The sequence below is a fragment of the Gorilla gorilla genome, chromosome 22 (genome assembly GCF_029281585.2).
Source record: "Gorilla gorilla gorilla isolate KB3781 chromosome 22, NHGRI_mGorGor1-v2.1_pri, whole genome shotgun sequence".
In the NCBI taxonomy this organism is placed as follows: domain Eukaryota; kingdom Metazoa; phylum Chordata; class Mammalia; order Primates; family Hominidae; genus Gorilla; species Gorilla gorilla.
In genome coordinates, this window is record NC_073246.2 from 24,421,023 (window position 1) to 24,493,111 (window position 72,089).

Here is a 72,089-nt window from a genome sequence, read left to right on the forward strand (position 1 = left end):
AATAAGACTACCATGGGACTTAAATTGTATATTTAATCAAAATATAGAACATAATAAGTTATTTGCAAGGATGAGGATAATGGAGATAAAGTGTCCCAAGTTTAGTGTAGGGCTTAGAAATATAATAAAAATACCAATTACTATACAGCTCCATCAACCCTAGCACATTTAGGAATGATGGACTTTCTCACAAATTAATATTGTAATACCACATACAACGATATTTAACATTCTAAATTTTCATTTGCCAATTAACATAACTTCACAGATTTAAAGCAAAGCTACATGGAGAAACAGATGGAACATCAGCAGATCAATATTCTTTTTAAAAATACTGCCAGGCATGGTGGCTCACGCTTGTAATCCCAGCACTTTGGGAGGCCTACGTGGGCGGTCACCTGAGGTCGGGAGTTTGAGACCAGCCTGACCAACCTGGAGAAACCCTGTCTCTACTAAAAATACAAAATTAGCCAGGTGTGGTGGCACATTCCTGTAATCCCAGGTACTCGGGAGGGTGAGGCAGGAGAATTGCTTGAACCCGTGAGGCGGAGGTTGCGGTGAGCCGAGGTCATGCCATTGCACTCCAGCCTGGGCAACAAGGGCAAGACTCCGTCTCAAAAAAAAAACAAGAAAGGTTTTAAGTTATTGAACGAAGGTCCATACGAAGAAGTTAGGAAAATTTGTAAAAGAAACAAAGTAATAAGATAAACACAAAAATTAATGAAATAGTATACTAGAAAAAATAAAATCAAATTTTTGTTTTTAAAAAGATGACAGTGATACATGCCAAGAAAAAATAATAAAGACAAAGATCCTGAATAACTTTGGTTTAATACTAAATGGAAGCTCCCAGACAATGTAGTAATGCAAAAGGAAGAAATAATATAAAATAAGAAACAAAGAAAGAAGCTCAGATTTTTCAAGAGGACATAGAAAATAAAAATGTAGAACATTCAAAAGGATTTATCAGTAAATTTAGAGTCATAAAACTGAGTTTAGAAACCTTTCAGGATACAAGATCACTATAAAAAAATTCTACTGTTTCTATAAACAACTTGGCAACGTAAATAGATATACATTTTAATTTCAGGAAAATATATAAAACACCTAGAAAAATATTCAACAAAATGTGAAAGGCACATGTAACAAAATTATAAAGCTGAGGAAAATTATAAAATAAAAAAAGTTAGTTAACAAGAAAGACATCATGTATACAGATGGAAAGACTTAGAATTAGAATGATTTGCATTGTCCCCAAATTAATCTAAGAGGTCAATCATTCTTAACCAAAACTCTGACAAGTAGATTGTAAAACGTATATGTGAAGAAAAGAAGTGAGAATGGCCAAAATAATTTTAAAGAAGAGAAAACAAAATATTTGCTCCTCCAAATATCAGGAATTATTATAAATCTGAAGTAATTAACATTGCATAAATTAAGGTATGATAATGAAATAAATCATTAACTAGACAAGAAGATGGACTACTTTTTAAAAATTGGTACTGAGTTATCCACTATTCATATATAGAAAAAATGAAATGACACCTATTTTCTGTCTGCACAAAATTCTATTCTAAGTGAATTGTATGTTCAAGTTCAAATCTAAGTTGTATATCTTAATTGTGTATCATAATCAATAAAAATATATTTTTGCCCTTTGGATAGTTTTTTAACCAAAAAGCATGAAAGCACTTATCAAAAATGTAGTGATTAGTGAACTAAACTATTAATACTAAAAACATCATCAAAAAACCAAGAAGATACTAAAATAAAAACTATTTTTTGGAATATACATTAGCAACTTAATTAAAATATTATCAATACAATATACAGATATACAACTGTATATGTAAAATAAGTGAAAATCAACAAGAGATCTCATCCACTACATTTAAAAAGAAAATATTTTAAAGTCCGATACAAAAAGGGCCTCACCGTCATTACTTATCAGGAAATTAAACTTTAAAAAATGCTATGGACCTACAATTATGAATAAAATTACAAAGATTTAAAAAATAAATAATTTACGAGAATGTGGATCAATAGATCTTTGATGAAACAGTAAATTAAATTACTATAATTACTTTGTAAAAATCTCTAAAAAGTTTAGGAATATCTACTGAAATTGAGCAAATATATATTCATAAAAGTATACTCATCTGCACCGTGAAATACGTATAAGGAAGTTCTGTGTAACTTAATTATTATGACTAAAACCTGGAAACAACACAAATATCTGTGGATGACACAATGTGAAAGTAAATTAGATCTATATTAGGTATCAATTTAAAAATTAATGTAAAAACTCAATGGACCAAGTTCCCATTAAAATAATTTATCTTTTAAAAAGTAAATTGGGATAAATAACCCAATGGAATAATATTTAGCAATAAATAATAATGAAGTGCTACAAACTGTTTACAAAGATAAATCTCACCAGTATAATTTAATCAAAGAATTCAGGCACAAAGAAGCACAAGTTTTATGCTTTCTTTGAGGTAACATTTACCAGCATGCAAAAGCCAACTGTAAAGCAGTTTTCATGAACACCTGTTCAGTATTGCCTTAATATTTTTTGGTGGGAGTGAGAAATACTGAATTCACTTTCTCTTTATTGACCTATAGTTTCACATATGTTTATGAATACTAAAAGCAAAATGATAATTGAAAATAATCATGTACTGTTTAACTGAGGACAAACACAGTTTTGAATTCTTTTTAACTTCGTGATTTATAGGTTTATTAATCCATTAATGTTCTCTAATTAATTAAATATTTATCAAACACCTAATAGTATGTTTAAGGTAAATTTGTTCCAAAAAGCCCTTAACAGGCAACCAGTCTAATAGGCTAGAGAGAAAAGCCAATGTTTACAAAATAATGCATACTTTAATTAAATAATTCATTCGTTCATACCAAAAATATTTTTTGAATTACTACAAAATGCATCGCATGTATGTAATTGGAAAGCAATGGATTTTATAAAGTGGGGGCAAACAGAGAAAATACTAAATGCAGTGAGAATATAGGAAGAGGAATCAATTAGAAGTTCAAGGATGCCTACGGCTTTCATGGGGCCTCAAGCTATTTGATTGAGAGGGGGCTATTTGAGATAAAATGCCAAGTTGCCTCTATACATAAATAGTTATTTCAAGTAGGGAAAAGAAAAATTAAAAAAATTTTAAATGTTGACGCATACTGCAAATATTATGAAATTTTTAAAAGTGATACACTCTTTATATGAATCAACTTACCAGATACTACTCTGTAATATTGTTTTCCTTTCATATAGCTGTTTTCTTTGAATAACTCATCATGTGACATTTCTCTACAGAGAAAAGTGAAATATATTTTTGTCTTTTAATTATTACAATCAACATTTGTTTTGGTTTGTTTTTATTTTATTCTATTTACTTATTTTTTTAAGTTTTTTTGTCTTTTTTTTTTTTTTTTTGAGATGGAGTCTCATTCTGTCAATGGGCTGGAGTGTAGTGGCGTGATCTTGGCTCACTGCAATCTCTGCCTTCAAGTTCGAGTGGTTCCCCTGCGTCAGCCTCCCTAGTAGCTGCGCACCACCATGGCTGGCTAATTTTTTGTATTTTAGTAGGGATGGGGTTTCACCATGTTGGCCAGGATGGTCTTGATCTCCTGACCTCGTGATCTGCCCACCTCGGCCTCCCAAAGTGCTGGGATTATAGGCATGAGCCAACACACTTGGCCTATTTTTTCAAGTTTTATTTTGGATTCAGAGGGTACATGTGTAGGTTTGTTACATGGGTATATTGTGTGTTGCTGGCATTTGGGGAAGGAATGATCCTGTCACCCAGGTAGTGGGCATGGTGCCCAATAGGTAATTTTCAACCCTCATCTCTCTCTCTCCCCAGTTAGTGGTGCCCAGAGTCTACTATTGCCATCTTTCTGTTCATGTACTCATTGTTTAGCTCCTGCCTATAAGGGAGAACATGTGGATTTGCTTGTCTGTTCTTGCATTAATTTACTTAAGCAAATACCACATGTTCTTGCTTATAAGCAGGAGCTAGACACTGAGTGGAAGACGGCCTTCAGCTGCATCCATGTTGCTGCAAAGGACATGATTTCATTCTTTTTTATGGCTGTGTAGTATTCCATGGTGTATATGTACAGCATTTTTATTATCATTTTATTTTATTTTATTTTTTTGAGATAGAGTTATGCTCTTGTTGCCCAGGATGGAGTACAGTGGCGGTATCTTGGCTCACTGCAACCTCCGCCTCCCAGGTTCAAGTGATTCTCCTGCCTCAGCTTCTCAAGTAGCTGGGAATACAGGCATGCACCAACACACCCCCGGCTAATTTTTTTGTATTTTTAGTAGAGATAGTGTTTCACCATGTTGGTTAGGCTGGTCTCAAACTCTTGACCTCAGATGATCCACCTGTCTCAGCCTCCCAAAGTGCTGGGATTACAGGCATGAGCCACTGCACCCGGCCTCACATTTCATTATCTAATCCACCACTGATGGGCACCTAAGTTAATTCCATATCCTTGCCATTGTGAATAGCGCTGTGATGAAAGAGAAGTGCAAGTGTCTTTTTGGTAGAACAATTTATTTTCCTTTGGGTAGGGTAGCCAGGAATTGCTGGGCCTAATGGTAGTCCCATTTTATTGTTTTTTTTTAGAAATCTTCAAACTGCTTTCCACAGTGGCTGAACTAATTTGTATTTCCACTAACAGTGTATGTGTTCCTTTTCCTCCACATCTTTGATAATAATTATGATGTTATTTAACCTTTATAATTGCCTTATGTTAAAATATTATTCTAATATCATTTATATTTTTGTATCTGCAAAAAAAGTATGACATGAAAGGTTAATTAACCCGCCCCTAACAATCCGTAAGTGGTAGAGTCCGAATTTTAATTCAGGCATTTGCTTCAGTATCTGCACTCTTAAACACTGCACTGAACTCTCATCACTACAAGGTACTGTATTAAAGTTATAAGAACATAAATCATGATCCCACCGGAGCTTATTTTTCACCATCTTATCGGCTGCTAAATCCCACAGGGGTTTCTTTGGAGATTTGTCTTCTGCTGAATGGAGCTGCCTCTCCGGTGGGTCCAATCGCATCTGTAGCCCTCAGCCTGATGTAGGGTTATAAAAGGCTGGCCCAGGACCTCAACAGGGATAACCTCCAAGTAAGGTTTATGCTCCATAGTAGCCCCTCTGTCGATACAGCCAAGGCTAGGTTTTACCTGAGACCAGATCCCTGCTCGGCTGCCTCCCACTTCCCAATTTTTCTTCACATTCTCTCCTATATTCTGAGGAACGCAGCTCCAACAAATCGTATGCACTTGAATCCTTCACTTAGACTCTGCTTTTATGGAACCTGATCTAAAACACTTTTCATTCTTATTGCACATCTTTAAAATGCAAAAACTGCCTAGAAAGTTGACATTTGTAAAAATAAATGAAGTCAACTGCAGATATTTTCATATATATACATTTCTGTATTTAATAATTTCTATATTTCCTTCTTACAATCAGCAAATAGATTGTGAAAAACAGAAAATAAAGTCTCTTTTCTGATCATGTGGGGTTTTCTTCTACTACCTATTGTTTATTGAATCTTCTTAACCATTTTATATCTACTCCTTCAATCATCAGAACCTAATATTTTAATAATCCTTAGAATTAATTATTAAATATCATTATTATAATTTAGACAAGAGAGTTGGAAGAAATATATTAATTAACTTATTATCTGTGTGACAGTGGGCAAGTGGTGGATAGGGAAGTCCAAGATTATGTTAGCTGGGCATGGTGGTGTGCACCTTTATTCCCAGGTACTCAGGAGGCAGAGGTGGGAGGATCGCTTGAGCCTAGAAGGAGGAGGTTGCAGTGAGCCAAGATCACACCACTGCACTCCAGCTTGGATGACACAGTGAGATCCTATCTTTAAAAAGAAGAAAGTCAAAGATCATGTTTTAAATATAATATATTGGCCCTGATCAACAAATTGATCACTTTGCTTTGTTCCTCCTTGGAAAGAAAATCTATAAAGAAGGTATCAATTAGATAATTTCCTTAAAGGATATTAAACCACTCCATCAAATTACAAATTCTCAGGAATAATCAGTTCCTCATAGAACTAGCTAATCAACGTTATTTACTATTGAACTGAATTGACCAATTTAAATAGTTGATTTGGCTTCACATAAGCATATCTTTGAAGCGCAATAATAAAGCCCAGGTTTAATGGGAGAGGTGTCAAACTATATTAGGGCCAGATTTGGAAACTGACATATACACAGAGGTACATATACACATGATTTTCAAATTGACATTTTTGCCTTATTCTCCTGCTTAATATTTCAATATTAATAATTTAAAAATGCATATTTAATGTAAGACTTTTACATTTTTGCATGCCTACAGGGTTGTTTTATAAAAATAACTGGCTGAATGAAAAACCTTATGTCTGAGACCATTGATTTGGGCAATGGATAAGAAGACCTTGAGGACTTAGTGACAGGTAGTAAGTCTGACTTAGCAAAGAAAAATAAAATATAAGGACTTCTAAAAACATAAAAAGCTTTATTAAATACTATTGCCTAAAGAAAAACAATGGGCTTTTAAAGAATTAAAGTTGGTTTTATTCAGAAGTCCTACTGAGGACTATAGACTGAGGCCTGCAGCCTGGAAATGTTACCAGAAAGGGGTTTCAATTCATACCCCAAGAGAGGGTTTGTGGATCTTACAAAAGGAAGAATTCAGGGCGAATCCATAGAGTAAAGTGACAGATAGTTTATTAAGAAAGTAGAGGAATAAAATAATGGCTACTCCATAGACAGAGCAGCCCGAGAGCTGCTGGTTGCCCATTTTTATGGTTATTTCTTGATTATATGCCAAGCAAGGGGTGGATTATTCATGCCTTCTTTTTTCAGACCATATAGGGTAACTTCCTGATGTGGCCATGGCATTTGTAAACTGTCATGGCGCTTGTGGGAGTGTAATAGTGAGGGCCACCAGAGGACACTCTCATCGCCATCTTGGTTTTGGTGGGTTTAGGCCAGCTTCTTTACTGCAACCTGTTGTCTTAGCAGGATCTTTATGACCTGTATCTTGTGCGGATCTCCTATCTTATTCTGTGACTTAGAATGCCTTAATCATTTGGGAATGCAGCTCAGTAGGTCTCAGTCTCATTTTACCCAGCCCCTATTCAAGATGGAGTTGCTTTGGTTCAAATGCCTCTGACAGAACCAGCCCATTAGAGAGGTTCTTTTGGACTGCTCCTAGGCTGTAGGCCTCAGGAATAATTCTCAGAAAGACTTCCAGATAAAACTAGCTTTTTTTCTTTGTTTTGTTTTTGTGGGCCATGTTTTATTTGTCCTTTTTCCTCAAACAGGATAACCAAAGATACAGACTATTCAATACAATGAAATAGACAAAACAAATTCTAAGAGACTGTGATACCACATGCTACATTTAATCTTATTTTATTCATGCTTGCCTTGGGATGGGGAATAGACCATTCAGTAAAAACATACAGTAAAATCAAAATGTCTTATCATATACAACTTTTAAACTACAATAATGATGGACTTTAATTATTTCCACACACACAATTTTAACATTAGCTTTTTAAATAAACACAAGACTTCTAGGAGTAATTTATAATAAAGTAATTCCTAATTTTTCTTTATAGATAAATTCCTATATACAGTGATTTCTTTATAGACAAATTCCTATATACAGTGATCATTTACTTAAAATAAACACATAAGTAAATTAAGTACATGGACATGCTTAAGATAAGCTAACATTATATATTCAGTTAGGTAGGCAACAAGATGTAGTGCCAGATGGAACAAGTGTATTTGCAAATAAATTTTAAAAACTAAGTTACTTTTTATAATTAAATACAGAAAATATACTGATTTGCTAAAATAAATAAGATGTGATATATTAACACTTCACTATAAAGAATGCATACCAGAACATTCATAAACAGTAAATGAGTCTTATTAAGAATAGTTTACTACAATAAATGCTGGCTAAATAGATGTGCATATTGTGAAGCACTATGAGTGGTATATGTTTTGCCACATACTTTTGTTATCTTGAGCTAGATAACACACGTGTACTCAATTCAGCAGTCATTTTCAGTTGCTACTAGTATCATATGTTTTAAGAAATGTGTACAGTGTGAAAAACTTAAAAAATATTCATGAATAAAAAATGGTTTAGAAAAAATAGATACTTTCAGGCAATTATGTAGAGTCTCACTGCATAAATTTCAAGGCAAGATTTGTTTCCTATAAAAGGGATCATTGTTCTATGAGAGGATGTTTTTTCCTTGTCTTAGTGCATTTCTTTTGCCTCCTCTAGCGTTGCATTATTTTGCTCTTTGCTTTATTTTTGTGTGCAAACGACATGCCAGTTAAAATGAAAATGTAGAAAATAAGGTCTGGATTTTAAAAACCAAGAGCTACTCCTTACTAAATTACACCATCTGATTCAAGTGAAAAATGACTTAAACACTAGTGATAAAATAAAGGCAAAACACATTTCATGAAGAATGCAAAGATAAATGTTTGCTGAGTGCTTTAGTTCACATGTTTTAAAATGTTGCTGCAGGTTTTATGAGGAATTTGAGAGGAAGATTCCATAGCAGAAGGTGGTAATGTGGCCTGTATTGACTTAAGTAGTGACCCAACTGGACTGCGAAACTGCAGGACGCCCACGGACTCAAGGTGCTTGCTAAAGAGGAACTCCAAACTGTTGTTCAGAAATCCTTCATTTCCTCTCTCCCCAAGCTTCCCATCCTCTACTAGCTCAGTTTCTAGTATTTCAGTATCTTCTTTCCTGTTAAATAACTTGTCTAAGTAACTAGTGTAAATGTCGTCCTTCTCAACTCCTTCACACTTCCTTACCTCACAACAAAACTAATTTGTGATAAAATAGTTCTCCCCACCACTCACAAACTGGCTGTCCCAAGAAGATTGGTACAAGACTTCTAACTGAGCCAAATTTGCCATTCCTTTTTTCTGTTTTTCTTGGCTTACTGTCTTTGATATCAAATTTTTCATTTCTAGTTGGGACCCTGACATATTCGAGTTATTTCATTTCTCAACAACATCAGTAGGCTCATGTTGTGAACTAAGTTGAGTAGTTTCTGCAATAAAGGAATCAAAATCAAACCCCTGATTTGTTTCCCTTTGTTTTTCAACCAGTTGCTGTGAGGCTTCCTCAAGCGCTATCTGGGCTTTAACCAATCCATTCCTTTCACATTTTCACTTGCCTTTCTTATCAGATTTTTCTCTGCTTTATTCTTTCCAATTGGAAATATCTATAATAACCTTGGGTTCATAGTAATAGTTAACTTCACTCGCTCTCCAAACTAAGTTATCTAAATATGATGATGACCTGGCTTTGTAGTTACAAGTATGACTACACTTCAAATCCCTATTTGTTTTTATGATGATCTGGGTACTGCCAAAGAGGCTCAGTAGAGCAATTGGATCCTCCAGATACTTTATACTTTTCCGAATGTCCATCCAAATATTTTCAGGGATCAACTTGTACTTCTTCATCAGTGACATCAGACAGAGCCCTTGGGTCAAGCAGAACTTCATCAATATCAAAGTTGTTATGTATAGGCCAATCATGCACTGAAAACTAACAATCATACCTTTCCCAGTTATAAATGTGACTGTGAGTTTCATCCATAAGCAAAATATCATAAACTTCATCTTCAATATGAAAAAGATGACTTGAAATTGGCTCATCCATTGGAAAATAATATATGCTCATGTAATGATGGGAGAGCACTTCTTCTGCTGTTAACCCATCTGTAGGGATAAATGTCAAAATTTGTTCCAGGAGATCCAGTGCTTCTCAACTAATTCCCTGAAGCAGCTGAGTTAAAGGTTTCTGTGGTTCAGTCATTTCATTTCTAATGTAAACTGGAATTACACTGAGAAGCTCCTGATGATCTTCCTCATGTATAACAGGACTAGATTCTAAAATCAGCTGCATCTGTTCGAGTTCACGCGCACCTGCAAAAAGGGTTTTACCAGTCAGCATTTCAGCAAAGATGTGGCCTGCAGCCCACATGTCAATGGCTTTACTATAACTATTAGAAGAATGTAAAATATGTGGAGATCTGTACCATTTAGTTACCAGTCCTTCAGAAAGATGATCCTTATGGGAATAATGAGGATCCATGATTTGTGCAAGACAAAAGTCCCCTATCTTCAGCATCATGTCTTCAGTATTAATGAAAAGATTAGTTGGTTTGAGATATCTGGGCAATACATTTGCAGAGTGAATATACTTAAGCCACCTTAGCAGCTGATACATGAAAAGTCTGGCATGCTTTTCCAGTAAAGGGCCCTCCTCTAGCATATTAGCCAAGTCTGTCTCCATGTAATTCTGAAAAATGTAAATACTGTTAAGTTTGGTAAGAGAGTTCACATTGTTTGTTAATTGGCTTCCACTGGTACTAGGAATTTCAAACACTTTCACAAAGTCACGATGTCAAATCTTCTAATAATTTTGATTTCATGTAGAGCATTTTTGACACTCTGGGGATCAGTAAGGAGAATTTTCTTGATGGATTCTCTTTTATCACAGTCATCGTCTACAGCAGAAAAAAAAACAAGCTATTGCCTCCACTATCCAATGATTTTAAGTTCATATATCCAGAGCGCAGATCAAAACCATGAATGTTCATGAGACTTTCAACTTTCTCTGACAGTTTGAAACCCTTACGATCGAGTTTTCCTTTTGAATTGTTGAACTTGTGTAAACAAGGAAGAAAACTGACATCAAAAGGAAAGATCTTTTAAACAGGCAGAAGAAAAATAATTATGCTTCCACAGCAAGATGGTTTCTTGATGTTCATTGCATTTTCCAAACAGGCTTGTTCAGTTCCCCTTAGATATAAAGCTCAAAAAGCTCTACTCATACAGAGAATTTAAGAGATTGCAGTACTCATAGTTCAAGAAAGGGGCAGCAGCTCTGCAGACATTTAAATAAAACACTCAAGAAGCTCAAATGGAATGAAATTATGTACTATGCACCCAGATTTACTGTGATAAATTATTTAACATTTAACAAAAATATGAATAAATATGCACACAACGCAACAGGCTTCTCTGAACATTCTCCTCACAGTGCAGACACATTCAGTGTTGGACTGGCCCTGAGCAGCATTGTTCTAAGGTGCTGGTAAGCACTATTTCCATTTTGTTTCTTTTCTTCCTTTGTTGCTATATATTTCACCAGAAAGCCCTGGCGGCTGTTGGTTAACAGATGTCTTTTGTTAGTGATCAGGTGGCTCCGGCTCACCACAATCACAACCAAAGCTACTGTCCATCTTACTCTGATCCAACGGGACTTCCACTCATGGAGAGAGTGTGGGCCCATGGACAGCCCCCAGTGTGGGCTCACGTCTCCAGCTGTACTGGCAGCAGCAGCTGCTTTGCCACAGTTGCTGCCATGCCAAACTCTATTTATCTAAAAGTTTGACGTTTTCTTCAGTTGACAATATTTATTTGAAAAGGAAGTGAAAGTGAAGTATTAAAATACAGTGAGAGATGTAATTCTCAAATGCCTCCCATGAACCAGCAGTATCAGCGTTACCCGGGAACTCAGTAATTTAAATGTTTGTGCCCCATTCCAGACCTTTAAAACATGAATCTGAGGACAAGGCCCTGAAATTTGCTATAACGAGCCTTTCAAATGATTCCGATTTGCTTAAAGGTTTGAAAATCACGGATATACGGAGTGAAATGGAGATGTTTATGAATAGGGCTCATGTAACTTAGCAAATTTTGCCGGTTAGAAAGGCTCTTTGCTGTTTATCTAGTTGTTTCATTGTTTTTATTTATTTATTTATTTATTTATTTTTTGAGACAGAGTCTTGCTCTGTTGCCCAGGCTGTAGTGCAGTAGCACGATCTTGGCTCACTGCAACCTCCACCTCCCGGGTTCAAGCGATTCTCCTCCCTCAGCCTCCCAAGTAGCTGGGAGTACAGACATGTGCCACCAGGCCCGGGTAAGTTTTGTATTTTTAGTAGAAACAGGGTTTCATCATTTTAGCCAGGCTTGTTTCAAACTCTTGATCTCAGCTGATCCTCCCCAATCAGTCTTCCAAAGTGCTGGGATTGCAGGCGTGAGCCACCGCGACCAGCCCACATCATACTTAAAATGTATGATAACAATAGAACAAAGAATGGATGGGAGAAAATGAAAATACAATGTTTTCAGGTCCTTATTCTGAAATTAATGGAGTATAAAATTATCAGAAGGTAGATACTGAATAACTATAGATGTATATTTTAAATTAGCCTGTCAACGCGCCCAGCTAATTTTTAATTTTTTTTAATTTTTAGTAGAGATGGGGTTTCCCCATGTTGGCTAGGCTTGTCTTGAGCTCCTAACCGCAGGTAATCCCCCTGCCTTGGCCTCCTAAAGTGCTGAGATTACAGGTGTGAGCCACTGAGCCCAGCCTGTTTATTTTAATTTAAGGATTATCTTAATATACAGGTCATGAAGGTTTAGAAATACTTGACTTTGCCAAGCAATTCAAAAAGAAATGATGCAGAAATCAAAAGGACACTATTAATTTCCTAAAATAGATTAATATTTAAATAAAGTCTTTGCTATGAACACAGAAAACACTCCAGGTATTTAAATTACAATGAAATTTAAGCCAGAAGCAGTGGTGTATGCCTGTAGTCCCAGCCACTCAGGAGACTGAAGCAAGAGGATTGTTTGAGCTCAGGAACTAGAAACCAGCCTAGGCAAAACAGCAAGACCCTGTATTAAAAAAAAAAACAACGAAAAAAAAACAACAACTGTGGGACGGAGTCCAAGGTGCGAGGATCAATTGAGCCCAGGAGTTTGAGAACAACCTGGTCAACATAAAGACATACCAATTCTACAAAAAAAAATAAGTTGTAATTAACAAATTAGCTGGGTGTGGTGCCATATACCTATAGGCCCAGCTACTCAGGAGGCTGAGGCAGGAGGATTGCTTGAGCACTGGAGATTGAGGCTGCACTGAGCTGTGGTTGCACCACTGCACTCCAGCCTGGTTGACAGAATAATTTAAAAATGGGATATATACAGGAAACTCGTTTTCTTTAAAAGTATTGGAAAAGGATAAAGAACAGCTATCAGGAGGAATCATGGGAGGAAATCTGGAAGTGTAGAAATCAGGGAAGTTATTTCCAGTGGTCCAGCTGCCTGCATCATTAAGAAGAGCTGTACTCTAGGGAATTAGCCACTCAAACAGCATTTCTTCAATGTGTTCAGCACTTGCCATATCTGCAGGGGTAGGAAATGAATGATGTCTGCTTTCCTTCCAATTTCCAAACCTTTTATATGCTCCTCTGATTCTAGCATCTATATTGGAATCCTACTGGCAAGGGAGTCCAGGAAATGTAGTTCCTAGATGTCCAGTGCTTGACACACAGCAAGACATTAAAAGGGCAATAGCTGTTTTAATACAAAAAGAAAACATTCCACACAACCAGTCTACCTCTCTGGATGATCAGCTTTGAAACACACCTTTCCATCTACATTAAAGTATAGAAACAATCATAATAAAATCATGTGTATGTTCCAAGTATAATTGCATAAGTGAACAAAAGATCATTCTTTTCCTTAAAAGGAAAGACACGAAATCCCATCAATTATTGGAGTCATATCTGGGTGCTCTAGAGAATGTTCTGGTTTGCCAACATACACCCGTTACCCCACAGGAGTCTCATTTCTTTATGATATTCAGGATCAATCACCACCATGGCCATACGGAACCACAAATAGCCAGATGAACAGGAAGATATCAGAACAGGTAGGACAAAATATCAGCTTCTAGTTCAATCAAACCTTTGTTGTGTTCTCTTTTGGAGGCACTCCTATCTTGCAGACACAAGACCTCTAAATAAGAAGAGGACAAAGATGGAAAAATAAAAAGTAAGAATAACTGAGAGTGCAAATAAAAGTAGTAGTGAGAGAGTATTCTGTTTGCATCTCTTGTTTCTCATATCTATGTTCCGGCTTCAGTAAAACTACCAAAATACCAAGTCTGTGGCATATTCCTCGTAGATTGGTAACCTAAATATGTAAGCTCTTATTACCTAGTTGTGACATGGCTTAGATTTATTATTCTGTTACAACTCTTTCTATATATAGCAAAACCATTAGCTGTGATAGGTGTTGCTCATTGCCTTTTTTGCTATAAAATGATTAACTTGTCAAAAGCAGTATTGTTTGAAGTAGCACAACAATTAGTAAGATACTCAATCTACATTTGGTCAAAAGCATTGGAAGCAAGGAAAGTAACTAATATTAACATTAATTTTATTTTCTAACACAAAAAATAAAATATTGAAAAAGGTTCAATATTATCAACCTGCCACCATGTAGCCAGTTTGTTCTTTCATGGAGAGGGAGCATACTAGTGGTTCCGCTTTGGATCCTACCCTTGGCAGATTGGGCACTCAGAAATAGTGACAGGTGTCATGAGAGGTCATGAATTAATGAACAAGTTGGTATGGCTGAGAATAGAAGCTGACAATCATATAGAGAACTGGATAATTGGTTCTCTTGATTATCAAAACCCTCCCCTACAGTGGGTGAACTTTGATGAGCTTCCAAATAGAACACGAAACGTGCTCAAAATATCCATCTTACTATCAGCATAAAACCGTCACAAGTATTCATGTCAACGATCCATGACCATGCACTAAACTATTCCTTATTATCTAAAAATCCGTATATATCTTACTTGTGCTCATATTTTATGCAAAGAGAATTGAGCAACAAGCTTCACTTTTGACATGCCAAACATTGGGAGGATGTCCTTCCAATTTTTCCCACATAACCACATAGGTATGCCATTGTAATGCAGCATCATACGTCTTCAACTGATGCCACAACCTTCTAAAATCTAAGAATAAGATTTTGTTTATTTTTTTGATTTTTCCTCAGACACATTTTATGAAGTCTCCATGAGCCCATAAGAGGGGACTAATGGACAAATATGAATATACCATAAGTAGGTACCCAGAAGTTGAAGTCGTTTTCAAGAGTTGTAAATGGCCTGAGATTTTAACCAACTTGCAAGCTAACAAATTTGGGTGCCAGAGTCTCATGGATATTGGTGACTAACATCCATTGGTCAGAGATGAAGAGAAGTTAATTACTCATGGAAATAACGGTTGCCAGAGTGTCAACATATTTTACTAATTGCCCAAGCCCAGATGTTCCCAGGACAATGACATGACGATCAGATGACACCATCACCCACAATGAGTTCCACTGCAAGAAAGGAACCCTCAGCTCTGGGAACCCTGATATTTTATACTGGGCCTTAAACATGGCTTTCCTTTGTTCTTGAAAAATATATATTTATTATACGAGACAATAAACATACCTGTCCTTTGCTGTGGAGAGAGTAATTGAAGTACATATACATGACAAATAAATTGTATCTAGAATATATATTTTTATTTATTTGTTTATTTTTGTTTTGTTTTGTTTGAGACAGAGTCTCGCTCTATTGCCCAGGCTGGAGGGCAGTGGCACGATCTCGGCTCACTGCAAGCTCTGCCTCCCGGGTTCACGCCATTCTCCTTCCTCAGCCTCCTGAGTAGCTGGGACTACAGACACCCGCCACCATGCCCAGCTAAATTTTTTTTGTGTGTTTTTAGTAGAAACGGGGTTTCACCGTGTTAGCCAGGATGGTCTTGATCTCCTGACCTCATCATCCGCTCACCTCAGCCTCCCAAAGTGCTGGGATTACAGGTGTGAGCCACCACACCTGGCCCAGAATATATATTTTTAAAAGCCCTTCTAACTCAATAGTATGTAGACTAATAACTCAAAACATAGGCAAATATTTTGAACAAACATTTCACTAAATATACAGAAACATAACCACATAAAAGCATGTTTACTACTTTTAATAATCAGAAAATTACAAAGTACATCACAGTGAGTTTCTACCATGTACAATAGAACATATAATATTCAAAAGACTGAGAGTATTTATTTTTAACAAGGATATGGAACATATTTTTCTCACACATTGCTAGTGATCTAATAAAAACATTCAATCACTTTGGGAAAACATCTGTGAGTTTCTTACAAAGACAAATATTGTTTTTAACATACAAATCACCAGTTTCATTCTCATATATGTATATCTTATGTATCGATTTTCCTCTGTTACAAGAATGTAAGCACTGTAACAAATATTCAAATTCCAAATCATTGTTTTCTAATACTGACTGAACAATAGAATTATTTGTATATATTAAAAAATATTTTTGCCCCCGTTGACATACACAGAGAGAGAGTGTGTAAGAGAGAGAGAGAGAGAAAGAGCAAGAAAGACCCCAATGCCTAGGCTGCACTCCAAACAAATTCAAGTAGAACCTCTAGAAATGGGGTCTGGGTCTGGGTATCACTGTACCATATGAAAAAAGTCCATAGGACATCAAAGCTATGCCAGCCATTATCACAAAAGACAATATTCCTACTTGCTTTAACTACTTGAAGGAACAATTAAGTAGCTACACAAACATTGGTGACATATTTTACAAATAAATTTGGAAATCACTGATATTAAATGTCACGATGACCAATGTCATAAATTATTTCTACCAATAAAATATCAGGAATATCACAAATTTAAAAACTAGTATACTATATTTGGGTTGCCATATAAGAAGCATAAAGCAGTTAGAATAGTACTTGGCATATAGGCAGCTTTCAAGCTTTCAACGTGTTAGTAACTATATATATATATATAGAGAGAGAGATGGAGTCTCATTCTTTCATCTAGGCTGGAGTGCAATGGCACGATCTCGGCTCACTGCAACATCCACCTCCCGGGTTCAAGCGATTCTCCTGCCTCAGCCTCCTGAGTAGCTGCCATTACAGGCGTCCACCACCACACCAAGCTAATTTTTGTATTTTTAGTAGAGAGGGGATTTCACCATGTTGTCTAGGCTGGTCTTGAACTCCTGACCTCAGGAGATCCGCCCACCTTGGCCTCCCAAAGTGCTGGGATTATAGGCGTGAGCCACCACACCTGGCCAACAATAATAATATTAATAACTATTCTTGGTATTATTATTATTAATAGTGATATTCCCATTACTTTTATTATCTTCCTCTCAAAATCGAGATAAAATGTGATATAATGGACATGCAATCACAAGTTTTATTTTATTTTTAATTATAATTCCCCCAGCATATACATTTCACAAAAGTAACTAAAATTAATTTTGCCTCAATATCTTTATTTTTTAAATAAAATGGTGATGTAGCCTTACAGATCAATGAGACTCTGTAGTCTGTTAAAATAATTAAATAGGAGCTAACTGACAGAAAAAGGTTCTAATTATTTAATGTGCATTAAAAATATCAGGTTAACAAAGCTTTTGCATAATCTTATGCAATACAAATGTTAGTTTTAATCTTTTTTCATGGCTGTGTCTTATATCTGCAGCATCTCCATTTCACAATCATTTCCAGCTGTATGACAGAGGCTAGAATTAAATCTTCTACAGGTGATTTTCAGGAGTAAGGATCCATGAGTATAGCTACTTTCTGAAATTCGTGCGTGTATGGGAGAGAGAGAGGGCCACAAATTAGTTATAATATCACTCTGGTCAATTATACCCAGCAATTGTAGAAGAAAAGATATTAGATTTTTAATTTAAAAGCTATAGACAAAATAACTCTCCAATTCTTATTAGAATCACGGACCCGATGATGTTCTTCTCAATATTATGTTTCTCTCTCTCTCTTTTTTTTGGTATATTAAGCTGTTTATTCATGTGCTTAGAACAATAGGAAGACAAATTAGTTGTAATGGGTAAATTATTTTTCAGATCATACATGTTACCAACTTCCATTTGCCTCCATTGAAGTTTAGATTTTAAGCAGCAATTAAATTTCCAAGTTGATTTTTGCATATAAGCAGCAAATAAATTTCCAGGTTGATTTTGGCAATCTAAGTTAAAATGATCCTTGGCAATATGTAAGTGAGAAAGTATTCTTTGCCTCTTACAGAATCCGTATCAGGTGATGGTTACACAAGCCTCCACATTTTCAAAAGTGTGTATTATTACTTATTGTTGTACTTTTTTTAATTAAAGATGTCCCATATTTCTCAAAATTATTAAATTCTGGTAATTTTATTTGTTGGATAGTTCTCACAGTGATCATCTCCTCTACAATATCACTGCTCCACGGAGATCCAAGTCCTCATCATTCATTGGCTGGTGTCCTCTGGTAGATGGCTTATTCTTTTCTCATCAATTTATCTCACTGGTCAACTGACAAAAGATCCTTACCAAATGTATAACTCCTGATATTTATATTTTTTAATCTTTATCATCACTTGCAAAGATTTTCTTCTCAGTATGTATCTCAAAAACATTCTTGCCTTATAATAATTGTTATTTGTGTGGCCTCTGCCATAATTAACAACCTTTGTCCTGTGTATCACAGACAACATACAGAATGTCATGAAGAAGTCTTAGAAATCGGATTATTTGAGACCTTTCACTAATATCTTCAATATTACATATTCTGTGTCTATAGGAAATTTCTACTCAGAAGAAAGGAAAACTCCTATTTTTACACAATATTCAAGAGTGAAGAATCCACACTGCTTGCTTCTAGCTATCACTCTAAAGCCAAGTTTCACCACCTGATATAAACAGCTATCTATTTCTTAGGTCAAAATATTTTTCCACGACTCCTACACATGCTTCTTTATAAGATCAGGAGTAAGTCCAGCACATAATTCTAGGCTATGTTATGGATGTTTATGTGGAAGAGATGAAAACCCACTGTAAAACTTTACTCAGAAGTGTAATATATTCAAAATCAAAGATTTAGAAAGCTATGGCTATGTTCTAAGTAAGAGGAAATAAGGTTAGGATTATAATAATAGGAAGTAAAAGCATTCGCATTATGGATATATGTTTAAGTTTTAGCCAAATAATTTGAAAACACTGGATATAGAATGAGAGCATACAAAAACACTCCGTGCTGACTGAGGATTTTGCCTGAACTACACATAAAGTAGGGGAACACTGGGGGAACGATCTTTATTTTTCTTCTAGAAAAGTGAAAACTCCAGAATTAAGTATTGGTTATTTTATTGTACAGATGCTAATTAGTATTCCAAGAGCCTATTTTAGATAGCTGGTTGAAATGTGAGCATCAGCATCTAGAGGGAGGGATGATATGTGGAATATATATTTAGCTACTAAATTAACCCCCAAATCTCTGTGTCTTTACAGAATATTTAGTTCTTAAACTATAGTTCAGTAAATATTGCATGACTCATTAAATGGCGCTGTGACAAGTCTCCTGTCATTTTGTGATTCCATCATCTTAAGCACAATACCTCTATATAGCCATCACAGAAAGCAATAGAGAACATAGAATACCAAATAGGAGTAGTTATGCCTAGTACTGAGGGGTTCCATATACTTCTTCTCCATAATATTGACCAGAACTCAGTCACCTGGTGCTAAACTAAATGCACAGGAAACTTGAGAAATGTTTTGGCCTATCTGTTCATGAAGAAAAAAATGTGACCAGTAATTTCTTGGCAATCTGTGACAGTCTGTGGAATTAATGAGCAAGCTAAGAAGGATCTCTTTATAAGATTTTTTTTTATTATACATTAAGTTTTGGGGTACATTTGCAGAATGTGCAGTTTTGTTACATAGGTATACATGTGACATGGTGGTTTGCTGCACCCATCAACCTGTCACCTATATTAGGTATTTCTCCTAATGCTGTCTATCTCCAAGCCCCCCAACACCCAACAGGCCCTGGTGTGTGATGTTCACCTCCCTGTGTCCATGTGTTCTCATTGTTCAACTCCCACTTATGAGTGAGAACATGTGGTGTTTGGTTTTCTGTTCTTGTGTTAGTTTACTGAAAATGATGGTTTCCAGCTTCATCCATGTCCCTGCAAAGGACATGAGCTCATCCTTTTTTATGGCTGCAGAGTATTCCATGGTGTATATGTGCCACATTTTCTTTATCCAGTCTATCATTGATGGACATTTGGGTTGGTTCCAAGTCTTTGCTATTGTGAATAGTCCTGCAATAAACATATGCATGCAAGTGTCTTTACAGTAGAATGATTTATAATCCTTTGGGTATATACCCAGTAATGGGATTGCTGGGTCAAATGGTATTTCTAGTTCTAGATCCTTGAGGAATCGCCACACTGTATTCCACCGTGGTTGAACTAATTTACCCTCCCACTAACAGTGTAAAAGGGTTCCTATTTCTCCACATCCTCTCCAGCATCTGTTGTTTCCTGACATTTTAATGATCGCTGTTCTAACTGGCATGAGATGGTATTTCATTGTGGTTTTGATTTGCATTTCTCTAATGAGAAGTGATGATGAGCTTTTTTTCATATGTTTGTTGGCTGCATAAATGTCTTCTTTTGAGAAGTGTCTATTCATATCCTTTTCCCACTTTTTGATGTGGTTGTTTGTTTTTTACTTGTAAATTTGTTTAAGTTCCTTGTAGATTCTGGATATTAGCCCTTTGTCAGATGGATAGATTGCAAAAATTTGTCTCATTCTGCAGGTTGCCTGTTCTCTCTGATGGTGGTTTCTTTTGGTGTACAGAAGCTCTTTAGTTTAATTAGATCCCATTTGTCAATTTTGGCTTTTGTTGCCATGGCTTTTGGTGTTTTATTCATGAAGTCTTTGCCCATGCCTATGTCCTGAATGGTATTGTCTAGGTTTTCTTCTAGGGTTTTTATGGTTTTAGGTCTTACATGTAAGTCTTTAATCCATCTTGAGTTAATTTTTGTATAAGGTGTAAGGAAGGGCTCCAGTTTCAGTTTTCTGCATATGGCTAGCCAGTTTTGTGTTTAGAAATAATTATTATTTTTTAACTCTGCAGGGAGGAGTTTCTTTACACAGGTGAGATTCTGGGCGGGGGTGTCTTCTGCCATAGAACATAAAATGAAACAAGACTTGGCCATGACACAGGAGGACATAGAAAGGGAATTTGGGAAAGGTATCTGTGTCCTCATGAAGGGATATTTGGACAGAAATATCTTGTGCCACAAGAGGTCTTCAGACAAGGACATTTTCTTATAAATGGTTGTGTTACCTTAACTGAGAGAATCAAATTTGTCAAATGTTGCTTGCGGACTGAGTAAGATAATTTCTGAGAAATTACCATTGGATTCAACATTTAGAAGTAAACCGCTGCTTGAGAGGACTATAGGGACAGAATCCTGGGCAGAAAAGATAAAAGAAATATTACAGTTGTAAAAATGAGCATAGAAATAAGTGAATAGTTACAAGACATACAGGGTCATAGGAGGCATTTTTTTCTTTTTTCTGTTTTTTTTTTTTCATGTAAGCTTGTACATTCAGGACTAATTCAAGAAAGATGGAACAGTTAATTATGAAAAGGTAAATGGGAAAACACACATATGTAATGAGATTAGATTATCAAATGTGTTCAGTCCGGTGCACAAGAAGACCTAGCCTTGGACAGGACAACAGGTGGTACCTCAGTACATCATTCAGTTAGGGACTTAGTGACTCTGGCAGCTTTGTGTATTTGATTTTGGTTACTTTGTGACCAGAATAACCCCCTGGAACAAAATATTAGGGGACTAGAGGACATGTACTGGAAAGTCATGAGTGTAGGCTGAAGTGCATGAAGCTTGGATGTCAGTGAAGGTGTCATTATTGGCAGTGTCAAGTTCTAGGGTATCACCATGGTGAATTCAAGGATTTAAGGATGCATGTGTATGATAGTATCAAATATAACTTTATTTACTTCTAGTTTATTTTAGGGTAAATTTCTCTGCCAAAGACTCGTGAGTATATCATACAAATAGGCCGAAGTGCTAAACTGAACCCTAAAGCATAAAAATCACCCTAGATATTGCAAACTCTTGCTTAATGACTTCAAATAAATTATTCTTGCTTTTCTGATTGATGATAAAAATAGAGAGTTAAAATTTAGCTAAATTAAAGCTAAAATTTAACTTATTATGTTTGACATAGTAATTATTTCTGTCAATTTGTCGTTGGTAATTACTACATTATAATTAAATGTAAAAATTAATTCATTATTTTTGTGCTGAATGCATGAACATTTACCAATCTCAAAGGCAAAGGAGGGCATTAAAAACTTTCTAAGTTGAAAATTTTAAGCTGAATAGAATTAAGGAACAATGGCATATATGTATGCCATTCTAAAACAAAATTTAATATAACACAAAATTTTCTTCTTTTGGTGAATATTAACTTGACCCTAAAGGTCATATTTTATTAAAGTACTAAGCTTTATTTTTTATTTTGTTTCAATTTTGAAAATTCAGATATACAGGGGTTAGTTTATAACAAAAACAAGATTTCATTTTCATATTTTAAACACGTTTAATGAAGTGCAAGTCAATGTTAATAGTAATTTATGAACTAGTATATATAATTATTAAAATAAAAAATCCAATTTTAAAATATGATTTATAATTTTTTAACTGTACTTCAAAATATCACAGAATGGAGGGACAGGCAAAGGAAAGAGGGGGAAGAGAAAGAGACAGAGGAAGAAAGAGATTAAGAAAAAAAAATCTAAGGATCAATATTCTAGTTCCAAGAAACATAATATAACTGTACAATATGCATTTAAAATTGAAGGCACAAAAGCTTGATTCACAGTTTTCCTACTTTTCTTCTTTTTGGAGCCATTCCAAATGTCATTATTAAAGCGGCTATTTACATATGGTGTCATAACATGGTAAGCTAAAGGCTAAAGTTGATAGTAGAAAGAACTTCATTAAAAAGGCTATATTTTAAAAATAAGAAAGTCTTTTTACAAGTAATGTTAAATGGGAAATTAAGGCAATGACCCAAATAATTAAAGTAAAACAAATCCTAAGCATCTGAGGGAAAAACAGAAGTTTGAAGCTTAAATCATCACAAATTACTGTCTACATTCATCAAATTAATGGGGCGATTACTCAGCATGCACTTTAAATAGGTTACGTATCTTCAGATTGAAGTCATTTCTATATGGAAAGAATGATTTACTGACTTTGCTTTTTTCTTTTTCTCAAAGTGTCAGTGATTGATTTCTTTTAATAAAGTGAACTAATTCTAATATTGACAGGAGACAAATTGTATAGTTGGTCTACACTGTCTAGCTGTGTTTATTTTATCTTGAAACCCATATATTTTGAGGTTCAAATGCTCAACTTGTAGCAGATGTAAAAATCACATAATAATATTTGATTCATTTAAGTTTTATTTTTTTCTTTTTCTTTTTTTTTTTTTTTTTTTTGAGACAGAGTTTCGCTCTTGTCGCACAGGCTGGAGTGCAATGGCACGATCTCTGCTCACTGCAACATCCGCCTCCTAGGTTCAAGAGATTCTCCTGCCTCAGCCTCCAGAGCAGCTGGGATTACAGGCGAGAGCTACCACACCCAGCTAATTTTTGTATTTTTGGTAGAGACAGGGTTTCACCATGTTGACCAGACTGGTCTCGAACTCTTGACCTCAGGTGATCCACCTGCATCAGCCTCCCAAAGTGCTGGGATTAAAGGCGTGAGCCACCGCTCCCGGCTTAAGTTTTCTTAAATATGAAAATTAGAACCTTATGACCTTTAAAACTCTGCATACCTATCATTTCCTGAAATTCTTTGAAAACCTTTTAAAATGCGGTCAGAGCCCACAATCTTGTTTTTCATAAACATCAAAGGACATTGAGAATGGATGAACAGCAGCAACATGTACATCTCTCTGCTTCAATAGTTTATCTTTCTTTCTTTTCCTTCCTTCCTTTTCTCTTCCTTCCTTTTTTCTTCCCTTTCCCATTTCCCCTTCCTCCCTTCCTTCCTTCGTTCCTTCCTTCCTTCCTTCTTTCTTTTTTCCTCTCTCTCTCCTTCCTATTTTTTCCTTCTTCTTTTTTCTTCTCTCACCCTCTTTTATTATTTCTTTGCCAAGGGAGAACAATGGAAAATAGGAAATAGTATTGAAAATAAGAAAAAATTGCTTAAAACAGTATAAATTCAGTTACACCACTATTTTTCAAAAAGAAAATTCAAATTTTAAATAATATGAAAATGTTATGTGTTCTTACCACGAAAATGATAATCATAGGAGGTAATATATGTTAAATAGTTTGTTTCAGCCATTCCACAAAGTGTACGTGTGGAATCAATGCATTATGTTGTGCACCATAAATATCTACAATTTTTACTTGTCAATTAAAAAAAAGGAGAGAAGTTTCAAAGCCAAAATTTAAAACAAATTAGAAGAACTCTACAAAGGCAAAACTATTGTAGAAGAAGGAAAGAAATCGAACTTATTTCTCTACTCAGTTGATAAATGCCATTAGAATTGGACCCAGTTTTGCGGTACTGGAAATAAAGCTTCTAAGAGTATGTGTGTCTGTGTCTTTTGATGGGCACATGCATTGCATTGACATCTGTTGTGTGTTCACTGATGCAAAATTGTGGGTCACAGGTCATGAGACTGTTTACTGAAAAAGCTTTTTCTGACAAAAGTTTTTATGGTTGTTTATACGAATTTAAAATTTTACCATGAATGTATGAGAGTTCAGTTATTCCATATCTACATTAAGTTTTTCCATATTTATATCTAAAGTTAGAATATTCTTTCTTTTGAATGTTAACCAATTACGTACTTGCGTGGTGGTATATCACGTTGGTTGCTAAAAAATAATTTTATTGAAAAGAAGTTTATGTATTTATTGGACCTTGAAATCGTATTTAGTTTCATGTGTGTGAATTCCCTCCTTTCCTATTTTCATTTTGATCTTTATCTTTTTTATGAACATTAGATTTTTTTTACAGATTTTTACACAGCATTAGATATGAGTGTTACAAAATAATGCATGATTTTTTTTCAAAAAGAGGTAAGAGTACTTATGAATTCCTTTATTCACTCTCTTAGGTAGGTCTTCCTTTAGCAAACAAAAGTTCTGAATTTTAATGTAATCAAATGTATATCTTTTATATCTAATACTATTTACCTTCTATTTAAAAAAACTTTACCTCGTGTTACTCATGCTTAAAAATATATTGCTTTATTTGTATTTTTACAAGCTTTATTGTCTTACATGACCAGTTTGGATTCACCAAGCTTTTTTGCATAGCACTTAGCACCACAGCTACCTCTATTTCCTGAAATTCTTGGTGTTTCATCTAGCATTAGTAGGTTACAGGTAGGCATATATTTGAAGGGCAAAAAGCTGTCACACTTTCAGATTATGTTTCATCAGAGCATTTTCCTCTCTGTAATTTTATCTTCTATTTTTAGCTGCTGTGGCTAAATATAAATCAAGTCTTAATTTCATCATCCCATTTTTTTCTCTCTTCTGCCTAAAATTTCTACCTTTTCTGGATTTTTCTATATCATGTAGACATACTTGGATGTTCTTTATAATGAAATATGCATTCATGCAAAACATCCCTCTTCTTTCACACTCCTCTCCAGCTATTTATCGATTTCCCTTTTCTTTCACCCAAAACTCTTTAAAATAATTGTGCATATTCTCTCCGGTTAATCACTTACCTTCTTTTCACAACCCATTCCATTCCAGACCATTTCGCTCTAACTGCTCTTATCAAGGTCACTAAATACCCTCGTATTGCTGAATTTGCATGGTTGCTTGTCTGTCAATATCTTTATTAGTTTCTCAGCATCATTTGATGTAGTTTTCCATTTCTGCTGTACCAAAATATTCTTCTTTTAGATTATATGTCACACTGACATGATGTATATTTTTAAGCCATTTCTTCATCCACTCGGTGGATCATTGATTGTAACAAGTAAAAAGTAAACGGAGGGAGCCATTCTAAGAGGCTGTTACAGTAAACCGTAAGAGTTAGTTTTGGACATAGGCGCTAGGGAAGGATAAATAAACACACACCACACACACACACACACACACACAAACACATACATAAATCAGGACAGATTTTTTTGTTAGAATTAATAGAACTATAAGGTATTATGAGCTAGTGAATGAAAGGGAATAATATCTCAAACTGGCTTAATTTTTAGCTGTGACAATTGACTGAATGTGGGTGCAAGTAACTAAAATGGATATTTGGGAAAGGAGAAGATTTAGACAAATTTTGAAATTTCTCACTTAAGTACATCAAGTAGGGAATAGGATGTATAACTTTTGTGGCATTTGAGATATAATTTTGAGAGTCCTTGGAAGATAATATGAATCAGAACAAAGAACCTATGGAAATAATATAGAAAGTAAAGAAAGAGAAACCAGAACTGAACCCTTGCTTCTTCCAATGCTTATAAATAAAGTCACAATGTGGAAATGACAGAGGGCATTGAAAAGGATGGCAAGAAAATGAATAATTTTGATATTCCTGTAAACAAATAGAATATTTAAAAAGCATATGAGCTGTCTTCTATATCAAACAATATTAGGAAGTGGAATAATATTGTATCATAACTGAGGTCACCGGAATTTGTCAACATAGAAATTATTGATGATCAAAAAATAATTTTATGACAAGAAGAAGATGAAAATTCAAAGTGGAGTGGTTTGAGAAGAGAATAGTAGATTACAAAGATGAGAGTAATTAAAACAATTACTTAAAGAAGCTTGAGGATAAGCCAGGAAAACGTGTTCCATTAATTATCTGGCACTTTGAAAAATTAAGACACAATGAAAGACAGTTTGGGAATAATACAAATCTAAGGAAAAATTCAATTTATGTTTGAAGTAGAATATCAAAAATAGACTGAAGAATGGAGACTTTTAAGATACATCTCCAAGTACAAGGAAAGGGAGAAACATTTTGTAGGTCTTTGTTTCTTTGTGTGGACCAGAGATTGACTTAAAGATGGAAAGACATTCTTTGGCTCTGTTTATCTCTGACATGTATTATGTAACCCTTTAGAATAGCTATTGGCCATTAGATAAAGTAGGCTGTAGAATGAATTTACTGATAACTCTCTCCTAATTCACCTCAGAGGATTTTGGACCTAACATCAAAACTGATTCACAAAAGTCTGGAATTAAATAGAAACAATGACTCTGACAAGGAAATATTTCCATAAATATGAGTATATTTTCTTTGATACTCCATGATTTTGACTGCACCAATCCAAATCCCAGAAAGAAGCCATACTCCTAGAAAATAATAAAGCCAGTCTTCAATCCTCTAGCGTTATAGGAAGAGGTGGAGGAGAAGGAAGAGGAGGAAACTTACCTGACCAATATATGAGTTAATGTTTCAGGATAATTTTAGTTTATATTTAAAGGTTCATCTCTTTATTTCTTTTCTATCTTATCACTCTACACCAGAAATGGGTCACCATCTATGATACTCTGCCTTGACGAAGTATTCTGTCTGAGGTGAATCTTTCAAGAAGGTTAAATTTTGAATGCATGTAGTATGCACTGACATTTTCATGAGCCTCTTTAGCTATCAGATATAGTTAAGATTTTTCTTTTCAATAGTATACCTGAATCTGTATTTTAGGTGTGGGCTTGGGATAGATGAAGGCCAACCTATATTCTGAGGTTAATATTGCCTGCATAACAAAAGTCTTTTCCATGCAAAAGCATAGCCCAGCCATGTTCAGTATTGCCTTTAGGAGCTAAACACCAAGACAATTAAAATATAATGTCATGCATGCTTCCTTGTCTTTTCGCAAATGTCTTTCTTGCATTTGGAAGGGCTGGGTAAAGGTAGGATTCAGATTTGAGGAATCTAATGTTATATATGTCAACATGTTTAATCTATCTGTGTTGATTATTGGCACGAGTAATTATTTTCTCTGTTTCATTGTTACAAACTTTAACAGAATCGCATATTGCATGGCTAGGTTTTTATATTTTAAATTGATATAATAAGAGGTTTTTAATTTTTTAACAATAAGAAAAATCCCCTTTTTATTCAGGGGAAGAAAATAAATGCTCCCTCTGGCTTAGGAATGAGCTAATTATTTGTCATCATTCTAAACAAATAGATATGATAATTTAAATGGTGTTTCAAACGTCTGCAAAGAATATCAGCATTCAAACTAAAACCAAGGCATTTTAATATTCTCATCAGAGCTGATCAGTTAACCAAAGTGGGTCATTAGAAAATAACTAGCTAGGCATTTCATTAATGCACAAATAAACCAGAATAATATTCATAGTTTTCACATTTGCCTAATGTGCATGTAGAACACAGTGTTCAAACATGACTTTTTTTTACTATGTTACTGTCTTAATTTCAAATTGTATTTTAATGTATTTATATAAAAACACTGGGGCAAAAGGAAATGTAAGAAACAGAAAACAAATTCAGAGCTGTTCCTTTGATTGTGTAACATCAGGGTCACTAGCTCTAGCTGTATATCACGTCTTTTCTGCTTTGACTTTGGAGCAGATCTCTCATTCCTTTGAATACACTGTTCTTTTGGCAGCAATGTCTTCACACTCTCGATTTTCCTCCTGCCTCTTTAACAGCTTTTTCTCTGTATCCTTTCTGCCTTCACACCTCCATAAACTTGGGAACTGAAAACCACTCCTGATGTCTCTTTTTTCTCCAATTATATTAGTCATGGTGTTCCAGTGAAACTAAACAAATACTAATCGCCTGCATAACAAAAGTCTTTCATAAATATAGAGAGTGTATATATATATATATATATATATATATATATAGTGTATATAGAGAGTATATATATAGTGTATATAGAGAGTATATATATATAGTGTATATAGAGAGTATATATATATAGTGTATATAGAGAGTGTATATATATATATAATGTATATAATTTTTCTATATCTGGATTTTTTCTAACATATATATGTATATATATTAGAGTACCATTAGTTTCAGCTGTGTCTTGTAACCTCTTCAGAGTCTATCGGGTTCAATGTCCCCAGAGAGTAAATTTATAGTCTCCTGGCAAAGGGAGAAGAACCCATTTATCAGATTGAATGTATGATAGTTGGTATCATGGATCTAATCTTTGTTTAGACAGATTTCATATGATTTCTCCTGTGCAGCTTCATAGGCACCGCACAATTTTAGAGATATTTGGGTCATCTATAATAATTCCCAAGACATTCTGAGAATCTCATCCTTATTTTTGGTTTCTGATTTCCCACTCTGTCTGTTTATGTTTTGTTTCTTTTGTCCCTCTGCTTTCCTGTTTCCAAAGCCTGGTTTGTCTTCTCTGCTCTCATTGTCTTCATCATTTTGATCTATTTATTGTTTGAAACCACTATTTTCATGTAAGTGTACTTTTTAAAAAACAGTACATATATATGTATATATATACACACATATATACAACAGTACATATATCTATATATATATAGAGAGAAACATATTATAGATATAGGTATGGATATATACAAAGCGATTTATTATGAGGGATCAGCTCACACAGATAGATGGATGAAAAGTCCCACAAACTTCCATCTGCAAGCCAGAGGTCCAAGACAACCAGTGGTGCAGGCCCAATCCAAGTCCAAAGATATGAGAATTAGGGAAGTCAGTGGAGTAAGTCCAAGTCTGAGCCTCAAGGCTTGAGAACCAGAAGCTCCAATCTTTGCTAGCAGAACAAGATAGATTTCCCAGCTCAAACACAGAGAGAGAACTCTCTTTTCCCCCGTCTTTTGGTTCTATTCTGGCCTTCAAAGGATTGAACGGCACTCACTCACACAGGTAAGCATTGTTTTCTTTACTCATTCTACCAATGTAAATGCTTATCTTTTCTGGAAACAGCTTCACAAAAACACTCAGAAATGATTTACCAGCTCTCTGGGTATCCCTTAGCCCAGACAAGTTTGGCACATTAAATTAACCATCATACCAATAAAAACACATTTTTGTAGATTTCATTTCATAATCATCTAAAATTTCACCCACTTTTCTCTATTTCACAAGTTAATCCAAATAACCAAAATCATTTGTCTGGATTATGATAATTGCAGTTATTACTGGTTTCCCTAAATGAACCATGCTTCTCCTAGCCTCACATTATGAATATTTATTGAGTAAAAATGTATTCTAATCATTCTTGTGCTTTTTATACTAAAAGGGCTTCCAACCACTTTAAATAAATAATTTCCAAAATAATCTATTACTTGGCTATGGTTTTATATAATGATTTTCCCATGTAACTTCCCAACATGTTTTCTCATGAGAAAATATGGATTGCAATCCCTAGCCAGGCTTTACATCCTATTTTAAAAATTCTTTCCATAGTTTTATTTTGGCTAAATCTAATTTGTCATTTAAGTAGTTGCTTAAATGTGACTTTATAAATAAATCATTTAATGACCACTAAGATTGATTGAGTAGTCAGAGTAGATGGTCTCATAGTGTGATGGTTAATATTGAATAACAACTTGATTGGATTGAAGGATGCAAAGTATTGTTCCTGGGTGTGTCTCTGAGGGCGTTGCCAAAGGAGATTAACTTTTGAGACAATGGACTGGGAGAGGCAGACCCACCCTCAATCTGGGTGGGCACCATCTAATCAGCTGCCAGAGTGGCTAGAATAAAGCAGGTGTGGAATAAAGAATGTGGAAGGACTAGCCTGGCTAAGTCTTCCAGCCTTCATCTTTCTCCTGTGCTGGATGCTTTCTACCCTCCAACATGACACTCCAAGTTCTTCAGCTTTTAGACTCTTGGACTTTACACCAGTGGTTTGCCAGGTGCTCTCGGGCCTTTGGCCACAGACTGAAGGCTGCACTGTCGGCTTCCCTACTCTTGAGGTTTTGGGACTCATACTGGCTTCCTTGCTCTTCAGCTTGCAGATGGCCTATTGTGGGATTTCTTCTTGTGATTGTGTGAGTCATTACTCTTCAATAAACTCTTTTTCAATAGATACATCAATCTTATTAGTCCTATCCCTCTAGAGAACCTCGATTAATACACATAGCATGCTGCACTTTACATTTTATAAAACATGTAACACACTCCATAACCTATCTGACTGTCACCACACTAGAGTGTAAGCCCTAGGACAGAAGGGATGATATATTTTGTACACGAGTGCATTTCAAACATCTTATTAATGCATACTACATAGAAGAGGACTACATGATGAATTAGTATACTTTATCTTGTAATTCACTTGATTTTGGAAGATGGGCAAAATTCAATTGATGTTAATCCTCCCAATAAATTAATAACTGTCCTTTTTGGTAAGATATATTATTTATCCCATAAAAATCTTCATTTGTTGCATGCTTTTAAGGCCTTAGAACAAAGTAATTTATCATAGTTTAAAAAAATTGGTAGAACACTATAGGAGTAAGTAGAGGGGCATTAATTAGACTTTCTGGAATGAATACATCAGTTTAGGGCTGTTTCATTAAATGTATACTTACATGAAAATAGTGGTTTCAAACAATAAATAGATCAAAATTATGAAGACAGTGAGAGCAGAGAAGACAAACCAGGCTTTGGAAACAGGAAAGCAGAGGGATAAAAGAAACAAGACATAAACAGACAGAGTGGGAAATCAGAAACCAAAAATAAGGCTGAGATTCTCAGAACGTCTTGGGAATTATTATAGATGACCCAAATATCTCTAAAATTGTGTGGTGCCTATGAAGCTGCACAGGAGAAATCATATGAAATCTGTCTAAACAAAGATTAGATCCATGATATCAACTATCATACATTCAATCTGATAAATGGGTTCTTCTCCCTTTGCCAGGAGACTATAAATTTACTTTCTGGGGACATTGAACCCGATAGACTCTGAAGAGGTTACAAGACAGAGCTGAAGCTAATGGCACTCTAATCATGGGAATAATTGTAAAGTCTATCTTCAGAACAGAGGTGAAAAGTTCTAGACACTTTCTGAAACAACCTGTGAGAGCAATGGTAGCCAGGCTTAAAATTCCACAGAGACTAAAGGATTCCTCTCCAGTAACACTTGTCAGTTTATGAAAAGAAATGTGCAGATACTTTCTTGGTTGATATCTTTAATGTAAGGGTCTGGGAAGATCATTTTCCAATAAAATAAAAATCAAGAAGCTCCTCCAATCTACACAGAGCTTTCATTCAGCTTAAAGACTATCCTACTCTTAAATATGAAGAGAAAACCAAGATTCTGTAAACAGTAGCAGAAAACGTCTAACATGAACCACTGATATCAAAGCATAAAGACCCATAAAAGAAATCTCAGGAAAAAGGAAAAGGAAGCAGGAAAAAGGGAAATGTAAGTAAGTAAACAATATTTGTATCCTAGAAGAAAGAATAACAGAGTATCCATACAAAACACCAAAAGACTCTACAAAGAAACAGTAAGAAAGATTTCAACAGGACTTTCAACAAGAAATAGAAAAAGTTGCTAAACTAGTTGAAAGTACTGAAAGAAAAGTGACATTTCTGGTGGAAAGTTAGAATATATTTTATTGCAAATACATGGAAAACCAAGCAAACAGAAAAAAATCGATTATTTATTCTAGGGAAAACATAAATTTTACAAGTAAGATAATAAAGTCATGATATAATAAATTTGCATCTATAAGTGATAATTATCTAGTCTGTAATGTTAACATCTAATGCTGAAGTAGCACAAAATTATGATACAATTATTTTTAAAAAGTTAAGACAATGTTTTGCACACCCATGTGAAGACAGATATGAGAGGTAATTGTATTTTTCCTTGTTTTCACTTAAACATATTCTCAAGGAGACAAGCCAAATATATATATATAAATATATTAAAAATTATAAATATATGTATTATTTATTTATTTACTTTTGTGATGGAGTCTCACACTGTCACCAGGTTGGAGTGCAGTGGCGATCTTGGCTCACTGCAACCTCCACCTCCTAGGTTCAAGTGATTTTCATGCCTCAGCCTCCTGGGTAGCTAGGACTACAGGTGTGCACCACCACACCCAGCTAATTTTTGTATTTTTATTAGAGACGGGGTTTCACCCTGTCATCCGGGATGGTCTCGATCTCCTGACCTTGTGATTGGCCCACCTCAGCCTCCCAAAGTGCTGGGATTACAGGTGTGAGCCACTGCACAGGGCCATACATATTTTTTTAAATGGAGACAAACACAAGAAGAAAGTAGCTAAAGCTTATAAAGCTTCTGCCTCTGCGAGATGGAAATTAGAGAAGTGAGAAATGTGGGAGAGTGCTGTTGTTTTTCAGCATCTGTTGGGTAGAACTCTGTTTAACTATGAATATCTGTATCTCCAATATAAGTGCTTCCAAACAAACAAAAATTACATATGGCCTGGTATTCTATAAAGCTTTGTGTACAGAAGCATATCATAATATGTTTTATTCTAACTCTGAGAAAACACATGATAGGAAATTTAATTCTGCTTGAATAGTATGGATAGGCTCTTTTGTGTTATTTCTTTTTCTGAAACTATTTTTTAAAAAGTAACAGAAGTATACATTTTTCTTAGATTGCTATTTTTTTTTTTTTTTTGATATGGAGTCTCGCTCTATTGCCCAGGCTGGAGTGCAGTGGCGCGATCTCGGCTCACTGCAAGCTCCGCCTCCCAGGTTCACGCCATTCTCCTGCCTCAGCCTCCCGAGTAGCTGGGACTACAGGCGCCCACCACCACTCCCGGATAATTTTTAGTATTTTTAGTAGAGACGGGGTTTCACAGTGTTAGCCAGGATGGTCTTGATCTCCTGACCTTGTGATCCACCCGCCTCGGCCTCCCAAAGTGCTGGGATTACAGGCGTGAGCCACTGCGCCCAGCCACTAGATTACTATTATCTAAACTGGTAACTTAGTAAGAATATATACTTCTGTTACTGGTTTTTACAATGGTAACCTAATAAGAATATATTTTACTATTGTAAAAACTGTTTTTTACCATAGTAACCTAGTAAAAATACATTTTCACAGATACATACACTTAAAAATTGCGATGCCGTGAATTGAAATAAAATTAAAATAAGGTATATTTCTGTTAATGCAAATGCTACTAAATGTAATTGTATTTAACTCTAATGGTAGTGTGGTGCTATGGAATCATGCTTTTTTAAATATAAACCAAGACTTTTAAACAGTTAACTTATTTTTTATTTTTCTGTAAACTCTCTTAGATGTGTCAATATGCATTAAGAAAGTTTTACTCACTATATTTGTGAATATAATACATTAGCTTTTATTATAATTTTTGTAACAGTTGTTAGTAATTACTACTCTTCCTTTATACATCTTCCATTTACAAACTTGTCTTATATTTAATGACTGAAGTATTGTACAGTAAAATATTATTATACACATCAATATAATCAATGTGACCATTCTTAATATGAGACATCTTTCCATTTATTAGTGAGTCAGTATAATGATGCTTTTGAATAATCAAATGAATATAATGAAAAACATCATTAGTGTATACACTGAGTGGCAAGAAATTTATAGAAATGTTCTGTATTTGCTAACCATTTCTGTAGAAGCAGACATATATATATATATATATATATAATAAATTTATGGAGTTTTGGTGCAATTTTTTTAAATGTGTATTTTGCATAGTGGTCAAGTCATGACTTTTTGGGTAATCATCACCCAAATAATGTACATTATACCCATTAAGTAATTTCTCTTCATCCACCTTCTCACCCTTCTGGGTCTCCATTATCTATTATTCCACTTTCTCTGACTATGTATACACAGATTTTAGTACCCATTAATGACTGAGAACATGTGATTATTTACTTTCTGTGTCTGGCATGTTTCACCTTAGATAATGACCTTGAGTTTTATCCATGTTACTCCAAAAATGTTTATTTATTTATTTATTATATTTTGGGGGACAGGGTTTCACTCTATTGCCTGAGCTGGAGCACAGTGACATGACCATAGATCACTGCAACCTCAGACTCCTGGGCTCAAGTGATCCTCCTGCCTCAGCCTTGGGAGTAGCTTGGACTACAGGTGTGAGGTACCATCATACCTGGCTAATATTTTAAATTTTTTGCAGTGACATGGTTTCACTATATTGCCCAGGCTGATCTTGAACTTCTGGCCTCAAGTGATCCTCCTGCCTTGGCCTACCAAAGTGCTGTGATTATAGGCATGAGCTGCTGCTCCCGGCCATTTTGTTCTTTTTTATGGCTGAATAGTAATCCAATGTGTAAGTATACCACATTTTCTTTATAAAATCATCAATTAATGGACACTTATTTTGACTCCTATTGTGAAAAGGAATAGGAACAATTGTGAATAATGCTGTGATAAGCATTCAAGTGCAGGTAATTTTTGACATATTCATTTTTTTCCTTTGGGTAGATACTCAGTAGTAGGATTGCTGGATTGAATTTTAGTTCTATTTTTAGTTCCTTGAGAAATGTCCTTATCATTTCCCATACAGGTTGTACTAATTTACTTTCCCACCAAAAGTGTGTAAGCATTCCTTCTCTCCACATTTTTGCCAACATCTGCCATTTTTTTCTTTTTAATAATAGTCAGTCTCACTGGGATAAAATGATATCTCATTGTAGTTTTAATTTGCATCTCTTTGATGATTAGTGATGTTGAACCTTTTTTCGTATATAAATTGGCTATTTGTATGTCTTCTTTTTAAAAAGTACCTATTAAGTTTCTTTGACCACTTTTTAACGCAGTGGTCCCCAAATTTTTTGGCACTAGGGACCATTTTCATGGAAGACAATTTTTCCATGGACAGGGAATTTTTGGGGGATGGTGTTAGGATTAAACGTTTCCACCTCAGATCATCAGGCATTAATTAAATTCTCATAAACAGTGCGCAACCTAGATCTTTCACATGTGCAATTCATAATTAGGTTTGTGCTCCAATGAGAATCTAATGTTGCCACTGATCTGACAGGAGGCAGAGCTCAGGTGGTGATGCTCACTCTTCACCGCCCACCTCTTGCTGTGACACCCAATTCCTAAGACTGGTACCAGTTCACAGCCCAGTGAACCACCAGGCCAAAGATTGGTACTGCTTCATAGCCCAGGGTTTCGGGATCCCTGTATTAATGGGATTATTATTATTTTTTATTGTTTTTGTTGAGCTGAGTTCCTTATACATTCTGGATATGAGTCTACTGTTGGATAAATAGCTTGAAAATATTTTCTTCCATTCTACCAGTTACCCATCAACTTTGTGGATCATTTATTTTGTTATACAGGAACTTTTTAGTTTAATTAAGTCCCATTTGGTGTTTTTTGTTTTTGTTGCTTGTGTTTCTGAGGTTCTAGTAATAAATTCTTTGTCCAGATCATTGTCCAAGAGGGTTTTCTCTCGATGTTATTCTAGTATTTTTATAGTTTTAATTCTTACATTTAAATCTTTAATCCATCTCTAGTTGATTTTTATGTATGGTTAGAGATAGGAGTTCAGTTTCATTTTTATGCAATAGCAATCTGGTTTTCACAGCCTCATTTATTGAAAAGGATATCCTTCCCAAATGTAAGTTCTTGTCAGTTCTGTCAAAGATCAATCGACTGTAAATATGTGGCTTTATTGTTGAGTTTTCTATTCCTGTTCCATTTATCTGTGTGTCTATTTTTATACCAGTACCATGCTGTTTTGTTTACTATAGCCCTGTGATGTAATTTGAAGTAGGATGCCTCCAGCTTTATTCTTTCTCCTTAGGATTGCTTTGACTGTTTGGCTCTTTTTTGGTTCCACATAAAATTTTGGATTGTTTTATTCTATTTTTGTGAAAAATGAAGTTAGCATTTTAATAAGAATTGCATTGAATCCAGATTTCTTTGGGCCATTTAGTCATTTTCACGATATTGATTTTTCCAACACATGAGCATGGTATGCTTTTCTATTTGTTTGTGGCATCCACAATTTCTTTCATCAGTGTTCTGAAGTTTTCATTGTAGCAATCTTTTATCTCCTTGGTTAAATATATTCCTAGGTATTTTATTTTTAAAGCTATGTAGAATATTTAAGCAAGGAGATAAAGATCTATTTTATGTTCTTGGAGATTAAAAGAGATTTTTGTTTGTTTGTTTGAGTCAATGTCTCACTCTGTCACCCATGCTGGAGTGCAGTGGCATGGTCTTGGCTCACTGCAACCTCCGCCTCCTGAGTTCAAGTGATTCTCCTGCCTCAGCTTCCCGAGTAGCTGGGACTACAGGCACGTGCTACTGCGCCCGGCTAATTTTTTGTATTTTTAGTAGAGACAGGGTTTCACCATGTTGGACAGGCTGGTCTTGAACTCCTAACCTCAGGTGATTTGCCTGCTTTGGTCTCCCAAAGTGCTGGGATTAGAGGCGAACCGCCACACCCGGCCAAGAGGTTGTTTTTAATCTCTTGGATTACTTTCTTGATTTTGTTCTCAGCTAGATAGTTATTGGTGTATTGAAATGCTACTGATTTTTGTATATTAATTTTAATTTCTACAACTTTATTAAATTCATTTAACAAATCTAAGAGCTCTTTCTGGTGAAATCTTTAGCTTTGTCTAAATATAAGGTTATATCATCAGCAAGGTAGGATAATTTGACTTCCTCTTTTCTAATTTGGATGCATTTAATCCTGCCTGATGGCTTTGGCTAGGACTTCCAGTATTATGTTAAATAACAGTGGTGAAACTGGGCATCATTGTCTTGTTCTAGTTCTTAGAAAAAATTAAATTTTCCATCCAATATAATGCTGGTTGTGGGTTCCCCAGTGGGAACATGAACCAAAGAACAACACTCACCCTCTCCCATACTAGGGGATCATTCCTGGTTCCCAGCTGGCCTCAGGCATGCAGGCTACCTGTTTTCCTTACCCTTCCTAGATTTTGGTGTATCCTTTCATTTTTCTGTTGGTCTTTCATGTCACTTCTTGTAAAATGTATTCAAAACATGATTGCCTGCACATTATTTTTGGTTCTTCTAAGTAGATCAGGTGTACTTGAAATGCTTCTAGTCAGCCATTAAAGAAAAAAAAAAAGCAACTTTTTAAAGTTACTAATTTACATATTATACTGTTTTTAAGATTACTTATTCACTCAAATGCAGCTAAGTGTATTGCTATTATTTTGTGTCTATTAATGTCTTTATTATTTTTCAATTTAATGTTCAAAAGATATTTATTTTTCTTCTGCTCATAAGAATTGTGTATTATATATTTTACAACAGGCATTTAGTTAGATTAAGCTATTGACCACATGTATATATCAATCCCCAAAAAGTGATAAAGTTATCGTAGAGGAATTCTAATAGGAATAGAGTATCAATGACAATAAATCAATTAAAGGGTTAGAATAGCAATTAAATATACTATGACATTAAGGAAAACATCAAGTATAGCTAGAGGACCAGGAAATTCAGTATCTGATTATTTATGATATTCAGAGAGATAACAAAGAAAACAATATAAACGCTATTATTAAAGAATGGGGCTGGGCCCAGTGGCTCACGCCTGTAATCCCAGCACTTTGGGAGGCCCAGGCAGGCAGATCACGAGGTCAGGAGTTTGAGACCAGTTTGGCCAACATGGTGAAACCCCATCTTTACTAAAAAAAAAAACCAAAAATTAGCAAGGTGTGGTGGTGCACGCCTGTAATCCAAGCTACTTGGGAGGCTGAGACAGGAGAATTGCTTGAACTCGGGAGGCAGAGGTTGCAGTGAGCTGAGGTCACGCCATTGCACTCCAGCTCTGGGCGACAGTGGAAGGGGAAGGGAAGAATGGTATGGAGTATAATGAAGAGTGTTAGAATTAAAAATAATTGATATATAGATAGATAGGAAGACAAGTATAGATATTCAGATGCAAACTTGTTTTTAGAAATCAACAGACAAAAATATGAGAGAAAAAAATCTTGCACAAAACAATTTATAAATGGTGTGAAAAAATAAAAAGAGATTGATTGGTTTAATGCAGTCTGGAAAACTGAGTCTATATCTTGGAATATATTTGATTACAAAAGCCATATGATAATAAAATAAATAATCAGTAGGGTAAGAACTGACCAGATGCAAAAGACATTTATTAAGAAAAGCAAACTACGGCCCTTCTTTATATTTTAAGGATGCATTAAAATAAGTATATATACACAAAAGACTAAAGGATCCAGATAGAATTAGCATACTGGCTGCAGGTAAGTACTGGAAGGCAGAATCCAGTCAAAGTAAGAGAAAGAACAAACAATGTCTTCATAAGGTTTCTATAAGTATATAAATACAGGCCAGAGTTCTTGAGATCTGTGATTTTCCTGACTTAGTACTTCTCAATATGAAGTTGGGCGAGTTATTTTTATAATAAACCATATCATTATATCATTTGGTCACTTCAACTGTCTTATAATCTATCTACATCAGTGTATGGTGACAATCATGAACTGGAAAATAATCAGGATCCCTTTTCCATTGTTTCTCTATATGATTTGTTCTGATACTGAAATTCCTCATTCGTTGTGTTGTTTGGATTATTCTTTCTGCTGTTGCCCTCCTCTGGAATCCTGAGCTCATTGGTGAGTGCCACTGAACCCATGTACCAAAAAACAAACAAACAAACAAAAAGGAAAGCTTTTGGTTGAGTAAAACAAATTCCTAAAGTAATCAATATTTCCAACACAAAAAATGAAGGAAGGAAAAAAAAGACCTGCATCAAGTTATGAATTGGATTATAAAATTTAAAACTCCACGAAGATAGAAAGATACCAACTGCACCAACAGAAAATGAAAGTAAACCAAAGCAGACTAAGGCTACATAGATGTGCATAGTTGATCAACATTTACCAAGTTACTTACTTCAAAAATGTGCACATTTTGGCACGTATATTGCCCTTCAATAAGTTATAATAATAATAGAAACTCATAAGACAGTTCAAATTAAATATGCCATTAATGCATCTCGGCAGCAGCACTGCAAAACTGCCTGAGTACAAATTAATTTTTACCTAGAATTCCATACCCAGCTAAATAATTAATAAAATAGGATATTAAAATAGAAGTATTTTTATTCTAAGCATTTGGAGATTTTCATTTGGATCTACTTTCTTCGCAGAGAGTTAATTAAGAATGTACCCTGGATAAATAAGGACAGAGGAAGAGAAAGACTATGTGGTGTGTGGAAAATTTTGGATAAACTCACGAATGTCCTAAAGGAAAGTTCAGGATGAGAACTATGCAGAAGTGGGAGTAGTAAATATCAGAGTAGAGGGACTGTGGGTTCTGGGATAATGCATTGTCGAGATGTTAGGAACAAATGGTGTGTGTGTGTTTAGGGGTGGATATTAATAAAACTTCTGGTAAAATGGATTGCTTAAAAACAGATTTTTTTTTGTATATTTAGTAGAGACTGGTTTTCACCATGTTGGCCAGGCTCCTCTCAAACTCCTGACCTTGTGATCTGCCTGTCTCGGCCTACCAAAAAATTAGCTGAGAGTAGTGGTGGGCACCTGTAATCCCAGCTACTCAGCAGACTGAGGCAGGATAATCGCCTGAACCCGGGAGGCGGAAATTGCAGTGAGCCAAGATCGAGCCACTGCACTCCAGCCCAGGTGACAGAGTGAGACTCCATCTAAAGAAACAAACAAACAAACAAACAAACAAAAGAGGATACCACAATAAAAATTAACGGTAGAAAAAAGTGATTAGAGAGTCAAGAGAAAATAGAATTCATGTAAGAACTATAGTTGGATTTAGAATAAACAGTTTATTTTGTCTTAGATTTCTGGATGTCATAAACTCACTTTTTCCTTCATCTAACCTCTCATACAACTAAATACCCTGGAAATAATTTTTAAAACAAAAATACCATAGAAGGACTTCAAGAATTGAAAAGTAGAAGATGACTAGTTAGCAAGCTCAGAACTTGAAGAATGATACTGTGGTCAAACAATAAAATTGCTTCTGTTCATTTGTTTTATCTCCCATTTTATCCCCATATATATCAAATCAAGCACAACAGAGGCCTCCTACCAGGAACTACCAATAAGAATAGATAAAATCAAACCAACAAACAAGCAGACATAACAAAACCTAGACAAGTCTAGACTCTTTGGCCAAAGGATTGGAAACAAAAATATCCAGTGGAGATCTAGCAGGGAGAAGCAACTCAAGACCCACAACCTATGGTAACTATGAGCTTGATGATCCACAGAGACTGGTGTCAGTCTCACTGGCAAGGCTGACCTAATCCCATATGTCACAGCCACCAGCAGAGATGACTGATTTGTTTTAGAGGTGACATCAGCATGGTCAAGTTGAACCAATGCTTTACTCATCCCACACTAACCAACCATGGTGGGCCCCATCGGTCTTCAGCTAGAGAGTCAGTGAAGTCTGAGCAATGGCAGGCTTTGTCTATCTTCAGTGCAGTGTCACCAAAGGCAAGATAGGGTGACTTTTCTTCTATCCATCACACAGGAAATGTGGTGTGATGCCTACCATGTGAGTCAGTGACCCTAGATAGAGAGAACCATGCCCTGCTCCATGACAGGCAGAAATAGGCAGAACCCTTGGCCTGCATCTGCATTACTATCAAGCCTAGTTACTCTTGGCCCACCACTCTGTGGCAGAAGGCAGCATAAGTCCAACAACTTCCACCTCTCTAACTTACAGCAACAGGTAAACTAAGTCAAGTGTTTCATGATGCTCCACTTAATTACAGAGTTATCTAGATGCAGCTGTTCCTGACCATTCATTTAGCAACAGAAGAAGACCAAGGCCAAACATTTTCCTCCTCCCAACACCTGGATCAGGAAACAGCTAAAGTGGTGCTTCTTCTCCCTAAAGAGAATGGTAGAGATAAAATAGGAAGCTACGAGCATCCAACAGTTGGAGAATAGACCAACAGACACACTCTGTTCTGCAGGCCCAACATCTACCTCCCACCCCCGCCCCCAACGTAGCAATACCTGGTGGCCTAGGGAAGAACCTTGCTACCAAGGTAGTTGGAACCAGAATAGATTCAGCAAGTGTTGCAGCAAAGCCTTCAGTACAGAGCAGATAAGAATATGATGTCAGGAGCTCAGAATAGTAAATTGGAACTATAGCCTACAGAGTATTCTAGAAAGTACACACTAAACCTAATTAAAGTGATTGCCTGTTAGGAGAGATATACATAAGACTCATATTCTCCTAATGTACTTTATAAAATGTCCAGGATACAACCAAAAACCAGTGATCATACAATGAACCATTAAATCACAACTTCATGGATTTAATGGTTCATAAATTTGCTTCAACAAGCAATTATAAATTTTATTGAAACTAAAGAAAAAATAGATATTCTCCTCAAATAAATTAAAGTTATATAAGAAAGAACTAAGCAAAAATTATAGACTTGAAAGTTGCAAGTAACAAAACAAACATACAAGACTCTTGGATAAGATCCATAGTAGATTGGAGATGAGAGAGAACAGACTCAGTGACCTTGAGGGCAGATACAAAATTTACTCAGTCTGAACAACAGAGAGGATATAGCCTGAAAAAGAAAAAAGCACAGAGGCTCAAAGACCTCTGGGACTATAACAATAAATCTAACATTTTATTGTTAATATTATTAGAATCCTAGAATGATGGTAGAAAAAAGCAGGGCTATAAAGTTATTGGAAGAAATGAGAACTAAAATTTCACCAAATATAGCAAAAGACATAAATCTATAAATTTATGAAACTGAGAGAAAATCCCAAATAGAACAAGTCCACAGAAATTTATGCCACACCATGTCATTATTAAACTTCTAGAAAGGAAAGACAAAGATAAAATCTTGGAAACAGCAAGAGAATAATGATCTCTTTTCTATAAGAATACATAACTTGAATGACAATGGATTTTATACCAGAAAACATGAAGATCAGAAGGAAGGAAAACAAGAAACCAGACTGGCAGAGTGAGAGGTGGGAGAAACCAAGAATTTGTCAGAAGAGGATATATCTTTAAATAATGACAAATAAATCTCTCTACAAAGAAAAAATAAATAAGAGAAGGGATTGTATCTTCATAAAGGAAAGAAGAGGAAAATAATAAGTAAAAATAGAAGTAGATATCAGAATTCTTTCCTCTACGACTTTCTTAAATTATATTTTATATTTAAAGCAAACATTATAACATATAATGTGTTACCAGCTATACGTAGTGTAAATACTTAAGAAAATTATATTTAAAAATTAGGAAAAGTAAAGGGATCTAAATCAAAGTTTACTACTTCTACTGAAGTATTAAAACACGTATAATGTAGTCTGTGTTTTTACACATATATATTGTGATATCTAGAGAAACCACTAAAAAATTATATAAGCGATATGATTGAAAACACTATAAATTAAGACAGAACAGTAAACATGTCTAGGCAATCTAAAGGAAGCCAAGAAAAAAAAAAACTCTCAAAACTCTACAATAAGAAAACAAACAACCTGATTAAATAATGTGCCAGAAGCCTTGCCAGACACCTCACCAAAGAGGATATAGAAATGGCACATAAGCATATAGACAGATGCTGCACATCACATGTCATTAGAGAAAAGCAAATTAAAATAACAATGAAATACCACTACAAATGCATTAAAATTACCAAAATTCAGAACACTGTCAACACCAAATACTGACAAGGATGTGCAGCAATAGGAATGCTCATTTATTGCTGGGGATGGGGGTGCTGCAAAATGGTACAGCCACTTTTGAAGATAATTATACGGTTTGGCCTTGTCCCCTGCCAAATCTCATCTTGGACTGTAATTTCCATAATCCCCACATGTTGTGAGACGGACCCAGTGGGAGGCAATTGAATCAAGGGGGTGGTTGCCCCCATGCTGCCGTTCTCGTGATAATGAGTGAGTTCTTCACGAGATCTGATGGTTTTATAGGGGCTTTTCCCACTTTTGCTCGGCACTTTTCTTTGCTGCCGTCATGTGAAGAAGCAAATGTTTGCTTCCCCTTCCACCGTAAGTTTCCTGAGGCTTCCCCAGCCATGCCGAACTGTGCGTCAATTAAACCTTTTCCTTTTATAAATTACCCAGTCTCGGGTATGTTTTTATTAGCAGTGTGAGAACAGACTAATACATTTGGCAGTTTCTGACAAAAGTAAACGTGCCTTTGTCATATCAATCCATAACCATTGAGTTGAAAGCAACCAAAGTGCCCTTCAATACATGAATGAATAAATAAACTGTGGTATATTCAGACTGGAATATTATTCAGCATTAAAATGAAATGAGCTATGACGTCATGAAAAGACACAGGGAAAACTTAAATGCATATTACTAAGTTAAAGAAGCCAGTGTGGGCCGGGCGCGGTGGCTCACTCCTGTAATCCCAGCACTTTGGGAGACCGAGGTGGGCAGATCTTGAGGTCAGGAGATCGAGACCATCCTGGCTAACACGGTGAAACCCCGTCTCTACTAAAAATACAAAAAATTAGCCGGGTTTGGTGGCGGGCGCCTGTAGTCCCAGTTACTTGGGAGGCTGAGGCAGGAGAATGGCGTGAACCTGGGAGGCGGAACTTACAGTGAACCGAGATTGCGCCAACGCACTCCAGCCTGGGCAACAGAGGGAGATTCCGTCTCAAAAAAAAAAAAAAAAAGAAAAGAAGCCAGTGTGTGAAAAGGTTACATACTCTACTATTTCAACTTCAGGACATTCTGGAAAAGGCAAAGCTATGAAGGCAGTAAAAAGATCAGTGATTGCCAAGGGTGGGGAGAGAGAAAGGTATGAACAGGTGGAGCACAAAGGATTTGGGGGCAGTTAAAAAAAAAAAAACTACGTATGCTGCTATATAGGTAGATACATGTCACTATATTTTGTCCCAATCCATAGAATGTATACCAAGAGGGAACCCTAATATCAACCATGATTTTGAGTGATTATGGTGTGTCAATATAAGTTCCTCAATTGTAACAAATGTACCATGCTGACGGAAGATGCTGATAATGTGGGAGCCATGCATATGTGGAGTCAGTGTATATATATGGGACATTTCTGTACCTTCATCCCAATTTTTCTGTGAACTTCAAACTGCTCCAAAAAAAAGTTATCAAAAAAAAGAAGAAATGTACTGAGAAACAGAAGAAACAAAGAGAAGACAAAGAATAAAATATCTCAGATCTCTCAAAACTAAGATGTGAAGAACTAAGTACTTGACCGTTTTTAAAAATGAGAACATGAAAAAATACATAAAAAGTTGTTTTTCGCTGAAGAAGATAGCAAGTGAGCACAGGAAAATATGTTTCACATCGATAGCTATTAGATCAACAGAAATTAAAAACAGATGTCAATACTCACTTTTCACAATGGCCTAAAAATTGCGATGACATCAAAAACTGATGAGGATGTGATGTAACTGTATCACTCATTCATTTCTGGTGAAATTGGAAAATAGTAAAGCTACTCTAGAAAATTATGTAACAGTTTCTTTTAAAACTAAAAATACATCTGTCCATATGACCCAGCAATAGCAGTCATGGACATTTATTACCAAAAAATAAAATTATGTTCACATAAAAGCTGAATACAAATATTTATAGCAGCCAGAATTTGTAATAGCCAGAATTTGGGAATAATACGTGTATCTCTTAATGGGTAAATGAAACAAACTCTGATGCATTCGTGTCATGCAATAGTACTCAGCACTAAAAATAAACAAATCATTAATAAATTTTACACGTATATCAACAAAGCTCTGCTGTGTGGAAAAAAAAAGCCAGTATTAAAATGTCACATGCTGTGTGATTCTATTTATATAACATTCATTAAAAAAAAAACAGATTAGTAGTTGCTAGTGGTTGGGGTGGGGGCAGGAGGTAAGGATGACTGGCTATGAAAGGGTAGCATGAGGGTATCTGGAGATGATGGAAAAATTCTGTACGTTAATTTTGGTGGTATTTTCCACCATTTTCTTCTTTCCAGCACAGTTCATGGCACAAATGAGATAGGCATCCAAAATATCTTTGCTGAAATGACAGTTCTATGTACTAGTTCTTTATCTGTTTCAACTAGTCTAATACATATTCAGTGGCTAGTATATAAAATAAACACCTATTGCAACATCATGGCATATTTTGCACACCAAGATATAAACACCAAGCTATTTACTTACACAGAGAAAGGTTCCTTGCTGCTCTGCTTATACAGAAGAAAAAAAGAAAACCATAATGATATTCAAGGAATTATCTAATGTGCTGTACATACTTTGCAATACAAATTGAGTACATTGTTTTCCCTAAAAATGCAACCTCAAGCAGAAACCTTAACAGAGCATTTACATTATTGAATCCTTGTTATTAACAAATAAAACATGTATTCATTCACTGAAGCTGTAAGATACCACCTCTAATTTATTATTTAACTCATTTAAGTAAAAAGTGGACTATACATACATACATACACACATATGTACAGTCTCAATAACACTAATTGGAATTCCAAATGTATCTGTCCATAAATATAAATATGAAAATAAATATATTAAGTATTAACTGAATATACGCAGTTATATCATCAAAGATTATTTAATGGGAAAAAATTAGAGCCAGTAATTTTTGAGAAAGAGGCTGTATCTCAAAAACCCTGCAGAAAAAAAATGAAGTTAACCTAAATGTCCAGGCATGCTATGCAATTTAACATTATGACACTTCAAAAATGACGGATAGAAGCTTATATAGTATAAAGGGGCTGCAATGGTTAATTTTTTTTTGTCAGCCTGGTTGAGCTATGATGCTCTGATATTGGATCAAGCATCATTCTGGATGATTCTATGAAGTTGTTTTTCTGATAAGACTATCATTTACATCAGTGCACTTTGAGTAAAGCAGATTGCCCTTCATAATGTGAGTGGGCTTTATCCAAATAATTGAAAATCTTAATAGAACAAAGACTGACCTTTTCCAAGTGAGGATAAATTCAGCCAGCTGACTGCTTTTGAACACAACTGCAACTCTTTCCTGAGTCTCTGCCCTGCTTAATTTTGGTCTTAACCAAGCTTTCGTAATTACATGAGCCAATTCTTTGAAATAAATATGCCTCTGTATACACATTCTTTGGTTCTCTTTCTCTAGAGCACCTTTTGACTAACTAATCCAGGGACTTAAGAGTAAACTGGTTACATGTGTAGACAAGGCTGTTAGAAAACTACAGCCAAGTTGTGTTCCAACAGAGAGATCAACATTCTAAAACACCTTAGCACCTGCTAACATCATAACTGACATCATCGTCAGGTTTCTCGTTATCATATCAGAGTGTTGGTGGAATTTGACTAAATATATTGTGTTTAAAAAATATTGAATTCATGTAAACTATGTGGGTAAATATATAGAAGTATTTGAAATTCAAACATAAAGTTATAAAGACAATCAAACTAATGAGCATTGCTAATTACTAAATATGGTTTTATTGCAAATATGAGTTGAGGCCCCTTTGATCAACTAATAGTAACAATTCATAATTAATAAGCATGGTAATATCCATTGAGTGTTAGTTATGTATCATAACATAAGTTATGCATTTAATGTTCATTTAAAAAAATAATGAAAAGCACTCTCTGAGGTAGATACTATTGGTAATATACATATGTGGTAACAGTAAGTGACCGGACTGGAAAGTAAGTCCAGGTCTGTTTCACTACAGAGACCCAGAGCCAGAAACCTCAACCCCTTGGCTAATAGTCTACACAAAGTTGTTCACAGTCAGTGGCTCTATAATAGTCATTCAGCCTCACCAGTTTGTTTAAATCTTCAGTTCACATTAATACATTTGGAAATGTCAGACTATAATTTTCATTTTCAATTATGCTAAAATATTTACATGCCAAATTGACTATCACTTATGTCCCTCAAACCTTGCCACATTGTAGCATATGATACCAGAGCCCTGTATTTTCAAGACTTTCAAAATTCAGCTCATTCTTATGAAAAATGATGCACTTACTGTACTCTTCTGTATATAAACATAACGATTTGAGTACAGAATAGATAGATGATAGGTAGATATATTTTTATGTAAATTTGATCTTTTATTTTGGGTGAGACATAATCTAGCATTGTTTTACTAAACAAATTTTACTAATGATTGAGTTGAAAGACAATACTGCAAGAGGCTAAGACACATAGTCTTTGGAGTCAGAATGTTTAGGAAAGTTTCTTAGCCCCTCAACTTTCTATAGCTGTGTGAACAAGGGTCAAGTCACTTAACTCTTGGGGTCTCAGTTTCTCTGTGTGTAAAAGTAGGATGGTAAAAGTGTCTACCTCAAAATGTTTGTGTGGATTTCACATGTGTTTATATTTATAAAGCTTTTGGAACAGTGTCTGGAGTATCATAAACTCGGTTTAAACATTTGGTAGCAAGACTCTCATTTTAAATAATAGTCATATTATTTAAATATATAATTAAATGCCATTCTATATTCTGTAGTTTAAATTTTTAAGCAATATTTTGTCCAATATGATATCTGGCTATTTCGTCCAAGTTATAAACTATATACCCTCTTGGCCACATTCAGTTTTCTATGCTTGCTTAGTCAGCCTTTTAAGCCAACCTCAATTGCAGGCAGAGACTCAGCCATCCATTATGTTAGCTGTGTTATTCAGGATCAGTTGTCAATGGATTTCTGATGTAGATAGAAGTTTTTGTGTAACTGAGATATCACTTTGACAGATGAGGTCACAATAGTTTTAACTGATGTTGTTTCAATCCTCAGGAACACTTGCTTACATGGTATAGCTGAAGCATTTCAAAAGCAAAGCAGGATACCTAGTAGCCTACATTACTCTACACAGACACACATTATTTTTTAAAAAATGTTTCAAGGCTTTTAACAAGCTTTACAAAGTAACAAAAGCAAAATCTTTTTAATTAAATATGATCTTTTTAATGAATAGTTTGAAAGGGCTAGACAGCCTCAGTACAATAAAATGCTGTCTTTGAAGTAATTTCCATTCATTTGAACTTGAATTGAAAGGTATTAAATCCAGCCTCTTTTTTCTTAACAAGCCTCTGCTGATTCATTTATATTGCTATATTTTCTGAGTAAAAGGTACTAAAAGCAGAGCAGTTAAAGAAATAAAATTTTATTTTAAAAATGTATATTATTTATTTGTTCCTATTAAACCATTGCTATTATCATAGTAATACTAAGGTACAAGTGTAATTCTATTTAGAAGTTTGGGGTACTACTTTTTTTTAGATTGTTTTCTTCACTAAGAAAAGAACAAAACAAAATTGAAAAATAATACTTTTTTTCATCTTACCTTTAGTAGAAAAAATATCAATTTGCAGTTCAAATTAGGTAAATTTAACTTTTTTTCTATTAAAAAAGTATAGTGTGTGTAAGTATGTATGTGTGTGTGTCTTGATAATTTAAATAACACAACATATTTTCTTGTAAGTAGACCAAAAAAAAAAAAAAAAAAGAAAATGACATGTAATTTGTAGACAGCAAATTAAATTAAATTAACAGCATCTTAATGTTTTAAATGAGTTCATGCTTACATGTTTAAATGCTTAGAAATAAAATAGAGGTGAGGCAGAGTAAAATAGATGAACAGAGAACCCTCCAGCAGCCTTCCCCTGCACAAGAACACTAAATTGAATAACCACCCACACAAGAAAACACCTCCACAGGAACCAAAAATCAAGTGAGCAATCATAACACCTAGTTTTAACTTAGTATCAAGAAAAGAGGCACTGAGGAGGGAAGGGAAGAGAGCCTTAAATTGCCTTGTTCCCATCTTTTAACAGCAGCAGTGATCATGTGTGGTGTGGAGAGAGAATCTGTGTGTTTTGGGAAGGGAAAGTGCAGTAATTGTAGGACTTGGCATTGGAATTCAGTGCTGCTCTGTCACAGTGGAAAGCAACATGGGGCAGAAATTTGCTGGCACCCATAGAGGGAGCATTTAGGCTAGCCCTAGCATGAGAAGAATTATCACTCCCAGTGGCTGGAATTGATTGCTGGTTAATCTCACCACTGCAGGCTAAAGGGCTGTGAAGCTCTAAATAAACTTGAAAGGCAGTCTAGGCCATAATCACTGCAAAATATTTCAAGGCAACTCCTGGTGCTGGGCTGGGCTTGGAGCAAGTGGGCTTGGATTGTACATGAACTAGTGAGGCACCAGCTGCAGTAAGCAAGGCACTGCTTGCCTGACACCTCCCACAGCCCCAGGCAGCACAGCTTGCAGCTCTGGGAAAGACTCTTCCTTCCATTTGAGAAGAGGAGAGGGGGAAAGTAAAGAGCACTTTGCCTAACAACTTGGATACCTGCTCAGACAAAGTAAATTAGGGCATCAGGCAGAGTCCTGAAGCCCTCATTTCAGGCCCTAGCTCTTGGATGCCATTTCTAGACAACCCTGGGCAAGAGGGGAAATGACTGCCTTGAGGGGAAGGACACAGTCTTGGAAGGATTTATTGTCTACTGACTAAAGAGCACTTGAACCTTCTATAAATATCAGTGGTTTCCAGGTAGTACTCACTGCAGGCCTTGGGTGAGACCCAGTGCTGTGCTGATTTCATATGTGACCCAGGGCATTCCTAGACATAGTGGCCATGGAGAGTTACTCCTTATGTTTGAGGAAAGGAGAGGAAAGAGTAAAGGGGACTTTGTCTTTCAGCTCACGTAGGAGCTCAGCCACAGTGATGTAGAATATCAAGGGGGCTCCTGAGTTCCCTGATCCCAAGCCTTGGCTCCTGGATGGCATTTATGGACCAGACCTTGGCCAGATTGGCACCAAACTGTCCTTAAAGGAGGCCTTGGAGTATTCAGTACAAGCTGACTACTGAGCCCTTGGTCCTTGAGTGAACACTGGCACCAGCCAGACAGTAGTTTGTATTCCCTGCTTGCTCATGGGTTTCCTTCCTTTAGAAGAACAGCTAATTCATGCTGGGCTTAATACCTAGGTGATGGGTTGATAGGTGCAGCAAACTACCATGACACACGTTTACCTATCTAACAAAACTGCACATCCTGCACATGTACCCTGAAACTTAAAATACATTTTTAAGTGATAAAACTATGGCCAAAAAAATCCAAAACATTGAAATAATATCAAGTAATTTTCTGACCACAATGAAATAAGACAAAATCAATAACGAGAAATATTAGAAACTGTATGAACACATGAAAATTAAACATTATGCTTCTATATGGGCAGTGGATCAATTAAGTAATTTAGAAGAAAATTTTAAAAAATTACAATAAATGAAAATGGGAACAAGCATACCAGAACCACTGAAATACAGCAAAATCAGTACTGAGAGGAAAGTTTACAGTTATAAGCACCTACATCAGAAAAAATAGATAAACATAAAGAAGACATCTTAATGATCCATCTTAAATAACTAGAAAAGAAATAGCAAACCATACCCAACATTAGCAGGAGAAAAGAAATATGATTAGGGCCAAAATAAATAAAGTTAAAATAAAAAAATACAAAGGATAATGAAAGAAAATTAAAAAACAAAAAAATTGACAAATCTTTAGTCATACCAACTAAGAAAAATAAGAGAGGAGACCCAAATAAATAAAATCAAAGATGAAAAAAGAAACATTAAAACTGATACTGAAGAAATTCAAAGGATCATTAGAGACAACAATGAGCAGATATATTACAGTATATTGGAAAATCTAGAAGCAATGGATCAATTTCTAGACAGAAACAATCTACCAGGATTTAACCATGAATGATTCCAAAACCAGAATACACTAATAACAAGTAATGAGTTTGAAACTGTCGTAAAAATTCTATCAGCAAAGAAAAACCCAGAACCTGATGGATTCACTGCTGAATATTACAAAATATTTAAAAAAGAACCAATACCAATCTTACTTAAAAGATTCTGAAAAATAGAGGGAATACTTCAAAATTCGTTCTATGAGAACTGATACCAAAACCAGAAAAAGACATATCAAAAAAAAAAGAAAAATATGGCCAATATCCCTGATGAACATTGATGCAAAAATCCTCAACAAAACACTAGCACACCAAATTCAACTACATGTTAAAAAGATCCTTCATTAAGACAAAGTTGAATTTATCCCACGAATGCAAGGATGGTTCAACATACACAAATCAATCAATGTGATACATCATATCAACAGAATGAAAGATAAAATCCATATGATCTGTACAATTGATGGTTAAAAAGCATTTGATCAAAGTTGACATCCCTTAGCAATAAAAACCCTAAAAAAACTGGGTGTAGAAGGAATATACCTAAATATAATAAAAGCCATGTACGACAGAAACACAACTACTATCATAATGAATGGGAAAAAATGAAAACCTTTCACCTATAATCTGGAACATGACAAGGATGTCCCAAGGATATCCACTTTCACTGCCGTTATTCAACATAGTACTGGAGGTCATATCTAAAGCAATCAGACAAGAGAAATAAATAAAGGGTAACCAAACTGGAAAGGAAGATGTCAAATTACCATTGTAGATGATATGGTCTTATATTTGGAAAAATCTACAGACCACCAAAACACTAATGGATCTGATTTTAAAAATTCAGTAAAGTTGCAATATACAAAATCAAAATATAAAAATCAGTATCACTTTTATATGCCAACAGCAAACAATCTGTAAGAGAAATCAAGAAACTAATCTCATTCATCTACAATCACTTTAGAGCTTTAGGTAAAGAAAGATCAGGGTTTTTAAGGAACAAGGGTTAGTATGATGTGAGCATAATATAAGTAAAAAAGAGAGTATGAATTTAGAAAGTTAGGCACAATGATTGAGATTAACAATAAAGAAAATAACGTTGTCAATGAACGTAAATACATATATTAGTAATGTAGAAAGAACACATCAGTTAGACTTAGCAGTTAATTTGGTACGGTGAAAGAATCAGGGGTATTTATATAATTAGTATGTCTTTTGCTTGACAAATGGTGTTTTCATTCCCTGATATAGAGAGTTTGTGTGGGGGGGGGTGGGCGGGGGGCAGGATTTATAGCAAAAGAGTGATGAAATGCCTGAAACACATTTTTAAAGCATTAAAAATGATAAAATATATTTCAATTTACTCACTTCTTTACCATTTTCAGCCCTCTTTACTCTTTGGTGAAGATCTAAATATCCTTCCAGTGTAATTCTCCTTTTGTGTGAAGAAATTCCTTTAAAATAATTCTCATAGCACAATTCTGAACATAATACATTTTTTGTGGATTGAATTGTGCCCATTGAAAATTAAATGCTGGGCCGGGCGCGGTGGTCACGCCTGTAATCCCAGCACTTTGGGAGGCCGAGGCGGGCGGATCACGAGTTCAGGAGATCGAGACCATCCTGGCTAACACAGTGAAACCCCGTCTCTACTAAAAAATACAAAAAATTAGCTGGGCGTGGTGGCGGGCGCCTGTAGTCCCAGCTACGCGGGAGGCTGAGGCAGGAGAATGGCGTGAACCCGGGAGGCGGAGCTTGCAGTGAGCCGAGATCGCGCCACTGCACTCCAGCCTGGGCGACAGAGCGAGACTCCGTCTCAAAAAAAAAAAAAAAAAAAAGAAAATTAAATGCTGAAGTACTAACCTCCAATGGGATGGTACTGGAAGATGAGGCCTTTGGGATGTATACACAGGCCTACCTCATTTTATCATGCACTGCTTTATTGCACTTCATGGATTTTCTCTCTTTTGCAAATTGAAGGTTTGTGACAATCCTGCATCAAGCATGTCTATTGTTGCCATTTTTCCAGTAGCATGTGCTCATTTACATTATGTCTCTGTGCCACATTTTGGTAATTCCACTACTTTTCTAAACTTTTAAATTATTATTACATCTATTATCGTGGTCTGTGATAAGTGAATTTTGATGTTACAATTTTGTTTTGGTTTACTACAAACTGCTCCCTTATAAGATTATGAAACTAATACATAAATGTTAAGTGTATTTTGATTGTACAACCAGTCAACAATTCACCATATCTCTTTCTCTCCTGGGCCTCCCTATCTCTTGTGACATAAAAATATTGAAATTAGGACAAATAATAACTCTACAATGGCTTTGAAGGATTCAAGTAAAAGAAAGAGTTGCACAACTCTCACTTTAAAATCAAAATCTTCATCAGTGATTAAGCTTGGTGAAGAAGGCATGCCCCAAGACAAGATAGGTCAACAGCTAGAACTTTTGTATCAAAATATTGGTCAGGTTGTGAATGCAAAGGAAAAATTTTTGAAAATTAAAAGTGTTGGCTGGGCACGATAGCTCATGCTTGTAATCCCAGCACTTTGGGAGGCCAAGGCGGGCAGATCACAAGGTCAGGAGTTTCAGACCAGCCTGGCCAACATGGTGAAACCCCTTCTTTACTGAAAATACAAAAATGAGTTGGGCATGGTGGCACGCGTCTGTAGTCCCAGCTACTCTGTAGGCTGAGGCAGGAGAATCGCTTGAATCCGGGAGAAGGAGGGTGCAGTGAGCCGAGACTGTGCCACTGCACTCCAGCCTGGCCACAGAGTGAGACTCTGTCTCAAAAAAAAAAAAAAAAAAAGAAAAAGAAAAAGAAAGAAAATTAAAAGTGTTACCTTTTTGATTGCATGGATAAGAGAGTGACAAGCCTTTTATGCTGGATCAAAAGACAAACTTGTAAGCCAAATCCTAATCTAGAGCAAGGCCCTAACTCTCTTTAATTCTATAAAGGCTGACAGAGGTAAGAACATCATAGAAGAAAAGCTTGAAGGTGGCAGAGGTCAGTTCATGAGGATTAAGGAAAGAAGCCATCTCTATAATATAAAACTGCAACGTGAAGCAGCAAATGCTGATGTGGAAGCGGCTGCAAATTATTTAGAAGAATTAGCTGAGATACTTGATTAAAGGGGCTACACTAAAGAAGAAAATCTCAATCTAGGTGAAATGACCTTCTGTTGGAAGAAGATGCCATCTAGGACTTTCACTGCTCTAGAGGTGAAGTCAATGCCTAGCTTCAAAGCTTCAAAGGACAGACTGACCCTTTTGTTAGGGGATAACTCAGCTTCTGACATCAAGTTGAAATCAATGCTCATTGACCATTCTGAAAATTTTAGGTCCCTTAAGAATTATGCTAAATCTACTCTGCTTGTGTTCTCTAAATGGAACTGAAAAGCCTGCATGACAGCACATCTATTTACAGCATGATTTACTGAATGTTTTTAGCCTACTGTTGAGAACTACTGCTCAGAAAATAAGATTCCTTTCTAAGTATTACTCCTAATTAAAAATGCACCTAGTCACCCAAGAGCTCTGATGTAGATGTACAAAAAGATCAATATTATTTTATGCCTGCAAACTCAATATCAATTCTGCAGTCTATGGAGCAAGGAGTAATTTCAACTTTCAAGTCTTATTATTTAGAAATACATTTCAGAAGGCTATAGCTGCCATAGATATTAATTCCTCTGATGGACACGGAAAAGGTAAATTGAAACCTTCTGGAAAGAATGCACCATCTAGATGCCGTTAAGAACATTTGTGATTCATAGAAGGTCAAAATATCAACATTAAAAGGAATTTGGCAGGATTTTAACTCTCATGGATGACTTTGAGTGGTTTAAGACATCAGTGGGGGAACTGCAGATATGACAGAAATAGCAAGAGATCTAGAATTCAAAGAGGAGCCTGAAAATGTAATTGAATTGCTGCAATCTCATGAATAAAATGTAAATGGATAAGAAGTTGCTTCTTATGGATGAACAAAGAAAGTGGTTTCTGAATATGGAAGCTACTCCTGATGAAGATGCTGAAAACGTTGTTAACATGACCACAAAAGATTATATCACAGAAATAGTTGTTAAAACAGTGACAAGATTTTAGAGCATTGAATCCAATTTTGAAAATGTTCTACTGTTGGCAAAATGCTACCAAATAGCATGGCATGCTTCAGAGGAAGAGTCAGTCGATACAATAAACTTTATTGTTGTCCTATTTTAGAAATTTTTGATAGTCACCCAAACTTCAGCAACCGCCACCCTGATCCGTCAGCAACCATCAATATGGAGGCAAGACTCTCCACTAGCAGAAAGGTTAAAAGTGCTGAAGGCTCAGATGTTTGTTACCATTTATTATCAATGAAGTATTTTTAATTGAGGTATATACATTGCTTTTTTAGACATAATTCTACTACATATAATAGACTACAATATTATGTGAACATTACTTTCATATGTATTGATTAACCAAAAATTTATGTTACTAGTGTTATTGTGATATTTGCTATATTGCAGTGGTTGGAAGCTGAACCCATAATATCTCCAAGGTGTGTCTGTAATTAGGTTTAGATGAGTTCTTGAGGGAAGGGTTCTCATCATGGTATTAGTGTCTCTATAGAAACAAAGCAGAGTTTTCTCTTTTATCTGACACTTGAAGATACAATGAGAAGGAAGCAGTCTGTTAGCTAGGAAAATAATTCTCACCAAGAACCAAATTGCCTAGCACCTTAATCTTGGATTTCTCACCCTCCATAACTGTGAGAAATAAATGCCTCTTGTTTAAGCAAAAAAAAAAAAAAAAAAAAAAAAAAGGACATGTTTTAGTAATGTTGAGTCTCTTCCTTCTTATTTCTCTTCCTGAGTCTCTAATTCCTCTTATTTTAGACTGCTTGATAATGCCTCACAGATCACTGATTTCCTGTTCTATGTATTTTCTCTCTGTCCTTAACTTTGAATAACTTTTACTATTACATGCTCAAGGTCAGCAGTCTTTATCTGTAGCATGGTATCTGCCATTTTTTGTATCTAGTGTCATTTTAATTCCAGATTCTGTAGCTGTTTTTAAATTTTAATTTAATTTAATTTTAAATTCTGGGATACATGTGCAGGATATGCAGATTTGTTACATAGGTAAATGTGTGCCATGGTGTTTTCCTGCACCCATCAACACATCACCTGGGCATTAAGCCCTGCATGCATTAGCCATTTATCCTGATGCTCTCCCTTTCCCAACTCCACCCTCTGCCAGGCCCCAGTGTGTGTTGTTTTCCTGCCTGTGTCACTGTGTTCTCATTGTTCAGCTCCCACTTATAAGTTAAAACATGTGGTGTTTGGTTTTCTGTTCCTGCATCAGTTTGCTGAGGATAATAGCTTCCAGCTCTATCCCTGTTCATGAAAAGCATATAATGGTATTCCTTTTTAAGGCTGCATAGTATTTTGTGGTGTATATGTACCACATTTTCTTTATCCAGTCTATCATTGATGGGCATTTGGGTTGATTCCATGTCTTTGCTATTGTAAACAGCACTGCAATGAACATGGAAGTGCATGTAGCTTTATAGTAGAATGATTTATATCCCATAATCAGTAATACTGTTGCTGGGTCAAATGGGTGTTTCTGGTTCTAGGTCTTTGAGGAATTATGATATTGTCTTCCACAATGGCTGAACTAATTCACATTCCCACCAACAGTGTAAAAGCATTCTATTTCTCCACAGCCTCACCAGCATGTGTTGTTTTTTGACGTTTTAATAATCGCCATTCTGACTTGTGTGATATGGTATCTCGTTGTTTTGATTTGCATTTCTCTAATGATCAGTGATGTTCAACTATTTTTCATGTTTGTTGGCCGCATAAATGTCTTCTTTTGAGAAGTGCCTGTCCATGTCCTTTACTCACTTTTTAGTGGGTTTTTTTTTTCTTCTAAGTTTCTTTAAGTGTCTTGTGGATTCTGGATATTAGACCTTTTTCATATTGATACATTGCAAAAATTTTCTCCCATTCTGTAGGTAGTTTGTTCACTCTGATGATCATTTATTTTGCTGTGCAGAAGCTCTTTAGTTTAAATAAGCTCTTCAGCTTAATGTGCTATATTTTTTACCTGTATGTTTGTCAATTTAGCTTTTGTTGCAATTGCTTTTGACATTTTTGTCATAAAATATTTTCCCGTGCCAATGTTCTGAATGAAAAAGCAGCCTGTATAGACAAGGCAATTCTAAGCAAAAAGAACAAAGCTGGAGGCATCATGCTATCTGAATTCAAACTATACTACAAGGCCACAATAACCAAAACAGCATGGTACTGGTATAAAAACAGACACATAGACTAACTGAACAGAAGAAAGAACTCAGGAGTAAGACCACACATCTACAACCATGTGATCCTCAACAAACCTGAGGAAAACAAGTAATGGGGAAAAGATTCCCTATTTAATAAATGGTGCTGGAAAAACTGGCTAGCTATATGCTGAAAATTGGAACTGGACCCCTTCCTTACACCTCATATAAAAATTAACTCAAGATGGATTAGAGACTTCAATGTAAAACCCCAAACTGTAGTTTTAATTATGAGGCATTTTCTTTGAGATTTTTTTTCTTTTCTTTCTTTTTTTGTTTTTTGAGACACAGTCTTGCTCTGTCACCCAGGCTGCAGTGCAGTGATGTGATCTTGGCTCACTGCAACCCTGCAACCTTCACCTCCTGGGTTCAAGCAATTCTTCTGCCTCAGCCTCCTGAGTAGCTGAGATTACAGGTTTGTGCCACCACACCCGGCTAATTTTTGTATTTTTAATAGAGACGGGGTTTCACCATGTTGGTCAGGCTGGTCTCGAACTCCTGACCTTGTGATTCACCTGCCTCGGCCGCCCAAAGTGCTGGTATTATAGGCATGAGTCACCACACCCAGCCTCCTTTTCTTTTCTTCACATGTTCATATGTACCCTACCTTCTGGAACATAAGAAGAACCACATTTATAATGGTTATTTTAAAGTAATTTCCTGCTAGCTCCATCCTCTTTGTCATGAGAAATGTGCTATATTTTTTACCTGTATGTTTATTAGAATTTTCTGTTGTTTGCATAATTGGCAATTTTGGATTGGGTGTCAAATTTATTGTATTATTTGAAGTAATGGTGTTTTGTGTTTTCTAGTTTTTTTTTCAGGACATGCAATTATTTGGAATCAATAGGGTCATTTCAAGGTTTACTGTTTTATGAAATTAATAAATATTATATGTAGACAAGTTTTAGGCTTACAATTTTTATTAGATACACTATAATACAGATTAATCCAAGAACATTTTTCTTATTAACTTCTACACAGAATCCTAGAGAGCAAAAATCCAATTTACAGGGGACAATTGAAAAGAAAATATCTCACTACTAAAAATCAATTTGACCTTAAAAAAAAACTGAAGTCTATCTCTTTAAAACTTAAATGTTACCAATAAAATTGTTTTTAGGGGAAAATAAGATAGCATTAACACAACTAACTTGGACATTCAAAGATTACCAAAGTGGGTTGTAAACTCAAATAATCAGATAGAAATCTAATAAGTTAGCAGAATCTGGAGAACAATAATGCATACTTGCAAAGTTTTTCTATGAATTACCAGAATGCTCACTGTTATTCTCTCCCAATACTTATTTTAGACCTTTTGAAGATGGTTATTGTGCTCTATTATAAGACAATAAAACAATCAGTAATGACATATGTAAATGATATCTTCCATTTTTTCTTTCTTGACATTTACAATATATTATTAATCAGTAAAAGTTCTCTGCAAAATAAATTATGTTTTAAGAACATGTTTTCAGAAAAAAATAGCAAACATGTCTTATGTTAAATGATTAGATAAGATTTTTATATTTTGATTTAGTCATATTTAAACATAGTATGAAAAAAATTTACACTGCTACTCATATGTCTGTCATGCATGAGAAACAATACCTGTACTTTTCTAAGACAACATGCATTATGTTTTATTCCACATAGTTAACTTATCTATATCATGTATATGCACACATATATATCCATAATACATTCATAGTGATTGTACATATTTTGTACATGTAATATTTTGATACATGCATACTATAGGTAATGATCAAATTTTGGTAATTGAAATATCCATCACCTCACACATTTATGTCCTAGTTTTAGCAACATTTTCAAATCTTCCCTTCTAGCTATTTTGAAATATACAGTAAATTATTGTTAACTATATTCATGCTACTGTGCAATCACACACTAGGACTTATTCCTTATATTTAACTAGATTTTTGTATCCTTTAACTAACTTCTCTTTATCTCTCCCTTCCTTCTACCCTTTCCAGCCTCTGGCATCCAGTAGTCTTCTCTCTGTCTCCATGAGATCACCTTTTTTAGCTCCCACATATGAGTGAGAACATGCAATATAAAAGTGAAAGCTGCAACCCACTAAATTGTCTTTATGACGCACTAACAGTTTATGATGTACATTATGAAAAAAATTACTCCATGCAGCCCTCTAAAACTGAATATACCAATGCAAAGCAACTCTGACTCACAATCATTGGTAAACGGGTGTAGTAATTGCTAAATATTACATATCATTCACTAAATACCAGACACATTTTTAAGTGCTCTTCATATATATCTTCTTATAATAAATCTTATAAGCCTGTAGAGCTAGGCTTCAAACTCTGAGATTTTAATAGTGTTTCATAAAGAAAGTACTTAACATTATGGGTCAAGTAGACCCAGAACTTTTTGTTTTAACTTGACAGATAAAATTGTACATATTTATTGTACACAACGTGGTGTTTGGAATGGTTACCTCTAGCTTACATGCATTAAGAAATGCATTACCTCGTATATTTTTCATTTTTTATGGTGAGAATACTTAACATCCATTTCCTTTGCATTATTCAAAAATACAATTCACCATGCCATACAATTGAATGTATTCCTCTTTAAGTGTAACTATATATTTGACCAATATTTCCCCAACCTTCCCCTCCTCTAACTATCCCAGCTTCTGGTAACAACCTATTTTCTACTTATGTGTGCCTCTGAATTTTTAAATAGTACATTTTCATATTCAGGGCCATTCTCTTATTGCTAATTTTCAGAAATGCTTACTGATTTTTTTCCATTTTTTTCAAAATGTTATATATAGCCGACATAGAAAAGCATATATTTCAAAAGAGAGGAGAAACAAAAAATATTTATTTGTATATCTGGTTTTTAGCTTTAATATCAAGCACAGACTGTTATAATTGAGAACTTACAGTTCTTCAGGGAGTGATTGCATTTTATTTAGAACATGGGTGAACATAAAAATTATAGTTTTATAAGTTAATAACTTGCATAAATGGTTTAAAGAAGGCATGGAAGATTGATTTCATGGGCATTTACCTAGCAACCAGATGTCACGTATGTGGATCTAAAATGCCTAAAATTGTGGTCATATTGAATTATGTGAGCAGTCTTTCATCAGACAAATAGACGTTATTAAAAGATTAAAGAAAGTTGTGTTTCCAGAATTGGCACTGCAATTACATTTTTTTTTTTTTTTGCTTAAACAAGGAACTATTATTTTTCCAAATAGAATGGGGAAATGTTTTTGTAGTTTGTTATTAATTTTAAAATACAAGCAAGTACATAATATATCCATATATATTTTCACTTAGCATGTTGTTTGGATGTCTTAGGGCTGTCATTGAAAGACAGGCATTTCTCCATCACCCACTACATATTTCCAGGCATCCTGAGGACCACCTCTGTCATCTTATCTCGATGCTTTAAGAGGTATTTACTAATGTTACTCCCAAGAGTGTCTGGACGACCCTCCAGATAATCTCTTTCAATAGCATCATTCTGGAGATGGGTGAGCAGGAAAAAGAAGCTCCAGACCATTAAGCAAGAAAATAACTTCCAGAAGGTAATAGACATCTTGCATTCCAAACATTTTGAATACCATCTCTGAATATAACTAGCTCTTTTGTCTTTCTGTTCCTAGCCTCTCACCTCACTCCTTGCCAGGGTTTCCGTAAGATTATACTGAAGCATTCTCCAGCAAAGGAATATAAAATTATGTTCATATTCTGTTTTAAACTTACAGATATCATCTCACTTGATCTTAAAAATAGTCCTGTGCTTGAGGTGTTATTATCTGCATTTGATAAGGGCAGCATGGAGAATTCTTTGATTGATACTTCAATTTGTTTGTTGTACTATTTATTTTTCTATGGAACTGAGAAACTTTGGGTGGACTAGCTTTCCTGAAAAGCAGTGTCATCTGCAAACACTACTGGAGAGGGGAACCAATCAATTATACCTATAGTAGAAATTAGCAGCTATACATGGCAGAATTAGTGCACTAACGGGCTAAGATGAAAGCTAAAGTTTCCTCTCTGCTACGAAAATAGTCCAGAAGATTTTTCTATGTAGGACATCATTAACATTTGATTAAAACCTGTGATAAGTAACCTGTAATAGGTAAACCTGTAGTAAGTATTATTGATGCCTCACATTACATAAAAACATAATATGTTTTCCTGTTTGTTTTATATTTTAGTATTAATAACTAAGAAGAATCTTATATAATATATGTTTCATAAGTAAAATGCAGCCTTAACTAGAAACTTTAATATGGCTAGTACTATTTATGATAATATTTACTAAGAAACAAATGTGAGATGATAAAATGAAAACATCAAAAACTTTGTGATAGTTCTAGACCGGTGTACAGGCTCTAGACGCCTGTAATCCCAGCACTTTGGGAGGCTGAGGCAGGTGTACCGTGTGAAGTCAGGAGTTTGAGACCAGCCTGGCCAACACAGTGAAATTCCGTCTCTACAAAACATACAAAAATTAGCCGGGGGTGGTGGTTCATGCTTGTAATTCCCAGCTATAAGGCAGGCTGAGGCAGCAGAATCACTAGAATCCAGGAGGCGGAGGCTGCAGTGAACAGAGATCATGCCACTGCACTCCAGCCTGGATGACAGAGTGAGACTCAATCTCAAAAACCAAACCAAACCAAACCAAACAAAACGGAACAAAAACAAACTTTTGTGATAGTTCAGCTCTCACTGCTTAATATAGGACAACATAAGAATCTATTTTCTACTTTAAAGTAAGTTGTCTTAATATATCTTAAAATTACCTAATTGGTAAGAAAAATTAATAGAAAAAGGTAGCTCTAATGCATGTTGTTAAATGTCCCTTCATAAAAAAATACACGTCAAAATTTTGCTGGAGTTATCTATATTTTTCTCATATCAATAAATTCATATTAATTTATCAGATGCTTACTACTTGAGTGTTATGTGATATAAATCAAATCATTTTATGCTAAACAATGTAAAATTGATATACTACACACTATAAAACAATAACCTTGCTTTTAGGGACATAAGACTTAGATTATTGGTGTTAATATTACCTTAATAGCTAAATTCACTTCATAATTGTTGAATGACAAATACTTAGACAAACAACACTATAAACTGTCTAAAACTATAAAATATAAAAGTATAAACTGAAAACCATACATTAAGCAAAGCTTAGCAGATATAAACAGAATTCTTACAATACATCTTTTCTGTCCTCAGATGATCTCACTGCACTGGGATTAGGTCAACATTGATTTATGTCACTGCGTGCAAGGTCAAACTTTTTCTCATTTGTCATAAAACCACTAATTCATTGCTTTTGTGTGTTTATTTGTATTTTGTTTTATAAATAAAGGCTATCCTAGGAAACTTTACGGTTCTCCATGCCTTTCTTTTAATATTGAGTCTATCTTCTAATTAACATCTCTTATTAGCTAAGTGAACTGAACTAAAAAAAAAACTCCAGTAAGAGCAAACATAAACCATATATATATATTTATGACAATATTTATTTATGATAATATTTATATATATAATATATATAACAATGTATTATTTGGACAGAAACTATATTATATAATTAAATATTTCTTTAGATTTAATAAAATGAGTGAAGTAAAGCTGATAAGGCGATCTATAGAATGAAAAAAATTTGCAAATCATATATCTGATAAACAACCAATATACAGAGAACTCCTAAAAGTCAGCAACAAAATACCAAACAACCAAATTCATAAATGGGCAAAGAACTTAGATGTTTCTTCAGAGAAAATATATACAAATGGCCAACAGCACATAAAAAGATATTTTATATCACTAATCATTAGACAAATGCAAATCAAAACTACAATGAGATATCACCTCACACCCATTAGCATGGATACTGTCAAAAATCGAGAAAACAGCAAGTGTTGTTAAGGGTGTGGAATAATTAAGAGCCTTCTACATTGTTGGTGGGAATGTAAAATAATATAGCCACTATGCAAGACAGTAGGGCAGATCCTCAAAAAAATAAAAATAAAATTTTCATATAATCCGGCAATTCAATTTTTGGGTAAATACACACACACGCAAATGAAAGTGGTCTCTTAAAGAGTTAGTTGCACACCTATGTTCATAGCAGCAGCATAAGTAGCTAAAACATGGACACAACCCAAAAGTCCATCAACAGATGAATGGATGAGCAAAATGTGGGGTGTGTGTGTGTAATGTGTACAGATACACAAATGAGAATATTATTCAACCTCAAAAAGGAAGGAAGTTTCAACATAGATGAACCTTGAAGACGTTATGCTAAGTGAAATAAGTCATTCATGAAAAGAGAAATCCTGCATTATTTCACCTATATGAGGTACTGAGAGTAATCAAAATCATAGAGACAAAAAGTAGAATGGTTCCCCAGAGCTGGGGGAAGAAATAATGGGGAGTTATTTTTTAATGGGTAGGACGTTTCAGTTTTACAACATAAAAAGTGTACTGGGTCAGGTCGGGTGGCTCACACCTGTAATCCCAGCACTTTGGGCCGCCGAGGCAGGCGGATCACCTGAGGTCAGGAGTTCAAGACTAGCCTGGCCAACATGGCTAAACCCCGTCTCTACCAAAAATACAAAAAAAAAATAGCCGAGGGTGGTGGTGCATGCCTGTAATCCCAGCTACTAGGGAGGCTGAGACAAGAGAATTCCTCGAACCCAGGAGGTGGAGGTTTCAGTGAGCCGAGATGGTGCCACTGTACTCCAGCCTGGCTGGCAGAGAGGAACTCCATCTCAAAAAAAAAAGAGTTCTGAAAATGAATGATGGTGACGGCTCTCCAACGTTATTAATGCATTTAATAACACTGGATGGTATACTTAAAAATAGACATGGTAAATTTCATGTTATGTGTATTTTCTCACAAGTTGGTAAAAACCAACTTCACGCCTGGGGCAACATGTTGAAACCCCTCACTACCAAAACAAACAAACAAACAAACAAACAAACAAACAAAAATTGTCAGTCATGGTGGCATGCTCCTGTAGTCTTACTTGGGGGGCTCAGGTGGGAAGAGGTGGAGGCTGCAGTTAAGCTGTGATCATGCCACTACACTCCAGCTAGGGCAACAGAGTGACACCCCATCACACACACACACACACACACACACACACAAAACCTTGGGAAAAGATATAGACATTTAAATGTCTCTTCATTTTTTTCTCACATGCACAAATTAAAAAAATGAATGTAATTTATATAAAAAGAAGAATGCAATCGAAGATTATAGTTCAATGATACAATCTAGATGAAATATAAGATTCACCATCTATTCTTGTTCATTCTGTTTTAACGATACACACAATACAGGTGTCAGCAATAACTATTTAAATAAGTGAATTATGTTTGTGCCACTGAATTATTAGGTCACTAAAAGGGATCGTGACTATACTGCAGCTAAAGGTGGATTATAGCACCGGGGTGGTTGCAGTGCATTTATGTCAAGCTGTAACAGGCAATCAGAAAGGTCACCCTTGATGAAGACTGGTGCACAGACAGATTAGTAATGACATTTCAAATGGGCTTCATTCAAATAGCTCCCATTTCTAAGTTCAATGTTCTTATGAATTTGCACAAGCAAGCTAGCAAAATAAGCAGAATTTGCAATAATGCAACTATAAGTCCCTAATAACTCTCATTTCATGGTATGCATTTTATTGTATTTCACAGGAAAGTGTATATCTCAGATTTAATGAAGCCAAAATTAGCTCTATAAATATTAAAATAAATTTACATTCATTCAGAAATATTCGGATTTTTTAAAACGGAGAGTAAAAAATAATAAATTGAATCATGACCATAGAATATCATCATCTCCCAAATGCAAATAACTTTCATTAAACTAATATACATAAGTATATATTACTAGCATCAGACATTTGTATTAGAATATATAGGATTAGTGAGTGTGTAGTACGTGGATACACATATGTGTGTGTGCGTGTATGTATGTATTTACATGAAGTGTAGACATAAGGAACTTATTTTGTGAATAAGAGAGATTATATTTTTATTCAATTATATTCAAACTTGAATTATATTTCATACTTTGGGAAGACAAAACTTTACTTGCTGAAGGTGCTTTAAAATATTTCATTTAAGGTTTCCCAGGCAAAATGGCTGAATAGGAGCAGCTCTGGTCTGCATCCCCCAGCGAGATGAACACAGAAGTTGTGTGATTACTGCATTTCCAACTGAGGTACATGGTTCATCTCATCGGGACTGGTTAGACAGTGGGTACAGCCCACAGCGGGCAAGCAGAAGCAGGGTGGGGCGTCACCTCACCTGAGAAGTGCAAGGAGTCAGGGAACTCCCTCCCCTAGCCAAGGGAAGCCATGAGGGACTGTGCTGTGTGGGACATTTCTATCCGGCCCAGAAAACTACGCTTTTACCATGGTCTTTGCAACCCACAGAACAGGAGATTCCCTTGGGTGCCTAGATAACCAGGGCCCTGAGTTTAAAGCAAAAACTGGGTGATCTTTTGGGCAGACACTGAACTAGCTGTAGGAGGTTTTTTTTGTTGTTGTTTTTTTGTTTTGTTTTTTTTTGTTTGTTTTTGTTTTTTTTACCCCAGTGGCAAGGAACACTGGTGAGACAGAACCATTCACTCCACTGGAAAGGAGGCTGAAGCCAGGGAGCCAAGTGGTCTAGCTCAGAGGATCCCACCACCGTGGAGCCCAGCCAGCTAAGATCCACTGGCTTGAAATTCCTGCTGCCAGCACAGCAGACTGAAGTTGAACTGGGATGCTCTAGCTTGGTGGGGGGAGGGGCATCAGCCATTACTGAGGCTTGAGTAGGTGGTTTTCCCCGACAGTATAAACAAAGCCACTAGGATGTTCGAACTGGGTAGAGTCCACTGCAGCTCAGCAAATCTGCTGTAGCTAGACTACCTCTCTAGATTCCTCCTCTCTGGGCAAGGCATCTCTAAAAGGAAGGCAACAGCCCAAGTCAGGGGCTTATAGATAAAACTCCCATCTTCCAGGGACAGAGTGCCTGGGTGAAGGAGCGGCCATGGGCACAGTTTCAGCAGACTTAAACTTTCCTGCCTGCCGGCTCTAAAGAGAGCAGCAGATCTCCAGCACAGCGCTTGAGCTCTGCTAAGGGACAGACTGTCTCCTTAAGGGACCCCCATGCCTCCTGATGGGGAGACACCTCCCAGCAGGAGTTGAGAGACACATCATACAGGAGAGCTCCAGCTGGCATCTGGCAGGTGCTCCTCTGGGATGAAGCTTCCACAGAAAGGAACAGGTAACAATCTTTGCTGTTCTACAGCCTTTGCTGGTGATACCCAGGTAAAGAGGGCCTGGAGTCGACCTCCAGCAGACTCCAACAGACCTGCAGCAGAGGGGCCTGACTGTTAGAAGGAAAACTAACAAACAGAAAGGAATAGCATCAACATAAACAAAAAGGACGTCCAAAAAGAAACCCCACCCGAAGGTCACCAACATCAAAGACCAAAGGTAGATAAATCCACGAAGATGAGGAAAAAACAGCACAAAAAGGCTGAAAACTCCAAAAACCAGAATGCCTCTTCTCCTTCAAAGGATCACAACTCCTCACCAGCAAGGGAACAAAACTGGATGGAGAATGAGTTTGAAGAATTGACAGAAGTAGGCTTCAGAAGATGAGTAATAACAAGCTCCTCCAAGCTAAAGGAGCATGTTCTAACCCAATGCAAGGAAATTAAGAACCTTGAAAAAAGGTTAGAGGAATTACTAACTAGAATAACCAGTTTAGAGAAGAGCATAAATGACCTGATGGAGCTGAAAAACACAGCACGAGAACTTCGTGAATCATACACAAGTATCAATAGCCAAATCAATCAAGCAGGAGAAGAAAGGATATCAGAAATTGAAGATCAATTTAATGAAATAAAGTGTGAAGACAAGATTAGAGAAAAAAGAATGAAAAGGAATGAACAAAGCCTCCGAGAAATATGGGACTATGTGAAAAGACACATTTGATTGGTGTACCTGAAAGTGATGGGCAGAATGGAACCAAGTTGGAAAACACACTTCAGGATATTATCCAGGAGAACTTCCCCAACCTAGCAAGACAGGCCAACATTCAAATTCAGGAAATACAGGAACACCACAAAGATACTCCTCGAGAAGAGCAACCAGAAGACACATAATCATCAGATTCAACAAGTTTGAAATGAACAAAAAAATGTTAAGGGCAGCCAGAGAGAAAGGTCGGGTTACCCACAAAGGGAAGCCCATCGGACTTAACAGTAGATTTCTAACAGCAGAAAACCTACAAGCCAGAAGAGAGTAGGGGGCCAATAATCAACATTCTTAAAGAAAAGAATTTTCAACCCAGAATTTCATCGAGCCAAACTAAGCTTCATAAGTGAAGGAGAAATAAAATCCTTTACAGACAATCAAATGCTGAGGGATTTTATCACCACCAGACCTGCCCTACAAGAGCTCCAGAAGTGCTAAATATGGAAAGGAAAAACCGATACAGATCACTGCAAAAACATATCAAAATGTAAAGAACATCAACACTATAAAGAAACTGCATCAACTAATGGACAAAATAACCAGCTAGCATCATAATGACAGGATCAAATTCACACATAACAATATTAACCTTAAATGTAAACAGGCTAAATGCCCCAATTAAAAGACACAGACTGCAAATTGGATAAAGAGTCAAGACCCATCAGTGTGCTGAATTCAGGAGACCCAGCTCATGTGCAAAGGCACATATAGGCTCAAAATAAAGGTATGGAGGAATATTTACCAAGCAAATGGAAAGAAAAAAAAGCAGGGGTTGCAATCATAGTATCTGATAAAACAGACTTTAAACTAACAGAGATCAAAAAAGACAAAGAAGGGCATTACATAGTGGTAAAGGGATCAATGCCACAAGAAGAGCTAACTCTCCTAAATATATATGCACCCAATACAGGAATACCCAGATTCATAAAGTAAGTTCTTAGAGATCTACGAAGAGAGACTCTCACACAATAATAGTGGGAGACTTTAACACCCCACTATCAATATTAGACAGATCAATGAGACAGAATATTAACAAGGATATTCAGGATTTGAACTCAGCTCTGGACCAAGCAGACCTAGTAGACATCTACAGAACTCTCCACCCCAAATCAACAGAATATACATTCTTCTCAGCACCACAGAGCACTTATTCTAATATTGACCACATAATTGGAAGCAAAATACTCCTCAGCAAATGCAAAAGAACAGAAATAATAACAAACATTCTGTCAGACCACAGTGCAATCAAATTAGAACTCATGATTAAGAAACTCACTCAAAACTCCACAATTACATGGAAACTGAACAACCTGATCCTGAATGACTACTGGGTAAATAACAAAATTAAGGCATAAATAAATAAGTTCTTGAAACCAGTGAGAACAATGACACAGCATACCAGAATCTCTGGGAAACAGCAAAAGCAGTGTTTAGAGGGAAATTCATAACACTAAATGCCCACATGAGAAAGCAGGAATGATCTAAAATTGATACCCTTTTATCACAACTAAAAGAACCAGAGAAACAAGGGCAAACAAATTCAAAAGCTAGCAGAAGACAAGAAATAACTGAGATCAGAGCAGAACTGAGGGAGATAGAAACATGAAAAACCCTTCAAAAAAATCAATGAATCCAGGAGCTGGTTTTTGAAGAGATTAACAAAATAGATAGACCACTAGCCAGGCTAATAAAGAAGAAAAGAGAAAAGAATCGAATAGACACAATAAAAAATGATAAAGGGAATATCACCACTGATCCCGCAGAAATAAAAAACCACCATCAGAGAATACTATAAATACCTCTATGCAAATAAACTAGAAAATCTAGAAGAAATGGATAAATTCCTGGACACATACACCCTCTCAAGACTAAACCAGGAAGAAGTTGAATACCTGAATGGACCAATAACCAGTTCTGAAATTGAAGCAGTAATTAGTAGCCTAACAACCAAAAGTAGCCCAGGACCAGGTGGATTCATAGCTGAATTCTACTAGAGGTACAAAGAGGAGCTGTAACCATTCCTTCTAAAACTATTCCAAACAACAGGAAAAGAGGGACTCCTCCCTAACTCATTTGATCAGGCCAGCATCATCCTGATACCAAAACCTGTAAGAGACCCAACAAAAAAGAAAATTTCAGGCCAATATCCCTGATGAACATTGATGCAAAAATCCTCAAAAAAACCCACTGGCAACCCAAATCCAGCAGCACACTAAAAAGCTTATCCACCACAATCAAGTCAGCTTCATCCCTGGGATACAAGGCGGGCTAAACATATGCAAATTAATAAATGTAATCCATCACATAAACAGAACCAATGACAAAAACCAAATGATTATCTCAATAGAGGCGAAAAAGGCCTTTGATAAAATTCTACACCCCATCATGCTAAAAACACTCAATAAACTAGGTATTGATGGAACGTATCTTAAAATACTAAGAGCTATTTATGACAAACTCACAGACAATATCATACTGAATGGGAAAAAGTGGAAAGCATTCCTTTTGAAAACCAGCAAAAGACAAGGATGCCCTCTCTTACCTCTTCCATTCAACATACTATGGAAAGTTCTGGCCAGGGCAATCAGACAAGAGAAAGAAATAAAGGGCCTTCAAATAGGAAGAGACGAAGTCAAATTATCTGTTTGCAGATGACATGATTGTACATTTAGAAAACCCCATTGTCTCAGCCCCAAAACTCCTTAAGCTGATAAGCAGCTTCAGCAAACTATCAGGATACAAAATCAACGTGAAAAAATCACAAGCTTTCCTATACACCAATAATAGACAAACAGAGAGCCAAATCATGAGTGAACTCCCATTCGCAATTGCTACAAAGAGAATAAAACACCTAGGAATACAACCTACAAGGGATGAGATGAACCTCTTCAAGGACTACAAACCACTGCTGAAGCAAATGAAAAAGGACACAAACAAACGGAAAGGCATTCCATGCTCATGGATAGGAAGAATTAAAATTGTGAAAATGGCCATACTTCCCTAAGTAATTTGTAGAGTCAATTCTATTCCCATCAAGCTACCACTGACTTTCTTCACAGAATTAGAAAAAACTACCTTAAATTAGATATGGAACCAAAAAGAGCCTGTATAGCCAAGACAATCCTAAGCAAAAAGAACAAAGTTGGAGGCATCATGCTACCTGACTTAAAACTATATTACAAGGCTGCAGTAACCAAAACAGCATGGTACTGGTACTAAAACAAATATATAGACCAATGGAACAGAATAGAGGCCTTAGAAATGACACCACACATTTACAACCATCTGATCTTTGACAAAACTGACAAAAACAATAAATGGGGAAAGGATTCTCTGTTTAATAAATGGTGTTGGGAAAACTGGCTAGCCATGTGCAGAAAACTGAAACTGGACCCCTTCCTTACACCTTATACAAAAATTAACTCAAGATGGATTAAAGACTTAAATGTAATACCTAAAACCATAAAAACCCTAGAAGAAAACCTAGGCAATACCATTCAGGACATAGGCATAGGCAAAGGCTTCATGACTAAAACACCAAAAGCAAATGCAACAAAAGCCAAAATAGACAAATGAGATCTAATTAAACTACAGAGCTTCTGCAGAGCAAAAGAAACTATCATCAGAGTGAACAGGCAACCTACAGAATGGGAGAAAAGTTTTGCAATCTATCCATCTGACAAAGGGCTAATATCCACAATCTACAAAGAACTCAAACAAATTTAAAAGAAAAAAAAAGTACTCCATCAAAAAGTGGGCAAAGGATATGAACAGACACTTCTCAAAAGAAGACATTCATGCAGCCAACAAACATATGAAAAAAGTTTAAGTTAGTTGTAGATAAATGCCAATCAAAACCACAATGAAATACCATCTCACGCCAGTTAGAATGGTGATCATTAAAAAGACAGGAAACAACAGATGCTGGAAAGAATGTCGAGAAATAGAAATGCTTTTACACTGTTGGTAGGGGTGTAAATTAGTTCAATCATTGTGGAAGACAGTTTGGCGATTCCTCAAGGATGTAGAACTAGAAATACCATTTCTCCCAGCAATCCTATTACTGGATATA

General features: G+C 35.6%; 1 pseudogene; it reads right to left on the reverse strand.

Annotated features, from left to right (window-relative positions):
* Positions 1–8,584: 8,584 nt before the first annotated feature.
* On the reverse strand, positions 8,585–25,641 carry LOC101125587 (mitogen-activated protein kinase 6-like; annotated as a pseudogene).
* Positions 25,642–72,089: the final 46,448 nt, after the last annotated feature.